At 49.5% G+C, this 69508-nt stretch overlaps 5 protein-coding genes and 1 pseudogene across 10 annotated transcripts in view; 4 read left to right on the forward strand and 2 right to left on the reverse strand.

Moving 5' to 3' along the window:
- The first annotated feature begins 472 nt into the window (after positions 1–472).
- Positions 473–7240, forward strand: LOC120689752 (protein NPGR2). 4 transcript variants are annotated; one of them, XR_005681429.1, is made up of 7 exons: positions 473–829; positions 1492–1781; positions 2376–2625; positions 2811–4024; positions 4594–4744; positions 5085–6191; positions 6603–7194. XR_005681429.1 is itself a non-coding variant. In XM_039972152.1 (7 exons), exons 2-6 carry the CDS (start codon positions 1533–1535, stop codon positions 5399–5401), a joined length of 2181 nt encoding a protein of 726 aa, XP_039828086.1. In that variant the 5' UTR covers positions 473–829; positions 1492–1532; the 3' UTR covers positions 5402–5437; positions 6603–7240. The 4 variants fall into 4 exon arrangements, 3 of the variants coding, with proteins under 3 accessions (XP_039828086.1, XP_039828084.1, XP_039828085.1); XM_039972152.1 differs by having other exon boundaries at positions 5085–5437; positions 6603–7240; XM_039972150.1 differs by having other exon boundaries at positions 5085–7194.
- A 5200-nt stretch (positions 7241–12440) lies between these two features.
- Positions 12441–14425, reverse strand: LOC120688876 (annotated as a pseudogene).
- A 676-nt stretch (positions 14426–15101) lies between these two features.
- On the forward strand, positions 15102–27236 carry LOC120689751 (DExH-box ATP-dependent RNA helicase DExH1). 3 transcript variants are annotated; one of them, XM_039972147.1, is made up of 16 exons: positions 15107–15452; positions 16092–16237; positions 16475–16574; positions 16658–16861; positions 16969–17064; positions 17612–17887; positions 18419–18622; positions 18714–18866; positions 19143–19235; positions 20229–20443; positions 21076–21235; positions 21321–21594; positions 21703–21895; positions 24932–25118; positions 26073–26441; positions 26835–27236. In XM_039972147.1, exons 1-16 carry the CDS (start codon positions 15159–15161, stop codon positions 26952–26954), a joined length of 3084 nt encoding a protein of 1027 aa, XP_039828081.1. In that variant the 5' UTR covers positions 15107–15158; the 3' UTR covers positions 26955–27236. The 3 variants fall into 3 exon arrangements, with proteins under 3 accessions (XP_039828083.1, XP_039828081.1, XP_039828082.1); XM_039972148.1 differs by having other exon boundaries at positions 15312–15452; positions 16471–16574; XM_039972149.1 differs by lacking the exon at positions 26835–27236 and having other exon boundaries at positions 15102–15452; positions 26033–26217.
- A 26210-nt stretch (positions 27237–53446) lies between these two features.
- Positions 53447–57175, forward strand: LOC120688877. Its single transcript, XM_039971233.1, has 5 exons — positions 53447–53686; positions 53813–54001; positions 54455–54886; positions 54977–56032; positions 56270–57175. The coding sequence occupies exons 1-5, from the start codon at positions 53447–53449 to the stop codon at positions 57173–57175; spliced, it is 2823 nt and encodes a 940-aa protein (XP_039827167.1).
- Positions 57176–63075: 5900 nt separating this feature from the next.
- Positions 63076–63932, forward strand: LOC120692988. Its single transcript, XM_039976393.1, has one exon. It carries the CDS (start codon positions 63221–63223, stop codon positions 63713–63715), a length of 495 nt encoding a protein of 164 aa, XP_039832327.1. The 5' UTR covers positions 63076–63220; the 3' UTR covers positions 63716–63932.
- A 3586-nt stretch (positions 63933–67518) lies between these two features.
- Positions 67519–69508, reverse strand: part of LOC120691477 (cyanate hydratase) — a 2372-nt gene continuing 382 nt past the window's right edge. The window contains exons 1-4 of the mRNA XM_039974546.1: positions 69422–69508; positions 68515–68586; positions 68028–68136; positions 67519–67809 (exon numbers count right to left, since the gene is read on the reverse strand). The exon at positions 69422–69508 is cut by the window's right edge and continues 382 nt beyond it. Of these exons, the coding sequence (XP_039830480.1) occupies positions 67765–67809; positions 68028–68136; positions 68515–68586; positions 69422–69508 (313 nt within the window). The 3' untranslated portion in view covers positions 67519–67764. The remainder of the gene's footprint in view (positions 67810–68027; positions 68137–68514; positions 68587–69421) is intronic.

Here is a 69508-nt window from a genome sequence, read left to right on the forward strand (position 1 = left end):
CCTCTTCCTTGGATAATTGTGAAATTTGTGAGAAGTTCTCGCATGCCTGTACTCGAAAAAAGTTCATACAACAATAGTCAGTGGCGGAACTAAGAAGGAGCTGGTAGAGGTCATGACCGTCATACTTGGATGATCGGAGATGAAGTTTTTAGGAAGTCCAACAAAGGTTTGTACGAGCTCTCTGTGCTCCATTTCTAACACAGGAGAAAGATCTATAACAAACTTTTCCATTCCAGCAGGAATTGAAAATTGTTTCACCCGGTGAAATATGCGTCAATAATCCTAGCATTGTTCTGTAAAGTAAAAACTTCTGAAAAGTAAAAACTAGCTTGGACAGGAAAATTTCTGTAATGAGGACCGCGTATCCTTGGACAGTTGGACCCGAATACCCGATCACCCGAGTCGTCGTATGACTATGACGCATTCTTTCCGACTAACCCCCACCAACTTCTAAATACAACCTTTTCAAAAAAAAAACTTCTAAATACAAGAACAACCACCCGGCACAGTTCAAACCAAGGTTTCTCTACCCGTCCTCCGCCGCTTCTTGCATCCGGCTCAGGATTTCGAACGGCCTCCAAATCTCTCTCCAGCTTGCCCTTCCCGAGACTTCCCTCCCGATCTGGCCGCCGTACCTGCGTCCGTAGCCCCACGTCTCCGCCTCTCCGGCACTCTGCTTGAGAACCCCAGTTGGTCCCAATTGGCGAGAAACACCGGATCGAATTGGCTGCCGGGGCCGGAGGTCTTGCAGGATTCGATTCTTGGCGGCTGGTCGGCTGCTTGAACGCTTGACGGCGCTTGGCGAGCTGGCTTTCTCCCGGTGGGAAAGGTGAGCGAGTTGACGAGTTCTTTAACCGATTTTGCGCTTTAGTTTAGCCTTGCTTGGCTGGCTCTTGCCCTCCTTTCCCCCTTTCGCTTTATTCTTTGCAATATTTGATTTAACCTTTTGCTTTCCTTTTCCCCCCTCTCTCTCTGTTGGGTTTTAACCCTTTAAAGACAGGGAGGGGTTGCAAAGTCTTATTCTTTGCATTCACTTGGCGAATTGGATAGGTAGGGGGTGGATAGGCTTTGTCGGTAGGTCCTTTTCCGGGGAGAATTCTATTTTGTTTCTTGGAATAAATGAGGATTTGCGGTCCGTAGCGTTCTTGTTTCTTGATCTGTTGGTGTGGAGGTTGATGCTCTTCTCGTTCTTCGTCTTCATGGGTAAGCTCCGCGGTTCCTTGGTTGTGCTCTCGTGTTCAGTTTGGTGGCTACTGATGCGATGTTTGAGTTTGGTCAAGTTCTCTTGGTTCTTGCTAAACCACTGAGCTTATGTCGCAATTGGTGCATCATCGCGATGTGTCTTGTGCTAAATTGGGTGCGCGCTTGATGTGTATTGTTTGCACATGGATTTGTTGTAACATTTCAGGCTGATCGTTGATGTGATTGCTGTGATTAGCTGTCAAAAAATGGCTACTGAATTACTGATGCTGTATACTTTATGATTGCTAGATAATTTGGAGGCGGGATGGGGCCAGAAATGATAGAGCATTATGGAGGGTAGGAAGAGGAGGGGAAGATTCAGGAATTCTCTCAGGCGGATGGCGATGGAGTGTCTGTGCTCCGGTGAGCAGCTGAAGGGGGCTGATGAGACTGTCAGGTCGTCTGATTCTACAATCACAAAAGATTTCTCGGCCAGCGGGTACTCTTCTAGGAATGGAGAAATTGAACAGTACCTTGATAATGGCAACATAGAGGAAGCTGAGTTGTCACTCCGGGAGGGCATATGCCTAAATTATGAGGTGGGTGTTTCCTTTTGTGAAACTAATTTTGTTTTGGCACTAAAGACAGCTGAAATCTTGCTGGATGTGACTCAAAAACACCTCATTTTAAGTATCTGAACCTCCTTTCCCGTGTATCTGTATCTTGCACTTCCAGCGAAGATTTTATTGTGAAGCTAGTATGCTTCTTAAATGCCTAAGTATCTTTTGTCATTTCATTCTTCCGTGTGAAGATTGTTGCATATAAATTAAATCCGCCTGCATTCTGAATGTAATTATGTTTGTGATGGTAATTGAATAAAGGAATGCTTATCTTTCTTCCACTAGCATTTGTTCACTACCTCCTGCTGTTTATCAGTTTTTCTGTGCTATCATTTTGTTTTACATATAAAATATCATACAAAAGGTTCCTTTTCTATACAACAACAACAATATTTAAAAGGTAAGTTCTTTCTAATTTCAGAAAAGAACTGATTAATTTATTGCCACCATTTCTGTTTCTTTGATTTGGTGTTACACTAGAATATCATTTTATCGCTGTTCTACATTTTGAGAATTATATTTGGACCTACTCCGTAGCTATTTCTAGCATGACTAACAAAACCTGCTAAACAGGAAGCAAGGGCATTGCTAGGAAGGCTAGAATATCAACGGGGTCATGTCGAAGCAGCACTCCGTGTCTTTGATGGAATAGACATATCTGCATTAGTCCCTAAGATGAAAATCTCAATTGCTAGAAAAGCTGATCGTCGAAAGACCCATTCGCAGTGGGATTCTCCACCAATGCCCTTGCATGCTGTCAGCCTTCACATGGAGGCGATATATCTCAAAGCAAAAGCGCTTCGTGATCTTGGAAAATACAAAGGTATGCTGCCTGCACATTGCTATAACTGTCACACATATGAACTGGCTTGTGAATCAAGGGCAAACACACGAGTGCTTTGCAAGTTTGCATTGTGGTATATCGTATTAGAAAAAAAGGACTGCACTTCTCCCTCCCTCCCTCCCTCCCTCTAGTGTAAATTTAATTCAATATGTTTGATTTTACAGAAGCTGCACAAGAATGTAGAATGATATTGGATATTGTGGAAGCAGCAATACCTGAGGGTTTGCCACCAGGCTTTGGAAAAGGTTGTAAATTGAATGAAATAATATGCAAGGCCGTAGAGTTGCTCCCTGAGCTGTGGAAATCAGGGGGCTTTTCACTTGAAGCCATTTCTTCATATAGGAGGTCGCTTCTCAATAATTGGAACCTTGATGGAGAGACTGTAGCAAGGATACAAAAGAAATTTGCTGTTTTTCTCCTATATAGTGGTTGCGAAGCACGCCCTCCAAATCTCCATTCTCAGTTGGATGGTTCATTTGTACCTCGCAACAATATGGAAGAGGCTATTCTTCTTTTGATGATTCTATTGAGGAAGTTCAATCTCAAGAGGATTGAGCGGGATCCCTCTGTGATGCACCACCTTACTTTTGCACTGGCCATGTCAGGGCAGCTAATTCCACTGGCTGGACAATTTGAAGAACTGTTACCTGGAGTGTTAGATAAAAGAGAGTGGTTATATAATGTTGCATTGTGTTACTTAGCAGAAGAAGATGATCTGAGTGCCCTGAATCTTCTCAAACAAATTTTGAGGGCTGGAGAGGATTCTGATCATCTCAAAGAACTTCTCCTAGCTTCAAAGGCTTGTGTTGAGATGAGTTCTCATACTGAAGGTCCTTCCTATGCACGGAGAGCCATTGCCAATATGCAGGGAGGATGCGAACAAATGGCCGGAGTTGCAGAGTTGTTGCTTGGTGTTACGCTTTCTAATCAAGCTAGAAGTGCAATATCTGAAACAGATAGAACTGCTTGGCAGTGTGAAGCACTGGAAGTGCTTGGGAACGCTGACAAAAAGATGCATGGGAAAGATTCTAGGGCATTGTACAGTCTGAGCCTTGTAAATGCTGAGCAGAGGAAATTAGAACCTGCTTCTTTTTATGCAAAGAAGCTGGTGAAACTTGAGGCTGGATCAGAGCTGAGGAGTTGGCTTCTTTTGGCTCGAATACTGAGTGCTCAGAAGCAGTTCGCCGATGCTGAAACAATTGTTGATGCTGCTCTAGACCAGACTGGCAAATGGAGTCAAGGAGATCTCTTGCGAACCAAAGCCAGAATTCAGGCTGCGCAGGGGCAATTCAGAGTTGCAGTCGAGACATACACCGAACTTCTAGCTATCATTCAACTTAGAACAAAAAGTTTAGCTGCTGGGATTTACTCGGCAAAGGTACTTTGAAACTTAGGTTTTTAAACATGGCATCTGTAATTATACATTCTTGCTAATAGCACAATATGCCACGTACACTCAGATTATAGGTGAAATTTTCTTATTACTGTTTAATCGAATGTCATTTTTCTTCCAGTCAAAGCAGCATACATTATATAGCGATTTGAAGGCATGCAGATTAGACAATTAAATATTCATTTCAGCTTCAATATTCATGAATAGGGCATAGTTATGTTGATGTTATTGTTGCACACTTACTCCAACATCCTTTTTTTCTTTAAATAAATGGACAAGTTTTGGCCATATTAAATTTATTACATTAACCAACTATAGGCATAGGGTTATTGCTACAGCCTCAATTTTTGGATATAAGTATTTATGTCTACCATGAATTTAATTGCACTTATGCTACACATGGAACAACTGAGCATTTCTGCTGAAGTTAGTAAAGACTGCCTACCCGCTGACCTCTTAGCTTTTCATGCTGGTTGTTATACCCATAGCACAGTAGCAATTAGGTTGTCAGTTGGTCACCATTATCTCTGAAGCACTTCTATTACTTTCTACAGGGCAACAAGGATGATAAAGGCTTGGAAATAGAGACCTGGTATGATCTATCTCTCTTGTACCTAGGTATGGCACAATGGAGGGATGCAGAGATTTGTGTATTGAAGATAAGATCCATCAGTCCTTATTCTGCATTGGCATGGCATGCTACAGGTCATTCTTATTCATTTCTTTTAAATATGACTAAAATCTTGCTTGCTACATTGTCTAAACAATTATCATTTCTAAATATTCCAACCATACACACCTATCTGCAATCTCTCTATTTAGTTTTTCAAAATGGATTAGCTCATAAATTTTGAAATATTTTTCTTTTCCAAATTATTAGATTTGTAATGCAGTTATATATTTATAACATTAGTTGTCCATTGAATTTGTCTATTTGAGCTTCCTATAAGTCAAGGATCTGAGATTTCAGTTAACTTCGACAAAAGCCACCTTTTACACTCTAGATACTTCATTTCATATTGTTCACAAAGTTATTCATTTCCAGGAAAAATATATGAAGCAAAAGGTCTTACAAAAGAAGCTTTGGGAGCTTTTTTCAGAGCATTAGACCTTGATCCTAAACATGTCCCAAGTTTGATATCGATTGCCACTGTTCTACGGCAACTTGGTGACAAGCCGTTGTCTTCTGTACGGTGCTTCCTGACTGATGCATTGCAACTGGATAGAACTAATCATGTTGCATGGTTCAATCTTGGCCTGCTTTACAAAGAGGAAGGTAGCAGATCAGCAGTTGAAGCTGCTGAATGCTTTCAAGCTTCTGCTTTTCTTGAAGAAACAGAACCTGTAGAGCCTTTCAGATGACAGATATATGTACAGGGGCTACAGATTTAAGCTGCTGTATGTATTTTTTTATATATTTTTCCTATACTGGTAAAATAGTGGATTACAGAGTCCCAGGAACGATCTTCAGGAGTTCATAGCATTAGAAACTGTTGGAAAAGTTTTTTTTAACAATTCAATCTATAGTTCCAATTTGTTTCTATGTAGTGATGCTCTTCAACCGTTGAGTAGGAACAGTGCTTACTGCAATATACAGATAAACCAGGGACCAGTACGGAGTGTTAGTGTATCTTGAGCAAAATTATTTCACATACAAGTATCAGACTACACTGTTTATTTATTGAGAAATTTAAAAGGATAAAATATGTTCTGGGGTCCTTCAGAGTTCAGTTCAGTATCTCAACCATAACCTTTCTTGCATATCAATAATATATTATAAGTTATTGATGGTTTGTCTATTTCCTGACATCTTCTGTTAAAAAACTGAACCTACTTAACCTTTGTGACTTGACATGATGTGCCAAATAGTTCAAAGTTTACATTGCACATACTCTGTCACAAATAGAAATCTATACATACTATTGTGATAATACTGTATTGATTTCTCTTGAGGCCTTCCTCTCCTCCATGGAAGGCCCTTTATTGCTATCCGCTTGTCATGTTGCTGCTTAGCTAGTTGCATCAATAAATGTGGTAGATATTTGTCTTTGTTCAGCACTAATGAGGTGGTATGCCAGCAACTGAAATTTAATTATGTCACTATCTTCTCGTCTGGTTTTGCCCAAGTCTGAACTCTGAAGGACAATTGCTGGTATGTGTTCTTTTCAACCAATCAAGGATTAGCTAGTTGCTTTTCAATGATGAAATCAAGGATTCTTGCTCATGTTTGTCTGTCCAGCAAGGGACCTATATGTCCATGCCTTTATCTTTATAGTTCTTTGTACTGAATTTTTTAGGATTATCCATGCAGATGTTTAGATATACAGTGAAGTGTTAAATACTGTTGTCTAAAAAAATCGTTATTCATTTAGCACTGGTTTGAAAAACTTTTGCCTACTTTACATTAAATTAGTTTGACCACAAGATCTGAAATATTTGATCCTCCCATTAATTTTAGCCCTGATTCATCATATGACTTAGTTTTGGCATTCTCTGTTGTTTCCGATTTAGTGTGTTATAACAATAAAACCTGTGTTTTAACATAAGTTGTTTGGCTGTACAGGTGAACATCTGGAAAGCTCCACCATGGAGATCTTGAGTTGTAACTATCGAACAAGGAGCCATAGGTAGGATGCAAATTGGTGGTTCTCAATGCGATTTTCAAGATCATTACAGTTTTCTTGGGCATCCTCTATGCAAATCAGAAGGCAGATAACCTTATGGTGTGCACCACTGTAGAGCTAAACCATTTCCAGATGCCCCCCCCCCCCCCCCCCCCCCGCCGTTTTGTTGTTTGGGTGAGGGCTAATAATGTCCACCCAAATAGCAGACATATGCTTGAGAGCCCAATTTCCATTGGGCAGCAAGTTTTCTGTTCCATATCTGTTCCCTAATCCCTATTCAGTGGTGCTAATATGAGTTGTGTACTATGTGTCCAATGTTTGTGCCAAATTCTAATGCAGAGGATCGGCAAAATTATAGTGGTAGTAAATCTAATGCTTACCATCGTTGGGTTATAATGTTGTAGGCATGTACAATTTGGATGTTTGTCGATGCTTGGTGTTGGTAGGCTGATAGCTCTGATTCTATGGTTTGGTTTAATTACGGTTATGAGGCAGGAGTAATTGTTGGCAAAGGCAAGCCATTCAAATTAACAGTCTGGGAGCTAAGTAGATATATATTTGGTAAACTTTTACTTCACAGACTGCATTTCAAGACATCAATATTTGGTAAACTTTTATTTCATAGACTTGTGAGCTTTTTCGTCCAAAACATTTTCAACCAGGCTACTTCGTTCAACCAGGCTGCATTTCGTTGGCCACCCTGATCGCTTCAGATTTTTGCAGCCGCTTGGGCTGGCTGTATTGAGCCGCGCGGCTGCAAGCTTCCAGCAGCTGCATCATGGTTGGCAGAGTCGATTTTACACCGTGAAGAAACAGCTTGACTGCAGTTGCAGCGCCGCAGCAGCAAGCTGTTCCGAGCACGATTTTCACAAGAAAACAACAAAAGGCACCTAAATTGTTGATTGTTTTATTAAGAATCACATCATATTTGCACATTATGATGTCAATCAATTATTGAATCAGGAACAGAGAGTAGAATCAAGAAAAAAAAACTCACAATGCCTTCCGTAGCCTAATGTAGGCATTTAGCTGGAGAAAGCACGTAAACATGTAGGCCATTTGCTTCTACACGCCCTGTCATATAGAAAAAAAGGAGAAACTTAAAACATCAATCCATAGGGACATTAACAATAATAAAACCTTATAATTCAGGGAACATAGTATAAGAAGCCAAAATATCACTATGAATATGACCAATTTATATTAGTTCTCATCAGTAATTTTGCTACAATTTAAGAACATGTTTATCAATTTATATAGCACAAAGGGTACAAATGAAGCAATGTGCCAATCAGATAACTGATAAAACAAATACTGTGAGGTTAGGACAAATTGAGTGGAGATGCAATCACCAAAGGTCATTGTGCTCTCATTTAGGGTAGATTTAGTAAAGCTAAGGAAATCTGACAGGACACGAAAAGTTTGCCATGCTGCAATTGAGCTTTCAACATAAGGTAAGCAAGGAAATCAGATGGACACACACTGAGCTTTCAACACTAGTCAAAAACTGTCAAACCAAAACACATACGATGCATGTGATGATCCAAATCACAAACCACAGAAATAAAAACAAGAATCCGAAACAAAAAAGTGAAATTCATGTGGACCTGAAAGATTCCAACACCGCAGTCTATGTGGATCTTGGTGAGGTGAGGCCATTGGGAAGGAGGTGCTCCTTGAACCCACCGATCTCTAGCATCCACAGGTAAATGCTAGAGATCCCAAAAATTTTAGATCCCAAAAATTTTTGGCCAAAAACATCACATTGAATGTTTGGACACATGCATGGAGTATTAAATGTGAACAAAATAAAAATCATTTGCACGAATCTTTTAAGCCTAATTGCGCTTTGATTTGACAATGTGGTGCTATAATAAACATTTGCTAATGGCAGATTATTTGGGCTTAATAAATTTGTCTCACAATTTACATGCAGAATCTGTAATTTGTTTTGTTATTAGTCTACATTTAATACTTCAAATACGTGTCGGAATGCTTCAAAAACTTTACCTGTAAAGAACTAAACACAGCCTAAGCTAAGTCTATATATCAAAAAGTAATGGAACAAGCAATGCTAGAAAGGAAGAGAACAAAATAGCAAGAAAAATATTGAACAATCTAGTGTCCTTACTTTCCTTTATTTTCTACATCAGCTCATTCAAACCGCCACTCCAGCCTTTTCTTCGCACTAATATACGATGTACCAAAATCTACGTGACTTTATCCATCCATCATGCATCCTATCCTTATTAGCAGATGTTAGATTGAGAATCGCTAAAGCTAGACATTCTTACCGAGTTACCATATTATTTTTAGGTAAATACTAATTACAGACCGGCCGTATGTTTGGGCCTCTGCAAGGCTGCCTATCTAATATTCATATCCATTCAATCCAAGGCTCCACAGTGGGAGGCGACGTTTCAGGCCCAGCCCACGTGGCTTCCTTGGTCCCACAATCAGAGGAAGGGGAGGGGTTCACAGAGAAGCATTTTCATTTCTAGTATTCTCTCTTAGAAAAAGCGTAATTTTTGAACCGTCCGTCAAATTTAAATTCAGGTTGCATAGCTGTATTTCTTTTGAAAAAATGTTCAAAACAATATGTCACCTGCATATGTTTTAATAATATTTTATAAATACCTATAAATTGCTCACATAGATTAGAAAAATACCAACACAAATTAGTAAAACATGCTCAATTAGCTAGCTACATAAACACAATTGTTTGCCATCATCCTCTAATCACATCATCCAATTATTTTCTAAATACCAACATCAATATCCACTTAACTAAACCCAAACGAGTCAAGCAACATTTTGTAAAATGATGAGCAACTTTTGCAAAGTTCATAAGCAAATTAGAATACATTAAAAAACAATTTCTCACATGAAAAAATATATCTTTGAAATATAATGGCGTGGGATGTTGTTCTGAAGCTCTTATTGAAATGAGTGCGATTGTGTCACTGGATTTTGATTTGGACACTCACTATTGAAACAACGGTATTTTTTTTATTTCAAAAATTCAAATTGTGTATTCCCTACATGAGGCGGAAGTAGCGGAGTGAAAAAAATATACCAAAATAGAAAATTATAATTAGGAACTTTCCCTAAAAGGAGTGGCCATACGACAGACCTAACCTACGGCCTAGATCCTTTTATGCTAAAATTCCTAATTTAGATCACACAATTTCACTTACATCATTTCAACCCCTGTTTAAATTATTTCAGCACAAACCAATAACAGGGCTGGTGAAAGATGAGGTAGATTCTCTTGTTGATCAATCCCCACGAGCTACTCATTTACTGAAACTCCCCAACCAGATTAAGCTAACAACATATTTCTTAGTGCCGAATACTCTCACAATATAATTATTCAGATTTTTTTCCTATAATAACCGTTTTAATTTATTTGTAAGGAAAAAGTCTATTTTTGGCCATCCAACTCTTGCCTCGGTTTGGTTTTGGCCATCAAACTTCAAAACCGGATATCTTTGATCATCCAACTCTTAAAACCGTTCATTTTCGACCATCGGGCAGTTTTGTTACCCGGTTTCGCTGACGTGGACGCCACATGGCGGTGGGTCCACTTGTCAGCCACATCTCTCCTCTCCTCTCTTTTCTCCTCTCCCTCTCCTCTCTCTTTCTTCTGTCTTCACCACCGGCAGCCGCCGCCCTCTGAGCCGCCCTCGATGGTGCAGCCTCCCTGCGCGGCCTCTCCTCCGGTGGGAACGCGACGGACGCCGTAGCGCGCCCCCTCCCCTTCGGCGAGTGTAAGCATCTAGGCCCTCAAGGTATGTTTCGGTGATTAATGACAACCATTATTGTGACTAATGAGTTTGTACAGCTTAATAGATCATTATCGCTCATTTGGTCATATGTCAAAAGAGGCCCCTTAATTTCATTATCCAAAAAGGCGATCTCGGTATTCAACTCATATATATGTCAAGACTAAGGATCTTTCTAGTCCTAAGTGTCATAAGGTTGAGAAGGACGCTTAGGTTAGTATAGGTTTTATAGTTTTGTAGTGATCGCACTATTAAGAGGGGTTAAGGCCAAGTAACTTGAGCATGGACATGGTCAATCAAAAATGGATGCACACTATGGTCACTCAGGTTCCTAGAAGTTCAAATAAGTGGCTTTCAACTTATATGTCAAGAATATTTGGATTTCATTCAAGACTCAAATCAGAAAAGGCAAAATCAGAAAAAGTCTTTAACACCGGTTTAACCGACGCTCTCCCTTTTCTATACGTCGGTTAAACGAAGTCAGCAGAGTCTGGACAAGTCAATACACCGGTTAAACCGACGTGTTTGAATTTAACGTCGGTGCATTAGTCCAGAGTTGGTTTTTCCAGGGTAATTCAAGTTCTATACACCGGTTAAACCGACGCTGTTTGAAATGAGACGTCGGTGCAATTGACCAGTGAGATGATTTTTCCATGGATTTCTGAAGTTGTACTCACCGGTTAAACCGACGATGGTTTTGAGTTAACGTCGGTGCAGTTGTCCAGAGACTTGGTTTTTCAGTTGATCAGTGGACAACTACACTCACCGGTTAAACCGATGATACGTCGGTTAATCTGCCCAAGTTGTAACGGCTAGTTTTCAGAAGGGGCAGTTTACATTCATCGGTTAAACCGACGATGACTATTGGAGGTACGTCGGATTAACCGGCGCTACGCAGTTTTCTGGCAGCTTTTTCTCCAACGGCTCTATCCGTGTGAGCTGCCTATATATACCCCTCCAATGAGTCATTTTGCCACTCTTGACACCAGGCAACATCCATACACTCAATACTATAGTCAAGAGCCACCTTGAGCTTCATCTTTCACATACTTGTTCATTCAATCAATCAAGAAGCAAGATTAAGGACTTGAGTAGAGATAAGCTTGTGTGCATCCGTTCTTGGTGATCGGTTCTTGCTCAAGTGAAGGCCTTAGCTTGTTACTCTTGGTGATTGGCATCACCTAGGCGATCTTGGTGATCGAGGTGTTTCTCGCGGAGCTTGTCAAGGATTGTGGGAGCCCGGAGAAGAAGATTGTACGTGGCTTGATCTCCACCACGCCGGGATGGTGAACTGAGACTCTTAGTGAGCGCCCTCGTCTCGGTGACTTGGGAGGTGACAAGACTCTTTGTGAGTGTCACAACGTGGATTAGGGGTGTGTGTGCCAACACATCGATACCACGGGAAAAAATCCGGTCGTCTCTTGTCCACTCTCTTAATTCAAGCATTTTCTTTCATGCAATTTATTCATGTGCTTGACTTAGAGATCATAACTTAGCTCTACCTTGCTAGGCTTTTCTTCTCGTTTTATCTCTCATAGCTTGTGTAGATAGCTTAGTTATCCGGTTGGTGAATTGGTGCCTTACTAGCATTATATAGGTTAAGGTTGCTTAATTGTGTTTTAGAAATTGAAAAAGACCCAATTCACCCCCCTCTTGGTCCATCGATCCTTTCAGCGGGGACGCGAAGGACATGCATCGGCGACGGCGGAAACGGCCGCGGGTTGGCCGGCGTGGGCGAATTGTGACGGCGACACTCCGGCCAACGACTTGCTCACGAGCTTCCGAAGCAACTACTTAGACGTCTAGGACCAAGAACTCGAGCGAAAAAAGGCAGCGCATAGGTGCTCACCGTGGAGATGGCGTACTGTGGCTGGCGGACGACAATAACGGTGACACAACCTTGCCGGTGATGAGCGGTGCAATTGAGGGGGTGTGGTGAAGCTTTAGGTGCTAGCGGAGCTGTATACAGAAGGAATCAACCGACGGTGGAGTTTATCTTGCTAATTTCACCAGCGGCTCAAGCTCTGCTTTGTTTTTGCGCTGCGGCGTCTTGGCTGGCCCCGGCGGCGGCAGCATGAAGCCGGCGCCCCACTCGGGCGTCTTGGTGAACTGCGGGCTCCGCAGTATCCCGGGCGACCGCTCCGAGGTGACCCTGGTGTAAGGATCACCGGGGTGTCCGACCCTAGAGGGGGAGAGGGTGAATAGGGTCGCTAATCGCTTTTTAACCTAGGGCTCAAACTACTTGCATAAGATAAATCTAACACGTCCTATACATGCTAGTTATGACTAAGGTTTATCTATGCTACTCTCTACTTATCCCTAAAAGACTTGCAACCTAGCCAATCCTAATCAAACCAACTAGGAAAGTAAAGGTACGCAAGATAGAGTAAATGCGGAAACGTAATACGGTAAGTAAAGAGGTAAGTGCAAGAGAGATGCAAACTCCCGAGTAGACACGGTCATGTAACGTGGTTCGGCACAAACGCCTACGTCCACGGGACACCGAGGCTCTTCCGATCACCGTCTTGCACTACGACACCAAGGCGATGCCGGCAAGCAAAGGCAAGTGCCCCTAAGACACTAAGTCTCGTGCACCGCCACCGTCTCTCTCGGTCACCCCGCCGAAATCCACTACGGAGCTTCTCCACCAAGGAGGGGGTCTCCTCTTCCCCCGCACAAAGTGTCGTTGTCACTCCACACCAAGTCGGAGGGTCACACGACTGATCACAAGTTGCTTGCCACAGCAAGGCTTTCTCTCAAGCTAGTTCTCTCAAGAACTAAGCCTAATCAAGCACTAAACACTCTCACAAGTGTGCTTAAGTCTATATGATGTACAATGAAGCACTATGGTGGTTGGAGATGATCTTTGGCTCTTGTATACTTCTTTGGTCTCCAGCACTCTCAAATGAGCCGTGGGGTGGCATATATATAGCCCCAACCCCTCAAACTAGCCGTTGGAAAAAGACTGACAAAAAACCCTTAACACCGGTTAATCCGATGCTCTAGCTTTTGTCATCACCGGTTTAACCGGTGAGTGCATTCTCCAACTAGCTGTTATACTTCAACGGCTACCTGATCAATCGACCGACGCTCTCAAAACTGACGTCGGTTCAACCGGTGCATGTAATCTTCAATCGACCGACGCTCTCAAAACTAACATCGGTTCAACCAGTGCAAGTAATCTCAGGAAACCCCAAAAATGGAGTCTCTGGACAACTACACCGACGCTCTCAAAAACCAACGTTGGTTCAACCGGTGTACTCTGCTGATCTGTCTTTACTTCAAGTCATTGCACCGGTGAGTACAATTTCTCTATCATCGGTTTAACCGGTGATAGTAAATTGTCTCTGTTTTGATCTTTTCGACTTGGATTTCTTCACGGTCTCTTCAATTCACGGTGTTTTAACCACCGTAGGGGCGGCCCTTCGGGCCTTGCTACGCCTATCTTCTCTTTGTCATCACTTGAACGTAAAAGCCTGAGAATAGTCACCTTAACAATCATATTAGTCCAAGTGTTGTGTTGTCTATATCAATCACTAAAACATTATATTGAAATATAGCATGAGAGGCCATTTTCGCTACACCTGGCGCCGGCGTGCGCCGAGCCGGAGGCGTGGGCCGGGAGCGAGGAGAGGTCGGAGGTGGAGCGGCACGCGAGCATGAGCGACTCGAGCCGCTCGCGGGCCCCGACGCAGAGGTTGCCCGACCAGGCGCGGCGCATGGCCCCGGCGGCGGCGGGGCGCGCGGAGCGGGAGTGCGACGAGGAAGTAGAGGCGACCCCGGTGGAGTGGCGCGTCGGGCGGCAGCAGGCGCGCGCGGGCGCCCTGGAGCTTGACCTCTTCCGACTCGAGCAGCTGGAACCCCGGGTGGTCCCGCAGCACGTTGGCCGCGGCGGCGGGGGGCTTGATGCGGAAGGAGGTGCCGTCCAGCTGCATCACCTTGGCGCCCTTGCGCTTGTCCCCGAGACTGTTCCCCATCTCCGGCACCGGGCGCGGTGGCGCCGCTGTGTTGCTGCCTGGGACTCGCGAGGAGGATGAGCAACTGAAAAGAGAGAGGAGAGGAGAGATGTGGCTGACAAGTGGACTCCACCGTCACGTGGCGTCCACGTCAGCGAAACCGGGTAACAAAACCGCCCGATTGTCGAAAATGAACGGTTTTAAGAGTTGGATGATCAAAGATATCCGGTTTTGGAGTTCGATGGCCAAAATCAAACCGAGACAAGAGTTGGATGGCCAAAAATGGACTTTTTCCTATTTGTAATTTGTTGTTGGTAACATTTGATGCTAACAATAGCTACTCCAGTTTGTGCCATTGATAACAGTTTCCTCCCTTACTAAAAAAACTACTAGTACAAAAGAAAGTGATAATACGAAGATAAACTTTCGCCTACCAGTTCTCCTTAACATGCGGCAATCATCCAGCCTTAATTACTCTGTTCTGCTGGCTGCTACAGCTGTTCTACTGTTCACAATTTCTATAATCTCTCTCACAAAATACTATTCAACTATTCAACTAGCCGAAACGGCTTTTGGACCAGTGTGTTCTGCACTTCTGCTGGTTATAGGCAGGGAGACTTGGGTCCAAACTCACTTAAAATTTAAGCTAAACAATGCAGACCCATCGGCCCAGCCAACGAGCCAAATTCCAAATTCTCCTTTCCCCAAACGCATCAGCCGGTTTATTTTGCGCTGCTCCGTCTGCGCGACCCAGATGCTCCTCCACTCTTCCGCCTGCCGCGGCAGCCACCTCCTCCTCCTCGCCTCCTGTAGCAACATCAGCGGCTGGTTCCTCCACCTCCCTTTCGCGTCCACCCACCTTGAAACCCTAGGTGCGCTCAGGATACTTGCCGACATGTCGTACCGCGGCGGGCCCAACTCCCACCGCGGGAGCGGCCGAGGCGGCGGCGGAGGCAGGGGAGGCCGCGGTGGCGGCGGGGGACGCGGGGAGCAGAGGTGGTGGGACCCTCAGTGGCGCGCGGAGCGGCTCCGGCAGATGCAACGGGAGGTGAGGGCGCTGGGCCCTGTGCCTCGGCGTGGCGATGCGATTGGTTGTTTCGTGTAGATGTTTCCACGCGACGGCCGCGAATTTATGGATCGTGATGCCGCGGTGATTTTGTGCTTTTAATTCATCCTCCGAATTTTGCATGAGTGTCACAGAGTCCGTAGCAGCTTTCCATGTTAGTTGTATACAAGTTTCCTATGTTGGTCCTGTTGGATTGAACCAGAGCATTACCGGAGTTCCGTGTATCTTCGCTATTTTTTTTGTAGCTTTAGTGACCAGACGTTAATGTGCACTAGGCATGTAGTATTCCACAGTTTGTAGTAACATATCCACAGTTTCGAACTCAGCTTACTTGTTTCACTGGTGGAACTGCCAGTTAGACCCGTCATAAAACTCAGTTTGGTTGCATCTCTTCTGATATAACCTCTTTATCTCTAATTTATTGTGATGGACAGCAGTTGAGCAGGTTGTACTGCTTTTCTCTCTGCCCACTTGGTTTGGTAAACTTAGGGTGTTAGGCTGTGCAATTAGCCTAATATTCATGGTTCGACAAAATTTGCTTCACTTTGTGTATGCATCACATACACTTTTGCTCATCTTGTAGTAGTCACTTACAATTATTTGCATACTCACAATCTTCAGGTGGAAAAGGTTGATGAGAATGAATGGTGGGATAGGATCGGACAATTAAGAGAAGGCACCCAACAGGAGCTAGTAGTCAAGCGGAATTTTGGACGGGATGGACAGAACATACTTGCAGACATGGCTCGGAGACAAGGGCTTTACTTGTAATTATCACATTCCTAGTCTCCACTTCACATCTTTATGACCATTCTCAACTAGAATGAATAGATGCAATGCTGTTCGAGAAAAAGAAGTAGTGGATGCAATGCCTGGCTATGTTCTCTGTTCTTTAACTTTGGTAGTTCTATCTATTTTGTGCACCTTCTGTTTGGCCTGTGAATCACAATTCAAAGCTGACAAATTCTACTTTACCTGGCTGCCTTTTAACCTGGGAAAGATAGTAATGCATACAACAAAGGGAAGACACTGGTTTTCAGTAAGGTGCCATTACCTGATTATCGAGCAGATCTTGATGAGAGGCATGGATCAACTCAAAAAGAGGTGCTATGCGATATCTGATTGATACTGTATAATGATTATAAGCGCCATTTTCTTGATTGTTGTTTCTATTTTTACTGGGGCAGATTAAGATGTCTAATCAGACAGAGAGGCGAGTGGAAGACCTTTTGTCCAGGTCAAAGTTGAGTACCAATGATTCTGCAAGCTCATCTAATGTATCGATGAGGCAATCTTTGCCTAGCACATCCTCATCAGTTGTTGAACAACCAGCAGATATTGATAAAGAAAAGCTCAGCTCTCAGCTTAGGAATTTGCAGAATTCAAGGAAGGTATTGTCAATGAATGCAACTCCCTCCCCTCCCCTCTCCGTCCTTTAACTATTTATACAATTTATGAGTATTCCTTCAGGGATCCTACCATCTATGTTTTCTTCTAGATGACGCCAAGTGCTAGATCAATGCAGTCTTTCAGGGAGAAATTACCTGCATTCAATATGAGAGAAGGATTTTTGAAAGCAGTAGCAGCTAATCAGGCAAGTTTATTCTACTTTCTTGTGCACCCACTTCATGTTCTGTATGGAAAGTGCATGGTTTATAGCCTTAGTAGCAATATCTTCCACGGTATGCCCAGTTATTTTCCTTTGCTATCACTTGCTTTTCCTTTGTGCAGAAAGCTATCTTGTGAATGAATGGACATAATTAACATGAGTTCTCAGCATTTATTAATGCAAAGATCCTGACTGTTGGAGTATATTGAGCCCATGTGTATAGAGGCCCATCTAGAGGCCCATGTGTAGGTATTATATATACCCACCCTTCTAGGGTTGGAGGAATACAGAAATTATTCTCTCCAATACTGACATTGATCAGTGGTGACATATTCATACTATCAATGATTACAGGGTTAATATTATGCTGTTTGTGATTGTTCATGTGTGCTCGATGTGAAATTGATCACATATTCAAGAATGTGTATACTGTGGAGTTCTGTTTCTTTTCTAGACAGAATTGCTCTTACTTTTGTGGCCATTCCATTTCCTCCTCCCCCCCTCCCTAACTTGTTGGGTTTTCCTGTATAAGGTTCTGGTCATTTCTGGTGAGACAGGTTGTGGTAAAACAACCCAGCTTCCACAGTTCATTCTAGAAGAAGAAATAGATAACCTCCGTGGTGCTGATTGCAGCATAATCTGTACTCAGCCCCGTCGTATATCTGCCATATCAGTAGCAACAAGAGTAGCTTCTGAGAGAGGTGAAGAGCTTGGTGAGACTGTTGGGTACCAGATTCGCCTAGAATCAAAACGGTCTGCACAAACACGACTGTTGTTCTGCACTACTGGAGTTCTGCTTAGAAGACTGGTATGATTCATTTATGGATTTGACAAATTCATGTCCTAGGATAGCCAGGCCACTTAATCATTGCTTGTTTCCTTTTATCTTCTCTCTGAATTTAAATTGAATTGCATTTTTCCTTAATTTGTTGGTGATTGCTACCTTTAGTTGTACATTGGAATTGGTACTTTAGTTCTACATAGCTTACTTGGAAGCAGCTCCATAATTGATAAGTATAAAATTAATCTCAAAACTAAGTTCCTTTAGTGAACATGCTCCTTGACACCGGTGAAAGTATTCTATACTGTCATTTCAATGCATCTAACTGATTTTGTGATTTGCACACATGAGCTTTTAGTTACCTGACTTATGGCATCTATACTTACGGATACCGTCGCTGAATCGTATGTGTACTGGCATAGTTTTCCTAACTCACTTCAGCCCACCTCCTTAAGACTTGAACTGGCAATTCAATTCACCAGCTAGTTTATATTTTTTTGTATGCTGTCATTTTGGTTTCATTAGCCTTGATTTAATAGTTAATGTTATACTGTGTAGGTTCAAGAGCCAGACTTAGTTGGTGTAAGTCATTTACTAGTTGATGAAATTCATGAACGTGGCATGAATGAAGATTTTCTCATCATAATACTGCGTGACCTTCTGCCAAGACGTCCAGACCTTCGTCTTGTATTGATGAGTGCAACTATAAATGCAGAACTGTTTTCCAAGTACTTCGGAGATGCTCCAATAATGCACATCCCGGTACTGAAATCTTTCTTGTACAACATCAATAGAAGACATGATGGATTCAATATTTCTGTATGTTATATTTAATATGAGGTGTTTTGGACAGGGTTTCACCTTTCCTGTTACTGAGCTTTTTCTGGAAGATGTCTTAGAAAAGACTCGTTACAAAATCAGGTCCGAATGTGATAGTTCTGCTGGTAGTTCGAGAAAAAAGAGGTTTTCATCAGTTAAGAGTGATCCATTATCTGATCTTTTTGAGGTAAATTTCATCTTTTTTTCCTGTCACATCAATCCCCCCCCCCCCCAAAAAAAAGAAAAAGAAAAAAGAAATAATTTATTACTGTTGCATATGGATTAGTCCAGTTGTGTACTTGTTATATGTGCATTATGTCACACTGTTTTACCATTTCTCTATCTAATACAGTTAAATAAAAACCGAAACTTAGAGAATCAAATCTTTGCAGAAACCAGGAGTGTTTGATTTTCCTTCAACACTAGGAGCATTATAGTTTGCTCATCTGATTTGTTTTTCCAGGATATCGACATTGATAAGGAATATGGAAATTTCAGCATTACAACAAGACAGTCCCTTGAAGCTTGGTCTGCTGATAAACTAGATTTGAGCCTGGTATATACTTCGTAATTTTTCCTGTAATTTAAGTGCATACATTTGATTCGACAATTAATCCCTCCGTTCGGATTTACTAGGCCCAGATTTTTTTTTGTTTTGCTGTCCAGATATAGAGGGCACACACTCTTCCCAATGCAGAAATTTACAGGAATACCCCTAGTTTGGTCCAGCGTGCGCAATGGCATTAACTCATCGTTATTCCCAAGCAGTCACTTCTATAAGTGCGTGAGCAGGCATGCAGCTCATGCGGCTGCATTAACTACCAGAGAAAACCTGGCATCAACAGGCTAGCAATGAATGAATGCACAATTAACACTAAACAAGGGAAATATTGTCCATTGAGCAACATCCTTGGTCTTTAAGCTGAAAAATGGGACCCTGTAAATCCGAATGGAGGGATTAGCTTGAAGTTTTATGTTTTTGGTATAATTGTGGATGTTAAAGTAGTTTCATGAATATATCATTACATATATGTGCTAGATGTTCAAAAGAAGGAAGAACGCGGGGCCCTGCACAATTTGAAGATTGTACAATCATCAATTTCTTTTATCAACCTATTTTCACATGTACGGATCAATAAGAGCTTTCCAAACTCGCGCCATGCCCCCCCCACCCCCACCCCCACCCCCAAAACCCCACCCCTATGCGCTCTTCATGATTCATTAGAACCATATGTATTGTTTTTCATCATTCATCGTGGAAGACATAGTTCTGAGTTTCCATCGACATATGTCAAATAGGTTTCCATGCAAGTATTGGCATGTGCTAAAGCTTAAAGAGGCTCTGTTTTGTTGCTCAGAGTGTCATTTCATGCATGTTCTTTGTCTCACTTGTCTGGCTGTACTTCCAACTTTGCACACCAACATCATTTTAACCTAATTCACTGCCAACCATATCAAAGAAAAAACATTGCATGCTAGTAACTTTTTTGGGTAACACATTAAAACCTATCTGTGCAGCTAATGCCTTCTTGTTGACATCTTATCTTAGGTAGAAAGTACAATTGAGTATATTTGTCGCTATGAAGCAGAAGGTGCAATTCTTGTCTTCCTTACTGGCTGGGATGAAATTTCGAAACTTCTGGACAAAATTAAAGGGAATACTTTCCTTGGAAGTTCAAACAGATTCCTTGTTCTTCCTTTGCACGGTTCTATGCCAACTGTCAATCAGCGTGAAATTTTTGACAGACCGCCAGTTGATATGAGGTGAATGACTCAGCTACTTATCGAGAAAATAGAATATTCAGTGTTTTATGGACATGATTGTGATGCACATGTTACGAAGAAAGTTTTTCCTTTTTCTTTAATTGCATAACTTCTCCTGTGCATCTTTTAGCCACCATGCTTTGCTTAGGAAGTAGTAGAAATATGCTGTGTTTTTTTACCCTTATAGCCTTAACGTTTCATTGATATCTCAACATCTCGATGGTAGTGAAGTTTAATTTTCGTACTTAAGTAGCACAACCATCAGGAAGTGAACTGATGAAGGTGCAAATTATGGCCTTTTTAGCAAAGCATGAGTATTATTACCTATGAAATTGACTTCTGCCATTTACCTTCCACCCTTTTATGTGGACTAGTTCAATTTATTATGGTATTTCGAAACACACATGACCAGAAATGTATGTATTTCCTTTCTCATTACTTTTCCTTTATGCTAAATTACCATTCTTTTTTATTTGAATGGTTTTTCTTGATTTTAATTGTTTCATGTTATGCACTCATGCACAACTGTTGTTGGACAATTTGTTTAAGCTACATCTTGTAATGCCAATGATGTTCTATTTGAGCTACTTTACATTCCTTATTGTTTATTGACAACTATGTTGTAATTTTAGAAAAATTGTCCTGGCAACCAATATTGCGGAGAGTAGTATCACTATAGATGATGTTGTCTATGTAATTGATTGTGGTAAGGCAAAGGAAACAAGCTATGATGCCTTGAACAAGCTTGCATGCCTTCTACCATCATGGATATCAAAAGCTTCTGCTCATCAGGTATGTTGCTGCTGGCGATGTAACTAGGCATTGTGGCAAATTTGAAAAATAATTAACATTTACCCTTGTTTCTCATGTTACACAGAGGCGAGGCCGTGCAGGCCGTGTTCAGGCAGGGTTTTGCTATAGGCTTTATCCAAAAGTCATTCATGACGCAATGCCACAGTTTCAATTGCCTGAAATTCTTAGGACTCCTTTGCAAGAACTATGCCTTACTATCAAAAGCTTACAGCTTGGAGCAGTATCCTCCTTTTTGGCAAAATCACCGCAACCTCCCGATCCTCTTTCTGTCAAGAATGCAATTGAGCTTCTTAAAACCATTGGCGCACTCAATGATATGGAGGAACTCACTTCTCTAGGTATGAAGTTGCTACTGGTAGCCTGCATATAAGTGTTCTAGCCTATTTGATTTTATTCCAGGTTCCAGCTCATGGGCACTTCGCACATCCGTGTTTTGTTCTGTACAGGACGACATCTCTGTACACTTCCATTGGATCCAAATCTTGGAAAAATGCTACTTATGGGATCTGTATTCCAGTGCCTGGATCCAGTATTAACGATTGCTGCTGCTCTTGCATACCGTAATCCATTTGTGCTCCCAATTGATAGAAAAGAAGAAGCTGATGCTGTTAAAAGATCATTTGCTGGTGATTCCTGCAGGTAATTATTGTAACAAACATTTCATCAAAAAATTATTGTAACAAACTAACAGTTTTGTTACTTTGACATTTACTTAGGATTAAGGAAGCTTTTTGGACTGACAAGATGGTATCTCTACAACCATAGATAATAGAATTGTAACAACCTGGCCTAGGTGTAGAAGGGATAGAATTGGTATAATGGATGGATTGTATTAGCTTGAGGCCTCGGCCGGTATATATAAGAGTATAAGACTTGGGGTGCAAGGCAACCCCACCGGATATGTATGGCAGTCCAAATACAATATCTAAACTACCAAATATACTCTTAACATCCCCCCGCAGTCACAGCGGGAGTACTGCAGACGGTGAGACTGGAGGAGAAGCCGAAGGTAGGAACCGACGGACTGACATCCCCCCGCAGTTGTAGCGTCGGCGCAATGCGGATGCTGCGATTGGAGAGAACCGGCGAGAAACTCATGCGGATGGTAGCCCTTTGTGCTGATGTCGAGATAGCCGAGCTGAAGGAGCCATGGTCGAAGATGCCGTGCGTAGAGTAGCCGTGGTCGACGTAGAACTGTCGAAGTTGCCGAAGACGAGGTAGCCGCACATCAAGCCGCGGGCGCACGAGGAGGCGTCATGGTGGTGGCGTAATGGAGAAGACGCCGGAGACGAAGATGGCGACGCGTCGAGGCAGTCGTAGAGGGAGCGATGACAAAGTCGATGCAGTCAGGCCATCGGGCGACACATGCCCGAGTTTGCCAGGCTCGGGAACGCATCGGGGACGATGGGCACGCACCGGTGTTGCCAATACCGAACGTGCAAGGGAGGATGCACAACCAGACGCCGTCGCTGAGGGGGACCAGCAGAGAAGGCCTCCATGGCGGTCGCAGGCGCAGAAGAAGGCGAGGTAGAAGGTGCCAACACCTGCTGTTGCTGGAGTAGACGAAGTAGTCGGGGACGAGATGGCGATGCTGGCGACGTGGTTGTGCTAGACGAAGTGAGGAAGGGAACCCAGATTTTCCAGCACAAGGCTGAATGATCCAGATTGCGCGGCGGCGGTGCTCGAAGGAGATGGCAAAGAACCCGTACAGCTTGACGAAGACCATGCGCGGGACGCGCAGCGATAAGTCAACGATGAGGTCGTGGACGTAGTCGGCGGCGGTGAGGATGCAATGGCGAAGGAGACCACGGGTGGCGCCGCGGCTGCCCGAAGAGGCGAAGCAGCGGCAGCCCTCCATACTCGGGGAAGAGGCGCGCAGTACAAGGACGAACGTCACGGGAGCCGGGTGGATCACACACATCGGTAGATCAGACCAAGTAGCGTGAGGCGAGACGACGGTGGGTGAAGTCGGTGAAGGCGTCCCGATCGGTGAAGGCGACGACGAGCCGGCGAAGGTCGACGTGCGAACGAAGCGGCGAGGAGGGTAGTGCAGATGGGCGTCCCCTAGGGCACCGTCCATGTCACCATGTCGCATGTCGAAGACGAAGAAGTGGCCGGTGAAGTCGACGCCGATATCGAAGTAGAGGCGCGAGGTCGACGGGCGATGGGCAACTCAATCTCGATCAGTGATCGAGTAAAAATCAGAGAAACTAACCAAAAATAAATCAGCAGCAGCAAATCTTCGCGTAGAGCCTCTGGGTGTGCATAGCACAGGCCTCCTCCCCACTCTTATCCTCTCCCCTGCTCATCATGGTCAACGACGGACCATAGCCACGGGGCGAGAGAGAGAAACAAAGGGTGAGAAAGAGGTGGCCATGCGACGGCGATGAGGGCGGGTGGCGCGCGTCCCTCCCGGCGACGGCAGGTAGCCGGTGGCGGTGGAGGATCCCCGCCAGGGACGACAGCGGATCCGGAGCGTGGCGCACGTCCTGGCCGGTGACGACGGATCCCCCCGGGATGCAGAGGAAACCGCCAGGGTAGAGGCGCGACCGGCGGCAGAGGGAGCCCGCGCGAGGTGCGCAGGACAGAGCCGCACGGGCGCTGCAAAGGAGGCCGCCGGGTGGACGGTGCAGCCGACGCGGGATCCAGACGGGAAGCCTGGCATGAAGGCGACGGGTCGGAGCGGAGGTGCTGCACGGAATTGGTCGACGACGAGTTGAAGGCGCCACGCGGAGCCCCTGCTGCACCACGGCAGCACAAGGTGGGTCACGGGCACCGCCGGGAGACCGCGACTGCCACCACGGCAGTGCGGATCGGGTCGTCGGCGGATTCCATGCGGGTGACGAGGTACGCCGATCTGCTACTGCTTGACACTCTAAGGGCGGCGGATTAACTCGATCCGCCGTGATGGAGGGCGCTGCCCCCGGCGGAGGTCATGGGCGACCTCCCCGGGGGCGCGCTAGAAGGCCGGCGAGGGGGCGCCCTGGAGGGGCGCCGTGGGAAACAGGGGGAAGGCAGCGGCGCGAGAGGAGGGGCGCCGGCGGCGCTAGGGTTAGGGCAGCGGAAGGTTGCCTAGGATCTCAAACCCTAAACTCGTGATACCATGTAGAAGGGATAGAATTGGTATAATGGATGGATTGTATTAGCTTGAGGCTAAATATACCAAATATACTCTAACACTAGGTAAACGGCTAAGATCCACTCTACACTTTGAATGGACCACACCTGCTAATTAACTCTCTTGCGCTTTCGTCCTCGCTTCGCGAAAAAGGTTGCAACCGGAGTTAACTAGCTTCCTCAAGCCACCTATTTAATCTGGTCTAGCTCCTCTTGCCTAATCAATATGGGACTAAAGTTGCTCTCCCTAGCACCTTGCACACACACATGTGCACAAGACCTATTTTGGCCCAACAGGCCTTTGGGCTGGGCTGTTACAAGAATCATGTCTGACTATTTTCGAAAATTGAAAAAATAAAAAGGAAAGAAAAAACATGTATGTATGTCGTCTTGTATGAGCACTTCAGTACTGTAGATACTATTTCACTTCTAGCACCTGTAGTACAGTTGCTTCTTAGATAGGAGCTATAGTAATGTTTATCTGACAGCAACGCCATTCAATGTCAAAAGTTGTGTAACTTCTAGGGCCTGATAATTTCTTGTAACTTCTTTTGCCAGTGATCACATTGCTCTTCTTAAGGCGTTTGTAGCATGGAAGGAAGCAAAATGTAGTGGCAGAGAACGTTCTTTCTGTTGGGAAAGTTTTTTGTCTCCCATGACCCTGAAGATGATGGACGACATGCGAAATCAATTCTTTGATCTACTCTCTGATATTGGGTTTGTTAGCAAGACAAGAGGAGTGAAGGTTAGTTATGACCCCTCCTTCATTTCACAAAAATTGTTTATTCAACTACATAGCTCTATTTCATTTCAAACGTTTAGTTCATTGTTTTGATCTTACTATATAACTATATTAGACTGTTTTGCTATTGATGCCTAATTTATTTCAAACATGCAGTTCATGAACATCAGTACCTTATTGGCAAAATAAGGCTGTTCTTTTTTCTATTCAAACCAACTCACTCCATCCCAAATTATAGGCTGTTTTGGGTTTTCTAGGTACATAGGTTTTGCTATGCACCTAGATATATAGATACATCGTAAAAAACTATCGTAAAAAAGAACATCGTAACTATGTATAGATACATCGTAAAACTATATATCTAGAAAAACCTAAATGACCTATAATTTGGAACGGATGGAGTATTTTATACTAACATGTTGCATGCACACTAGTTGCCATTAGCATATCCATGCCTGTTTTTTCGGCAAGGCGCTTGCTGTTTTTCAGGGTGTGATGCACATTTAACCTGGTTTTTGAAATATGCATTCCATTAATTTGACTCGCCTCACTAATTTTGATATATTTTCACAAAATTTCGATATTTTAAATCATAGATTCCAAAAGGGTTAATTTTCCCTATACTGATATTTCTTACTGGTATTTCGGTTGAGGGCAAGACCTTTTCTGCGATTTCAATCCCTTGTGCAACTAGGGACTTTACGTTCCTGCAGCTCCCAATAACGCAATACATCAATCCCTCTTCAAATAATATGATTATTGAATACACAGCTGCAATAATTTTGCTACCTGTGTTCTGTGCATATCCTATACACCTATGTGAACAATCCTAAAGTGGTGCCTAATAACCAGACCTGTTAAGTACTTGTAGTTTGAATTCTGGGATGCATGATTGTGTACATTTTTTTTTTTTACAGAAGTCCATTATTGGCTTCTTACTTCCATGCTATGGTTCAGGCATATAACCAGTATGGCAGCGATCTCGAGATGGTTTGTGCTGTCTTGTGTGCTGGCCTTTACCCGAATGTCGTACAATGTAAAAGGCAAGGAAAGAGGACGGCTTTCTACACCAAAGATGTGGGAAAAGTGGACATTCATCCATCATCGGTGAATGCATTTGTGAACCAATTTCCATTACCTTACTTGGTTTACAGTGAGAAGGTTAAGACGGCTAGCATCTATGTGAGGGACTCCACAAATATATCAGACTATGCCCTTTTACTTTTTGGTGGTTCCCTTATTCCAAGCAAAACTGGAGAAGGCATTGAGATGCTCGGGGGTTATCTTCATTTCTCGGCCCCAAAGCGTACAATAGAGTTGATTCAGGTATGACCAACTTCAATGTAATATAAATAGTTCTCATTACTCTCTGCTCCAAAAAAATTGATTGTTGTTACTACATGCTTATGCCTTGAAATCTAGAAATGATAAATGTGGAATTTTGGAGTCAAGCTTTAGAATTGTTGGCCCTGTTTACTGAGCATTTGTGTTCAAGTCCTTTTGAACTGAATCCTAAACGTTCCCAGAATTCCTTTCGTCCAAATTAACTTTTAGTGCTTGCCATTATTCTATAGAAACCAAGGTCCTATTGGTTCAGGATAAGATTAATTGAATCCTGAACATCCATTGACAATTATTAATGGATAAACAAGCTTGTTGAGGATAAGGTTATTACAATATGTTCTTTGTTCTAATTTGGGATTCATTTGCATTAAACAGAGATTAAGAGGTGAATTGGATAAACTCCTCGAGAGGAAGATTGAGGAACCTGGACTTGACATCTTTTCAGAAGGAAAGGGTGTTGTGGCGGCAGCTGTAGAACTTTTGCACAGTCACTAGATGCTACATATACACGGTCCATAGGGCAATTTTTGCACTAGACGGAAGTGATACTAGGCGATGCTTTCTGTAGTATTTAGTTCTATTTCCCCTAGGTGTTGGTGGTTCCTACAGTGTGGGTTCGACACCTCCCAAATCATGTAGGTAAGAAATTTTGACGTCTTGTCATTGTCACACAGGAGATGTATCAATGTGGTAACTCTTGTCAAAATTTGCTATATATTGTGTTAAACGAAAGTGATTTTTTTATCATTCATTTGATGTTTGGAGTGGGTCTTTGAACACTTCTTGTGTGGCATTTAGTTTGAGAGGGTTTTAAAATTGTCGGGTACCATGATTAGGGGGCACCCTAATCAGGGGACTAAGTCACCTTCAAAACGCAAAACACGTGACGAGTGACCGGGCCCACGAAGGCCTACAATCTCCTTCCGATCCAAAGGAAAAGAAAGGACTCAAAGAGGCTCACTTCGCGCTCGGCCCACGGCCTGGCTCTACAGTACAGCCCATTCGAACCCCCCTCGAACCTGTGGAGCCACCTCCGCTTCGCTCGAGGCCTCCCCGCCGAGACCCTCGATAGCGCCCCGCATCTCCGCCTCGCTCGAGGGTAGGAGACCTACCCTCGGGAGAGCGTACTAGCTCCGCCTCGCTCGAGACTACCCCTCGACCGACGGAGTTAGCGATCCATCGGCTCACCTGCCCACCTGACAGAGGCAATAAATGCCAACCACTCCACCGTGGAGTCGGGCGGCGTCAGGCCGCCACTCCGCACAGTGGCTATGACCGAAATCCCATCTGCCAACTCCGGCCACTGCTCCGCCATTCCCGGTACTGTGGTGCCACTGTTGAAACATGCGGCGCCCTATGCGAGACGTGCCCGGCGCTGTTGTCACCACTGTGCTGCCAACTCCTCGTACTTTCCCCACCGCGGAATCCTCGATCGGCATGAGCGCAACCCTCGAATGCACCCCGGGCTTTGACCGGAGCAAGACTCCCGCCTGCAGGACCCTCGGGACGCCGCCACGTCAAACACGGAGGACGGTACCCTCCACAGCAATCGCCACGACGCCCGCTGGAGCCGCAAGGACGCCGGCGCGATCTCCGCAAGGCTAAGGACGACGCTCAGGACAACCGCACGCCCGACGCCATGATCTCTAGTGCCCCACAGTGTATTTTCTACAATAGTTGTTCACTGATTCGGGGAGAAACGACTTCTTCCCCCTCCCGTACATGTACACCGCCTCTCCTTGTGTCTATAAAAGGGAGAGGCGGGTTCTATCTTCTCGACTCTCTCTCTCGCCTCCACGCTCTCATACGACCAACCCCTTAGCTACGCCCGCTCGTTCTCCTGATATTGGCACTTGCCTCAATCATCTAGCAGAGACTTGGGAGCTTCCTTCCCTCTCTCGCCTCGCTTGTACCCCGTACTACAGGTACCCTCGGTGCAAGATAGTACAGTGCGCTCGCACGCATTTGCTGGACGTACGACCCCGCGGCCGGAAACAGGATAAAACCGTTCATTCCTGTGTTGCCTCTTGCATCAACCATCCGGAGTGAGGGATCACGCAGCATCGTTACTAGTTGGTGCCAGACCGCCGGGTCAGGACACCGACAGTTTGCGCGCCAGGTAGGGGCAGCGCTGCGTGACTTTGGTCTTCGTTCTTTCTTGTTCTCCGGATGGCAGACGAGCCACGCCCGCTCCCGGCGGGCACGGTGCTCCGGTTCGGGAGCCTCGACTTCGTCGCGACCGGCAACGGTTACGACATGGAGCTTCTCCCGGCCGGGGCCAACCCTGACGCTTCGACTCCGCCACCCCAGCGCAGGAGGCACTCGGGCTAGCGTGCGCAACAAGCTCGCATGGAGCGGCGCCGGGCGGCACGCCTCAGCTTCCCCTCGTGGGTCGAGGCTGACATGTCGCAGCCCGGTGTCGCGGCGAATTGCGTCACCACTTCTTCACCACTACCGAGTGCAGCTCCGGAGCCTCCCAAGGAGGGTGCGACCGTACCATCGCCCTTTCCCTTCGGGATGCGCAACACGGCTGCGACCTACGCTTCGTCGGTCAGCACCAACATGAGCGCATACGAGGATCTGCCGGGTCATCACCTCATCTCGATCCGCAACCTCATCGCGTCGTCACCCGACGACTCCTGCCCCGACACTGCCGGCACGATTGCCGACGACATCAACTTCTTCATGGACAACTTCACAGCGTCGGAGTGGGACTACTCTGGGGTCCATAACCTCGATGCTTTTCGGTCGTTCCAGCTCGTGGCAAACTACTGCCTCACCTGCTCCGAAGACTCCAGCGAGGGGGATTACGATCCCACTCGGGAGTGCTTCATGGTCGAGCTGGCGGATGGAGTGGTCGATGAAGCGCCGAGCGACGGCGGAAACAACGAGGAGCCCCCACCAGCAAACCAAGCAGTGGTGCTGGTTGCAACACCGGTTGCTTCGTCAAGCTCGGTGGCGCGATGGGCATAGCTGGCGCAACTCACGGAGCTTGAAAAAAGGCTCGAAGAGGAGCAACGGCAGACGCGACTGCTACGTACCGCGATCGAGCAGGAACGCACCTTGCGCGGTGCGCGCGCCCGAGCGGCGGGGCATGTCGCCCAGGAGCGGATCCTGGCCGACGACAACGTCGACAACCCGCTGGACGTGAAAAGGTCCAGCCAAAAACTCGTCGCTGCGGCTTACCTACTCCAAGCAATGCCCGAGCCCTCTACGCCCGAGGGTCGTAACCTGCGCGACGAGGCACGGGTGCTCATCGAGCAGGCTGCCGTGCAGCAGGCTGAGAGCTCCGCGTCTCGAATGCGCTCAATGGCATCGGCAAAGGCCGGCGGGACTGCACAGCAGGACCACGAGGCCTCGGTGCATGTTCCACCAGGAGGAAAGGGCAAGGCAGTCGCGGCGGACGATGCAAGGGCACCTCGGTGCATGATCGCATCAAGAGGCCTCCTGTAAAGGAGCGCATCCGCGACGCACACGGACACGCCGACGACGGCGACCCCCGCAACATCATCAACGGGAGGAAGTACACCCCTCGACGGGGTGGCCGCTTCAACCCCGAGCACGACAGGGGCATGTCACCGGAGCCTTCGGGCACTCGTGTGTTCAGTCGGGAGATTCGCACTCCTCCCTTGCCCCCATGCTTTCGCCAACCCACCACCCTCGTCAAGTACTCGGGAGAGACCGATCCCGCAGTCTGGCTTAACGACTACCGCTTGGCATGCCAGCTAGGTGGAGCGACGAACGACGCGGTCATCATCCGCAACCTTCCTCTTCATCTCGCCGACTCCACACGAACATGGCTCGACAATCTACCCGCGGATCAGATCCACGACTGGCCCGACCTAGTCAAGATCTTCGTGGGCAACTTCCAGGGCACCTACGTGCGTGTTATCACCATAAATTAACAGGGTTAATTAATGGGCCACGAGCAAGTTGGGCTTAAAGCAGGAATTAAAGAAGGCTTGTGAATCGGCTCCTGCGTGAGTGTTTGGGCCATGTGGGCCATGTATCTTTAGATTTAGTTCAGTTTGGGTTAGAGATAGAGTCCGATTTAGACACGTTGGTTTAGATTGTTTTCCATGTCTCCGGACTATAAATATGTACCCTATGATATTCGTAAAAAGAAGAACGTCATCATGTCTCGCAACAACAATTCTCGGCGCACCGCCACCCCTAATCCTAGGGTTTCATCCAAGTAAGCGCCATGCTGCCCTGATCACTTCTCGCGATCAGGGCAGCATTGTTCTTGCTTTTACCTTGGTATTACTCGTACTGAAGCGTTTTTGATGGCGAGTAGTGCTAGTTATCCTGATGTTCGTAGCATGACCTTTAGTAGATTTATCATGCGCTTGTTGTTTATCATCTACGAATATCATGTTATCTCTGCGTGATCATGTATTAATCTTACGCTAATTCTCGTTGCATAGAGTTAGTCACGTAGAGATAACACCCTGCTTCTTTTCTATCTAGTAGATCTAATCTATTATGATTTGTTCTTATACTTAAGAATCGGCTTAATATCTGCTAGGTTAGGCCTTGCAAACGGGTTGGACGATCCGGCGACGTATTAGATGCTTTGCCTTGATCTTAATAGGGATTGATCCGGGAATCGGCTTTCGCTTATTCTTAGGCCTATATTCTGGTTAAGGTTTGGTTATCTATTACGCTCATTAGGCCTAACTACGTGTAGGATGTTCCGATCTAGCAGTGAAGCTTTTACCGTCGTGGATTAGATTAGCTAGATCTAATTGAAGCAGTTTTTGTAGTTATTTGCTTTATCTATTAATATCCGGATATGCAGATCTGATCTGACACCGGGACTCGATCGGCTCTTTAAAGCCGATGCAAGAGTCGTCCTGGGGAGCCGACCATGGCTCAGACTAATGTTTACACGTGTTTGTGCATGCAGGCAAATCGTCGAAAGCACGTTCGCACCTTCCTGATCGGGTATAGGTCAGGTGACACGCCCTGCATCTCCGGAAGCGTCGGCGTGTGCCAGGATCTGGGCTGTTGACCGAGGTACCGGTGCCAGCCAGCGCCCCGGCAGCCTCCCGGCTCTTCGTGTTGCCTGTCGCTACTCACCGGTGGGTTTTGACCGACAACACATTCTGGCACGCCCGGTGGGACCTTCATTAGCAACAACGTCCACCGCCGGGATGACTGGACCTCAGAACCAAGCGCCGGTTCCGCCGGCCACCAACCCTGTCACGTATGAAGAGCTGACCCCCGAACACCAGCAGAAGTATGATGAGGTCAAAGCTCAGTTCAAAGCCGATCTCATCGGCTCTTTCGAGAGGACCCACAGCCACGGCATCAGGTGGAAGGGGTTCTCACCCGAAGGCGCTCTCGACAACGTCGACCTGTCTGTACCGTCAGAGGAGCGCACCAGAGCCCTGCGCCAGGAGATGAACTACATGGTGGCTCACTCGCTTCATCGGCATTTAGAAAGCCTGGTGAACGAGCTCGAGCGTGTGGCACATCGCGTCGTCCAGGAGGTGATCAAGAACCAATACTCCCCATCGGGACCAATCCTGGGGAATCACAGGGGAGAAGCCCCACTTTAGTCTAGGCCGCCAATGCCATACTCGCTCACAGCTCCAGGACTGCAGACTTCGCCGATCTACGTCGTCTACAAGATCGGCGGTGATCCCGGGGAGGGCCAGTTCCTGAGCGAGCCGCCTAAGGAGATCCCGCACGGCTACACGTGCGTGTACATACTCGACAACATCAACCCAACACGCGCGGGACAGCTGGTGAGTACAGGAGCTTCAGGGGCAGATGCGGAGAAACAAGCATGGCTAGCGAAGTACGCTACCGGGCCGAGTGCTGAGCCCTCGGCCCCAGTAGTTCTTAATGTGGAGCAGATCAGCGCAATAATAAGGGACCAGTTCGGCATTCTGCCCAAGAGAAAGGCGATCGGCTATTCCAAGCCGTACCCAAGCGACTACGACTTGATCCCGTTGCCACCCAAGTATCGGCTCCCGGAGTTCACCAAGTTCAGCGGGTCAGAAGGGGCCAGCTCCATCGAGCATGTGAACCGATACCTAACGCAGCTCGGGATGATTTTAGTATCGGATCCTCTGAGGGTCCGGTTCTTCTGCCAGTCTCTCACGGGCTCAGCTTTTGGATGGTACACGTCATTGGCCCCAGATTCGATCCGCACTTGGAGGTAGCTGGAAGATCAGTTCCACACCCAGTATCACTCAGAGGCTGCTGAAGCCGGGATTGCCGACCTCGCCCAAGTCAAGTAGAAGCGAGGGGAAAGTGTGTCGGAGTACGTGCAGCGCTTCAGAGAGGTTAAGAATCGATGCTACTCATCGCGCATCACAGAAAAGGAGGCAGTCGATTTGGCAGTTCTGGGGCTCGCTAAGCCGATCAAGGATCTGGCTTTTCAGTTGGAATTCACCTCTCTGGCGCACATGGTGCAGAAGCTCACGACGTATGAACACTATCACCCTGAGCTGTACCAGGAAAAATTCAAGCGCCATGTGAATATGGCCCAAGCAGATGATTCTGATGATTCTAGCGGGGAACAAGAATTGGCTGTGGCAGAGTGGACCCGGGGGGGCAAACCCCGTCCCGTGCAAGTGGGTCAAACAGAAGGGGCTTGTGAAGGGCTTTGACTTTGACGTGGCCAAGGCAGAGCAGATATTCGATCTACTGCTCAAAGAAAAGCAGTTGAAGCTCCCAGAGAATCACAAGCTGCCAACGACGCAAGAGCTGCAGGGGAGGCCGTACTGCAAGTAGCACCACTCGTTCACCCATGCCACGAATGACTGCAAGGAGCTGCGTCGGCAGATCCAATCGGCTATTGAGCCAGGCCGATTAATTCTGGCCCAACACACGATGAAGGTTAACAGTCAACCGTTCCCACAGGCTAACGTGGTTGGGCTGTCAGATCTTAGACCTGAGGGCCAGAATTTTGCGTTCCAGATTAGCATGATGGGACCCGTACGCCGCTGTGACGAGCAGAGGAAAGAGGCCGATTCTGGCAAACGGCCCCAGGATGAAGACGAGTCAGAGCAGCAACATATTACTGAAGAACAAGTGCGTCACATCCGCAATCAACTCCCAGCTTCCAATCGGCTTCTTGAAAAATACGAGTATCAGTACAAGCTGCGTCGCTGGTATGAATCAGAAGAGGAGGAGTACGAGCACTGCACGGGGAGAACGCTGGGGAGGCGCCAGGCTATACGTGACCACTGGCATTGCCCGTTCTTTAGGTACTATTAGAATTCCGGTATGAGCCGATTGCCTACTATCGATGATTTCCTGGAATGCAGGCCTCGGGGACGCCAGTCAGGCGAGACATCGGTGTTCCGGCGCTTGGGGCCCAAAGCGCGTCACGACAACCATGTTGAGCGGCCATCCAGGGATGATCTTGAGCTCGAAGGGGAGGATAAGTATCATCGTCCACGATGGCGTCCTGACGGACTCAGTCGCTCGCAGAAGCGCAGAGTGCAGCGCTTACGCAATCTCGAAGAGGCGGAAGCAAGGTACCTCGACGTATTGAGGAAGGCGCGCCCGAATCTCGCGGGACAAGTCAGGCGCCCGCAAAGAGTGGCAAGGCACCCTCCAAGGAGGGAGTGGCGTCCCAAGCATTTAAAAGCCGATGAGAAACCGTCGGCTGATGTGAATATGGTATTTGTGTTCCCGTCGGAATTTCGAGCGCCTCATCCGGAGGAGCTGGCTGTCACGCAGCTGGATCTTGGCCCACAGCCGATCATCTTTGAGAAGCCCAAGGAGAAAAGCTACAAGCTCCTGAAGGGGTTATATCTCAAGGGTCTCATCGACGGCAAGCCTGTGAACAGGATGTTGGTCGACACCGGCGCCGCAGTCAATTTGATGCCGTATTCAGTGCTGCGCCGATTGGGTCGTTCTGCTGCTGACCTTATCAAGACCAACGTAATGCTCAATGATTTCAACGGGCAGCCGTCGGAGGCAAAGGGCGTCCTCAATGTGGAGTTGACAGTTGGCCGCAAGACCGTCCCAACCTCGTTCTTCATCGTCAACAGTAAGAGTACGTACATAGTGCTGCTTGGGAGAGATTGGATTCACGCCAATTGTTGTGTTCCTTCCACAATGCACCAGTGTTTGGTTCAATGGGATGGCGACGAAGTGGAGGTGGTCCGTGCAGATGACTCCAGCGAGGTTTCGCTCGCAGACATGAACGCCTGGGACGCGGAAGGACAAGTGCCGATCTCAGGGATTGTGCTGGAAGACTGTGATCGGATCGAAGCGACAAAAAACGGATTGAGGCTGGTCTTATCCACTGGCCTCACAGAATAAACACATCCTGGCACGCTACGGAGTTCAATAGGTTTAGAGAGGCCGGTCCCAGCGACCGGCCCCAAAAATTAGATAATTCTTATTTGGAGTTGAAACTGTTACATAATGAACAAACAATAGCCTGCTCTGGCAGTTGATTAGTTATTGAGTATTCAGTTTCGAATGGTAATACAGAAACGGCCAGCCCGTGCGGTCGGCCGAAAATTTTCTTTTGTTATCTCTCCGTGTTTGCTGGCGACGTGGCAGATGACGACGAGTTGCCTGCGTTCACAGTTGATTTTACAGGCGACGGCAAGTTGGGGTACGGGTTAACATCAGCTGACGATTTGGAGGAAGTTGATATCGGTCCCGGGGATAAACCGCGACCAACATTTATCAGCAAAAGGTTAGACCCGAGCCTGCGTGAGCCGATGATAGCACTATTGAGAGAATACCGTGACTGTTTCGCGTGGGATTATACTGAAATGCCCGGTCTGGATAGAAGCATCGTTAAACATCGGCTCCCGTTTAAGAAAGGATTTCGGCCGTTTCAACAACGAGCACGACAGATGAAGGCCGAAATCCTAGAGGAGATTAAGAAAGAGGTGCAAAAGATGTTGGATGCAGGGTTCATCAGGCCATGTCAGTATGCAGAATGGATCTCCAACGTGGTCCCTGTACAAAAGAAGGATGGCCGATGGCGAGTCTGCGTGGATTTCAGAGACCTCAACAGAGCAACGCCAAAGGACGAGTATCCGATGCCCGTCGCGGAAATATTGATCAACGCAGCTGCCGGTCATAAAATACTAAGCTTTATGGATGGTAATGCCGGCTACAACCAGATCTTCATGGCCCTAGAGGATATAAGCAAGACCGCGTTCAGAGTACCAGGCGCGGTCGGCTTGCTCGAGTACATGGTTATGACCTTTGGATTGAAAAATGCCGGTGCAACATATCAACGCGCTATGAATTACATTTTTCATGATCTGATCGGCAAACTGGTAGAAATCTACATTGATGATGTCGTGGTCAAGTCCGCATCGGCTGGGGACATCTGGAAGATTTGCGTCAGGTCTTGGAGCGGACTCGGAGGTTTGGGCTCAGAATGAACCCGAATAAATGCGCCTTTGGTGTATCGGCCGGTCAGTTCTTAGGATTCCTGGTACATGAGCGAGGAATCGAGATCGGTTTAAAGAGTCAAGAAGCTGAAAGGACAATGAGGCCGCCTACTACGAAGAAGGAGTTGCAGAAGCTCATCGGCAAAATCAACTTTGTCAGACGATTTATCTCCAACATGTCTGGGCGTATCGAGCCGTTCATGGGTCTGGTAAAGATCAAGTCTGAGGATGAGTTTCACTGGGGCGCAGAACAGCAGCAGGCTTTCGATGAAATCAAGGGATACTTGTCGAAGCCACCAGTGTTGGTTACTCCTCAGCAAGACAGGCCTTTCTTCGTGTACCTATCTGTGGGAGACACTTTCATCGCCTCGGTGCTGGTTCAGAAACATGACGATCAGGAGAGGGTTGTTTTCTACCTCAGCAGACGGTGCTGTTCTTCGTGTACCTATCTGTGGGACATACTTCCATCGCCTCGTGTACCTTTGTTTGTTCTTTACATGCACAAAGCTTCGTCATATTTTGGGATTGGAAGGATGCGGCAAAAGGATGTCTAACACCTGGAGTTCAGAAATTCAGAAATTTATATATGGTGTCATATTTTGGAGTTTAATTCATTCAGAGGTTTAATGAGCTGAAGAAAGTTAAAAGGATATGCTGAATATTACCTTCAGGCTGTAGATTGCCATATCGATGATTGGAGATCTTGCTGTTTGAGCTTCGGAGTCCGCCATGGTTCAGATCTGCTAACTTAGGGTTTGGTTGTTTTGCGGGCTCTGGTTCAAGTTTTGGATACTCTGTGAGTTTTCGCTCGAACTTATGGAACGAGATTCTCGAATTGCGCTCGAATTTGGAATATCTATTTCGAGTTGGATTCAGAGTGGAGGTGATGTTCTGTTCTTATGCTGGTAGTTTCCAATTTTAAATTTCATCGGCTCTTGGATATTAGTAAAGCCCGATGCGGTGCCATCGGCTTTTGGAGAGTGATCCGAGCAGGCGTTTAAAAGATAAGAGACTTCATTAAAGATTGAGTTTTACAAGCGGAAGAGCTGATTTGACAAAGGACGAATCCTTCGGCTCTACAGTATTACTCCTACAGTACTACCTACATCTGCCGCTCGTAGGTACCCAGGTACCTACGGCACTTGGGGCTTTGCACCGGCACGTCTCCACCGTCGCTGTCGTCGCCGTCGTCGTCGGCACTGCTGCCACCTCTGGCCTCGTCGTCGCTGCTCCGGCCGCCGCCGCCGTTGCTTTCCTCTTCGTTATCCCCCTCGGGGGACCCGAGGAACCGGAAGGCGTTTCCGGCCATCGGGTCATCGCCGCTAGAGGAGGAGCCGATCTCCTCTTTCGAGGAGGAATCGGCTCCATCCCAAGAGAAGTCGTCGTCGCTGTCGCTCTCCAGCTCCTCCTGGAACAGGAGCCGGATGTCCTCGCCGTCGGTCTTGGGCTCGTCGTCCTCGGAGACGACCCCGAAGTCGAACTCCTCTACATCTCAATGCAGAGGAGCGAGCGCCTCGTGAGCCGCCGTCGGGTCGTACTCCGGCATCGGCTCTCGGAGATGGAGTCGAGAGAGGAGACGGAGGAACTCGAGGAAGAGGGGGAGAAAGGGGAGCCAATGGAGTTGGAGTCAGAGGAGGAGGAGATCGCCATGGCTGATGTAGGTTTGGGTGTACTGCGCTGTTTGGCTATGGGAGGAGGGTGAGTTTGTGGTGAAAGGAGTCGATTCGGGGTGAGATTAAGTAATAAAAAATGGAAGATGGATCGGCATTTTCACATTCTGCGAGGAGCTGGCTGCAGAGGCGTTGCGTCTTCCATGGTGGTTGTAATGCATTTTAATGAGCATCAACGGGAAGATGAAGCAACAAAATGGTTTTGGAATTATCATTGCCAAAACCAAGGGGGCATGTGTTATCACCATAAATTAACAGGGTTAATTAATGGGCCTGAACAAGTTGGGCTTAAAGCAGGAATTAAAGAAGGCTTGTGAATCGGCTCCTGCGTGAGTGTTTGGGCCAAGTGGGCCATGTATCTTTAGATTTAGTTCAGTTTGGGTTAGAGATAGAGTCCGATTTGGACACGTTGGTTTAGATTGTTTTCCAAGTCGCCGGACTATAAATATGTACCCTATGATATTCGTAAAAAGAAGAACGTCATCACGTCTCGCAACAACAATTCTCGGCGCACCGCCACCCCTAATCCTAGGGTTTCATCCAAGTAAGCGTCATGCTGCCCTGATCACTTCTCGCGATCAGGGCAACATTGTTCTTGCTTTTACCTTGGTATTACTCATACTGAAGCATTTTTTATGGCGAGTAGTGCTAGTTATCCTGATGTTCATAGCATGACCTTTAGTAGATTTATCATGCTCTTGTTGTTTATCATCTACGAATATCATGTTATCTCTGCGTGATCATGTATTAATCTTACGCTAATTCTCGTTGCATAGAGTTAGTCGCGTAGAGATAACACCCTGCTTCTTTTCTATCAAGTAGATCTAATCTATTATGGTTTGTTCTTATACTTAAGAATCGGCTTAATATCTGCTAGGTTAGGCCTTGCAAACGGGTTGGACGATCCGGCGACGTATTAGATGCTTCGCCTTGATCTTAATAGGGATTGATCCAGGAATCGGCTTTCGCTTATTCTTAGGCCTATATTCTGGTTAAGGTTTGGTTATCTATTACGCTCATTAGGCCTAACTACGTTTAGGATGTTCCGATCTAGCAGTGAAGCTTTTACTGTCGTGGATTGGATTAGCTAGATCTAATTGAAGCAGTTTTTGCAGTTATTTGCTTTATCTATTAATATCAGGATATGCAGATCTGATCTGACACCGGGACTCGATCGGCTCTTTAAAGCCGATGCAAGAGTCGTCCCGGGGAGCCGACCACGGCTCGGACTAATGTTTACACGTGTTTGTGCATGCAGGCAAATCGTCGAAAGCACGTTCGCACCTTCCTGATTGGGTATAGGTCAGGTGGCACGCCCTACATCTCCGGAAGCGTCGGTGTGTGCCAGGATCTGGGCCATTGAATGAGGGACCGGTGCTAGCCAGCGCCCCGGCAGCCTCCCGACTCTTCGTGTTGCCTGTCGCTACTCGCCGGTAGGTTTTGACCGACAACAATGCGTCCCGGGAACTCCTGGGATCTCCGAGGGTGTCGACAGAAGCCCGACGAATCCCTGCGCGACTACGTGTGATGCTTCTCCAAGCAATGCACCAAGCTCCCTAGCGTCACCAACGTCGAGGTCATCAACGCCTTCCTCGAAGGCACGACGTGCAGGAACCTGGTGCACGAGCTCGCACGAAGCCGTCCCGCCAGCGCCAATGAGTTGTTCGATGCCGCCACCAACTTCGCTTCCGGCTAGGGGGCAGTTAGTGCCATCTTCGACAACAAGACGAGCAAGCGCAAGGAAGTTGCACCCGCGGAGGGCAGCAATAGCAAGACCAAGACCCCCGCCAAGAAGCAGAAGCGGGGGAAGAAAGGAAAGAAGCCGGCCCCACCGAACCAACGCGAATAGGGGCAAGCCGAGGACTCTGACGAGGCCTTCGTCGCTTCCCCGGATCGCAAGGGCCCTCGAGGCCCCCCTCGAGGCGGTGGCAGCCTGTTCGACGACATGCTCAAGAAGCCGTGCCCTTACCACAAGGGCTTAGTCAATCACACCCTTGAGCAGTGTGAGTGCTCCGCAAGTACTACAACCGCATCGCTCATCGCGACGAGGACAAGAAGAAGGACACGGACGACAAGGGTGGCGACGACAGATTCCCCGCGGTGGAGAACGCGTTCTTCATCTGCGGAGGGCCGACGACGAACATGACCTCTCACCAGCGCAAGCGCGAGCGCCGAGAAGTTTTCTCCGTCACCAAGGCCACGCCATCCTACCTCGACTGGTCGGAGGACACCATCTCCTTCGGCCGCAAGGACCACCCCGACTACGTACCTAACCCAGGACGGTATCCACTCGTGGTGGATCCCATCATCGGCAACACTCGCAGCCTCAACATTATGTACGCCTACACCTTGGAGCTCATGTGGATCGGCTTGGACAAGCTCCGCCCCAGCAATTCGCCGTTCCATGGCGTTGCGCCGGGGAAGCGAGTCCAACCCCTCGGCCAGATCGACCTACCCGTCTGCTTCGGCACAGAAGCCAACTTCCGCAAGGAGGTGCTTACCTTCGAGGTGGTGGGATTTCGGGGGGCATAACACGCCATCCTTGGGCGTCCATGCTATGCCAAGTTCATGGCGATCCCCAACTACACCTACCTCAAGATGAATATGCCAGGCCCGAAGGGTGTCATTACCATCGGCTCCTCGTTCTAGCACGCCTACGAGTGCGACGGCGAGTGCGTCGAGCACGCCGAGGCTCTGGCGCTCGAGGAAGCCCTCGCCACGCAGGTACAGGAGATGGCCGAGGAGGCCAAGGACTCCAAGCAGCGGCACGCGGGCAACTTCGAGCCCGCTGAGGGTACCAAGAACGTCGCCCTCGACCCAAAGACCCCCGACGGCAAGGCGCTGAAGATCAGCGCTACCCTCGACAGCAAATAGGAAGTGGTGCTCGTTGACTTTCTCCGTGCCAACGCCAACATCTTCGCGTGGAGCCCCTCAGACATGCCTGGCATCTCGAGGGAGGTCGCCGAGCACTCCCTTGATATTCTGCCGAACTCCAAGCCGGTCAAGCAACGCCTGTGGCACTTCGTCGAGCTCAAGCGACGGGCGATCGGCGAGGAGGTGCACAAGCTTCTGGAGGCCGGATTCATCAAGGAGGTATTCCATCCCAAGTGGTTAGCTAATCCAGTACTGGTTAAGAAAAAGAGTGGGAAGTAGAGGGTGTGTGCAGACTACACTAGTTTAAATAAAGCATTTCCTAAGGTTCCCTTTCTGTTACGACGAATTGATCAAATAGTCGATTCAACTGTGGGATGTGAACTTTTATCCTTTCTTGATGCATATTCCGGTTATCATCAAATGAAAATGAAAGAGTCTGACCAGCTCGCGACTTCTTTTATCACCCCTTTCGGCATGTACTGCTACGTCACGATGCCCTTTGGCCTTAGAAATGCCAGAGCCACATACCAGCGATGTATGCTCCACGTGTTTAGAGACCATATCGGGCAAACCGTAGAGGCGTATGTCGACGACATCATCATAAAATCCAGGAAGGCGGACGACCTGGTAGCCGATCTCAGGATCGCGTTCGATTGCCTTAGGGCCAAAGGGGTAAAGCTCAACCCCGAGAAGTGCGTGTTCGGAGTCCCTCGAGGCATGCTCTTGGGCTTCATCATCTCCCAGCAAGGCATCGAACCCAACCCTGAGAAAGTCTCGACCATCACTCTGATGGGACCGATCCGAGACCTAAAGGGGGTACAGAAGGTCATGGGTTGCCTAGCAGCCCTCAGCCGCTTTATCTCACGCCTCGGTGAGAAAGGCTTACCTATGTATCGACTCCTGAGAAATTTCGAACGCTTCTCGTGGACCCCCGAGGCCCAAGAGGCCCTCGACAAACTCAAGGCGTCGCTCACAAGCGCTCCAATCCTAACACCGCCGATGGACGGCGAGCCCCTCTACCTATATGTGGCGGCCACGACTCAGGTCGTCAGCGCAGCCATCGTTGTGGAACGACAAGAGGAGGGGCATGCTTTGCCCGTCCAAAGGCTGGTGTACTTCATCAGTGAAGTGCTGTCCGAAACCAAGACACGGTATCCACAGATCCAGAAACTTCTCTACGCAGTAATCTTGGCTCGGCGCAAGTTGCGCCACTACTTCGAGGCTCATCCCGTCACCGTGGTCTCGTCTTTCCCCCTCGGGGAGATAGTCCACAACCGGGAGATCACGGGTAGGATCGCCAAGTGGTCAGTGGAGCTGATGGGAGAGACTCTCACCTACGCCCCTCGCAAGACAGTCAAATCCCAGATCTTGGCAGACTTCATTGCCGAGTGGACCGTCACTCAGCTGCCCCCACCCCAGATTCAAGCCGAATACTGGCTCATGTACTTCGACGGGTCAGTGATGAAGACCGGTGCGGGCACGGGCCTGCTATTCATCTCACCCCTCCGAGAGCACATGCGATACATGGTGCGCTTGCACTTCCCGGTGTCGAACAACATGGCGGAGTACGAGGCCCTCCTCAGCGGCCTCCGCATCGCCATCAAGCTCGGCATCAAGCGCCTCGACATCCGGGGAGACTCCCAACTCATCATCGATCAAGTGATGAAGGAAGCCAGCTGCCACAACAAGAAGATGGAGGCGTACTGCAACGCTGTACGTCGCCTTGAGGACAAATTCGACGGGCTCGAGCTCAACCACATCATGTGCAAGTACAACGAGGAAGCAGACGAACTGGCTAAGATTGCGTCTAGGCGGACCACCGTTCCCCCGAACGTCTTCGCCCGCGACCTCACCAAGCCATCCGTCGACTTCAGGAACCCTGCGGAAGCCATCAGAGCAGCACCGAACCCTCGCGGGCTGCGACCATCGAGCCATTAGCCGAGGACCCCTTGGCGGAGGGGCCCGAGGCCATGGACACTGGAATCAAGACCTCCTCGGCGGACAAGGCCGAAGCAATGGAGATCGACGAGGCCCCGCCTCCGTGAGATTGGTGCGCCCAGTACCTCGATTGGATGATTCGGGGGGGTCCTACCCTCAGAATGTGCTCAGGCACGGCGCATCGCTAGGCGGTCCAAGTCCTTCTTCTTGATCGACGACAAACTATACAAGCGCAGTCCCTCGGGCGTTTTGCAACGTTGCATCCCTATCCCCGAGGGCAAGGAGCTAATCCGAGACATCCATGCTGGCATCTGCGGTCACCACGCTGCACCGAGCACCCTCGTGGGCAACGCATTTCGGCAGGGCTTCTACTGGCCCACCGCGGTCGCCGACGCCACCGACGTCGTGCGGATCTACGAGGGCTGCCAGTTTTATGCCCGAAACTCACACCTCCCGGCTCACACTCTGCAGACCATCCCCATCACATGGTCGTTCGCCGTGTGGGGATTGGACCTCGTTGGCCCACTACAGAGGGCGCCCAGGGGCTTCACTCACTTGTTGGTAGCAATCGACAAGTTTTCCAAGTGGATCGAGGCTCGACCCATCGGCAAGATCAAATCCGAGCAGTCTGTGATGTTCTTCACCGACATAATCTTCAGATTCGGGGTTCCGAACTCGATCATCACCGACAATGGCACCTAGTTCACAGGCAAGAAGTTCTTGGCGTTCTGCGACAACTAACACATACGCGTGGATTGGTCTGTAGTGGCGCACCCACAGACGAACGTCCAAGTAGAGCGTGCCAATGGCATGATCCTGCAAGGCCTCAAGCCAAGAATCTTCAACAAGCTAAACAAGTTTGGCCGAAGGTGGCTCGCAGAGCTACCCTCGGTCATTTGGAGCCTAAGAACAACCCCGAGTAGAGCCACGGGCTTCACCCCGTTCTTCCTCGTATATGGCGCCGAGGCCATACTCCCCACTGACTTGGAGTACGGGTCGCCGAGGCTCAAGGCCTACCAGGATCAGCAAAACTAGCAAGTCCGCGAGGACTCGCTAGACCAAGTGGACGAGGCTCGAGACGTGGCGCTCCTACACTCAGTGCGTTATCAGCAATCCCTACGAAGATATCAAGCGCAGAGAATTCGGCGCCGAGACCTCAACAAAGGGGATCTAGTGCTGAGGCTTCGACAGGACAACAGAGGACACCACAAGCTCTCACCGCCGTGGGAAGGCCCGTACATCATCACTGAAGTACTCAAGCCTGGCACGTACAAACTAGCTAACAAAAATGGCAAAATCTTCACCAACGCTTGGAACATTCAGCAGCTACGTCGCTTCGATCCATAAAATTCCAAGCTATTTGTACATAGTTTGTGCTTGTATCCCAAATTTCCCGAAGCAATAAAGAGTATGCTTTACTTATTTATTTTTGGGAACCTTCCGAACCCTCGGGGGCTCGAACGCGCACGAACACTGAGGTAGGCTCGGCTTTACCCTCGGCAACGCCAAGCCTCCCTCGGGGGGAACCCCAGTATGTCCCCAAAATTGCCAACATTTTTTCAAAAAAATTTCATATCTAAGTTTCTCGCATACTTAGAAAGGGCCGACTCAAGGCACAAACGACTATGGAATGGGACCTGCCGAGCCGCGGGACCGCCCACGCCTCCGGGATACGGCATCCCCACTCACCTCCCTACGCCTAAGTCGCTCGTGAATGCAAATTTCCTCGCTGAGGCCTATCTAAGGCGCATACGAGAACACGGAAATTAAAGTAAAGAAAACGAGGGCTCGAACGCACAAGGCCTCGATCGGCCACACTGTCAATATACATTAACTAGTTTTCTCACTCAGAAAAAGTTACGACAAAGTACTGACTTATTTACATGGGCTCTGAGGCCCAAACTTCCTACAGGTTACCCTCCGCCCCCTGCGGACCTTCTGCAACGTCATCTTCGGCAAAGAGGGGGAGGTCGTCCTCAAGTTTCTTGGACAAGGCGGCGGCGAAGTCCTCGACGGCGGCATCGGCCGCATCCATAGCAGCCACCGCGGCATCCCCGACGACGCCGGGCGCGACGACGTATCCCGACGACACTAGCTTGAGGTCCATGTCATAGTGCATCGAGGCCACGGCGAGGGCCCATTGAACACCAAGGCGGAAGGCGCTCTTGATGCGCTCGGCCACCCGACTGCCCAGCGATCGCGGGCGGCTGGCCACCGAGCTACCAGATGAGGCGCCCTCCCCCTCGAGTTCTTGGCACACGGCCACGACGGTCTGCACCAGGTTTGCGTGCTCGGCCTGCGTCACCGTGAGCGCGATATGGACAGCTTCCTTCGCCGCGGTCTCGTCTGCCACCGCCTTCTTCAGCTCTGAAGGAGGGAACGAGGATAAGTTGCGGCGAACTAGAATCAACTCAAATGAAATTTCGGATACTTACCGTGATGGACCCTCGCGTCTCCTCCAGCTGGGCCCGCGCGGCTTGCTGGAGCATGGAAAAGGAGGCCTCCTTCTACTTGAGGGCGTCCTCTGCATTCCGAACGACCACCTCCTTCTCCCCGAGGGCTGCGTCCTTCTCTGCGAGGGTCGCGGTGAGCGTGGTGACGGTCGTTTTATCGCATTGGAGCTCGGCCTCCTTCACCTCGAGCGCCTAATCCTTCTGCTCAAGCACCGCTTTAGCTTGCCACAGCTTGACCTCATGCGCCTCGGCCTCCTGGGCCTTCTGGTCAGCTGCGGCCCGCTGTGCATCGCGCTCACTATTGGCTCGGGCCAACTCTCGTTCCAGCCCGCGGATCCGCGCCTCCAGGGGTTCGTCTAGTCGACCCGGGCGTTGGCCTCGTTCAGCCGCGTCACCAGGGTGGCATTGTACCGATCGAGCCAATGCACCCTGGCGTACATCCATGCCAGCCTATCACTCTCACCTCGCGACATGGACAGCAGCTACTGTAGATGAAGAAACGTGAGCAGAAATCATATGCGCGAAATCGGAAGTAGGCAAACAAGGCACTCACACTGTTGACATCACGATGCGCTCGAGAAAGGAGATTCAGAGCCCGGGCGAGGTCCTCCTCGATCTGAGCCCCGATGGCCATATGCGCCCGCCAGGCGTCACCCTCTTCCCGCTCGGCGTGGGTAAAATCCGGGGGGATGATGTGCGCTCGCCAGGTGTCATCTTCTTCCCGCTCGACACGGGAAAAATTCGAGGGTACCCCGGCCTGGACGATCGCATAGCTCGCCCCATGACCGGGACCCTCGGACATCCCCACACCGAGGACACCCTCGGAGGCCGAGACGAACTCGGTGATCCGGGCGGCGGCGCTAGCCGCGGCGGCCGGGTCTATATCCTCCGACTCTCCGTACTCCTCGCTCAGCGGCAGCTCCAACACTGGCTCCACGTTTTCCGGCACCGTCGTCGCCGTAGCGGCACCCTCGTCCCCCTCCCCCGCGAGCTCTGGGGCTGGGGTCTCTTCCACCACTGGCACCGTTGGCACCGTCGACGTTGTCGTGGCACCCTCGGCCCCAGCCCTCGGGGGCTCGGGGGCAGGGGTCTCTCCTCCTCGGCTGGAGGGATGCCCATGCGCATCCCCACCAGTTCCTCCTCCTCCTCCTGCTCCTGGCCGTGCGGCGTCATCCGTATCACCACGGCCTTGCTCGACTTCGACATCCGGCTGGGCGGCGTTCCTCGCGCCGCCTCGACCGGTCTCCTCCTTGGCGTCGGCCCCACCCTCCTGCGCTCGAGTTTGCTAGGCTGACTGGGCCCCCCGAGCCATCGCCTCTCGGAGCTTTGCGGCCTCCGCCTCGAGGGCCTGGACCCCTTCGGTCGGGGGCTGCGGCGCCGAATGCGGCGTCGCGCGCGCCCCGGTCTTAAGGGCCTTGGTCGGCGCAAGGTGGACCGGACCCTTGGTTGTGGCCCTGTGGCCGAACGAAGGGGGAGAAAAGCGCTAAGTCAGCAGGATCGGGGGGTTGAGTAAACAAATGCGAAAAATGAAATCAAGATCACTTACTCTGACAGGGAGCTCAGGCTGCGCTTACCTGTGCCACTCCTCCGAGCCCGTGGTACGCTGATGCCTCCTAACGACTGACCCGAGGGCGTCGCCCTTGGGTCGTCCTGAAGCCTTGGGGCCGTCCGCACGAGCATTTTCGTGCTCGCCACGGACGCCCTGCCGCCCGTCAATGCCGTGGGCGCGGGTCTCCGACTGCCGGTCGACGGCGCAGGTGAATCCCTGCGCGCCGCGGGCACTGGCGACCTCTGCCCCGCCGCCGGCGCGGGCGATCTCCGCTCCACCCTCGCTGCGGGCGTCACCACAAGTGTTGCTGGCGCGAGCCTCCTCTCGCCCAGCGCCATCGACGATACCTCGATGCCGGCCCCTTGTTGGGCCGGCGGGGGACTTGCGCTCGTCACCGCCTCGAAGTCATCAGACTCCGAGAAATTGACCCCACCGATCGAGGAATCTTCCTCCTCGGTGGACTCGGGCGTGGGCGGCATCGGGAGGCCCTCCCCCCTAGCTCTGGCGCATGCCTTCTTGTGCTCCTTCTCACTTTCCCTCTTCCTGGCGGCCTTCGCCTTCGCCTCGTCTCTCCTCTTCTTGACTGCCAGCCCGTGCAGGCGGTTCGCTTCGCGAGCCTCGGGAAGCGGGGGCATAGAGACATAGCCTTTATGGCTTAGTCCCTGCAAGCGCGACTAAATCCGGAGCAAGAAGTAGGGGAGGAAATAGCATGAAATCGACAACCATCGAAAGCCAGACTCATTGTAAGCATCTAGGCCCTCAAGGTATGTTTCGGTGATTAATGACAACCATTATTGTGACTAATGAGTTTGTGCAGCTTAATAGATCATTATCGCTCATTTGGTCATATGTCAAAAGAGGCCCCTCAATTTCATTATTCAAAAAGGCGATCTCGGTATTCAACTCAATTTTATGTCAAGACTAAGGATCTTTCTAGTCCTAAGTGTCATAAGGTTGAGAAGGACACTTAGGTTAGTATAGGTTTTATAGTTTTGTAGTGATCGCACTATTAAGAGGGGTTAAGGCTAAGTAGCTTGAGCATGGACATGGTCATTTGAAAATGGATGCACACTATGGTCACTCAGGTTTCTAGAAGTTCAAATAAGTGGTTCTCAAACTATATCTCAAGAATATTTGGATTTCATTCAAGACTCAAATCAGAAAAGACAAAATCAGAAAAAAAATCTATACACCGGTTTAACCGACGCTCTCAATTTTCTATACGTCGGTTGAACGAAGTCAGCAGAGTCTGGACAAATTCAATACACCGGTTAAACCGACGTGTTTGAATTTAACGTCGGTTCATTGGTCCAGAGTTGGTTTTTCCAGGGAAATTCAAGTTCTATTCACCGGATTAACCGACGCTGTTTGAATCAAGACGTCGGTGCAATTGACCAGTGAGATGGTTTTTCAGAGGAATTTAAAAGTTGTACTCACCGGTTAAACCGACGATAGGTTTGAGTTAACGTCGGTGCAGTTGTCCAGAGACTTGACTTTTCAGTGGTTCAGTGGACAACTACACTCACCGGTTAAACCGATGCTACGTCGGTTAATCTGCCCCAGTTGTAACGGCTAGTTTTCAGAAGAGGCAGTTTACATTCACCGGTTAAACCGACGATGACAATGGGGGGGTACGTCGGATTAACCGGCGCTACGCAGTTTTCTGGCAGCTTTTCTCCAACGGCTCTATTTGTGTGAGCTGCCTATATATACCCCTCCAATGGGTCATTTCGCCCACTCTTGACACCAGGCAACATCCATAAACTCATAATATAGTCAAGAGCCACATTGAGCTTCATCATTCACATACTTGTGCATTCAATCAATCAAGAAGCAAGATTAAGGACTTGAGTAGAGAGAAGCTAGTGTGCATCCGTTCTTGGTGATCGGTTCTTGCTCAAGTGAAGGCCTTAGCTTGTTACTCTTGGTGATTGGCATCACCTAGGCGATCTTGGTGATCGAGGTGTTTCTCGCGGAGCTTGCCAAGGATTGTGGGAGCCCGGAGAAGAAGATTGTACGTGGCTTGATCTCCACCACGCCGGGATGGTGAACGGAGACTCTTAGTGAGCGCCCTCGTCTCGGTGACTTGGGAGGTGACAATACTCTTTGTGAGTGTCACAACGTGGATTAGGGGTGTGTGCCAACACATCGATACCACGGGAAAAAATCCGGTTGTCTCTTGTCCATTCCTTTTATTCAAGCATTTTCTTTCATGCAATTTACTCATGTGCTTGACTTAGAGATCATAACTTAGCTCTACCTCGCTAGGCTTTACTTTGTTTTAGCTCTCTTAGCTTGTGTTAGAAGCTTAGTTATCCGGTTGGTGAATTGGTGCCCTACTAGCATTGCATAGGTTAAGATTGCTTTACTTTGTTTTAGAATTTGAAAAAGGCCCAATTCACCCCCCCTCTTGGTCCATCGATCCTTACACTCATCAGACTAATGTACCCCTTCTCGGGGCGTATCTTGATTCTCTGGGGTAAGCTCGAAGATCGGCAGCCTCCTCTCCATGAGAGGAATCACCCTCTGCCGATGGAAGTTTGCGATGACGGCGACCGCCGTCAGCTCCTTCTTTGCCAGATACTGCAGCGCGTTGGTGAACACCTCGAGCCTGGCCTGCTACTTTGGGGGCGACACCCCCAACCCCACTTGTCCGGCTTCTCCCAGAGCACCTTGTCGGTGAATGCCGGGAGCCGCTCGTCGTCGTTGCGCAGGTAGAACCACCCTCGGGTCCACCCAGCATTGTTCGTGGTCATCTTGCTGGGGATGTACAGGTTCGCCCTCTGCCCGCGCACGTGGAGCATGAGGCCACCGGCGTGAGCGTATTTCCTCGGCTGGCCCTGGACATTGTCGGCGTAGAGCTCGCTGCGAAACAAATGGACCCACAGGTCCCAGTGCGCCTGTAGCGAAAATGGCCTCTCATGCCATATTTCAATATAATGTTTTGGCGATTGATGACGCACACAACACTTGGACTAATGTGATTATTAAGATGACTATTCTCAGGCTTTTAGGTTCAAGTGATGACAAAGAGAAGAGAGGCGTAGCAAGGCCCGAAGGGCCACCCCTATGGGGGTCTCAGGGCAGCGCCCTGAAAGCTCTTCGGTCCAAGGGACAAGATTTGAGGCATTTTGCTATCATCGGTTAAACCGACGTAGGGCAAAATGAACTCACCGGTGCAATCACAGAGAAGGTCTGCGGGCTAGGGTTTTACACCGGATGAACTGACGCTACGGAAATTGTATACGTCGGTGCATTGGCAGATGAATACCGAGGAAAATGCCAACACCGGTTGAACCGACGATGCATCGGTCAATTGCATCGGTTCAGTTGTCCAGAGAGGTGGTTTTTTGGAGGAACGTGAAGAAGTTACACTCACCGGTTAAACCGACGCTAATATTACATACACCGGTTGATTACATCGGTTAAACCGGCGATACACCGGTTGATTGGTAACGGCTAGTTTTTCAAGTAGCAGTTTACATACACCGGTTGAACCGATGATGGCTTTTGGGGTACGTCGGATTAACCGGCGTTAAGCACATTTCGGGCAGCTTTTCTCCAACGGCTATATTTGCTGGTGCTGCCTATATATACCCCCAAGGCCGGGTCATTTGAGAGTGCTGGAGTTCAAGGAAGTATACAAGAGCTAAAGATAATCTCCAACCACCATAGAGCTTCATTGTACATCATATAGGCTTAAGCACACTTGTGAGAGTGCTTAGTGCTTGTAATAGGGATTAGTTCTTGCGAGAGCTCCCTTGAGAGAAGTCTTGCTGCGGCAAGCAACTTGTGATCCGTCGTGTGACCCTCCGTCTTGGTGTGGAGTGGCAATGACACTTTGTGCGGGGGAAGAGGAGGCCCCCTCCTTGGTGGAGAAGCTCCGTAGTGGATTACGGCCGGGTGACCGAGAGAGACGGTGGCGGTGCACGAGACTCGGTGTCTTAGGGGCACTTGCCTTTGCTTGCCGGCATCGCCTTGGTGGCGTAGAGCAAGACGGTGATCGGAAGAGCCTCGGTGTCCCATGGACGTAGGCGTTTGTGCCGAACCACGTTACATGACCGTGTCTACTCGGGAGTTTGCATCCCTCTTGCACTTACCTCTTTACTTACCTCATTACGTTTCCGCATTTACTCTATCTTGCATACCTTTACTTTCCTAGTTAGTTTGATTAGGATTGGCTAGGTTGCAAGTCTTTTAGGGGTAAGTAGAGAGTAGCATAGATAAACCTTAGTTATAACTAGCATGTATAGGACGTGTTAGGTTTATCTTATGCAAATAGTTTGAGCCCTAGGTTAAAAAGCGATTAGCGACCCTATTCACCCCCTCCCCCTCTAGGGTCGGACACCCCGGTGATCCTTACAGCGCCTCCACCCCCAAGTATCCCTCGCAGAGGGTGACGAAGACCGCTGCCTACGAGATGGAGTTGGGGGCGAAGTTGTGTAGCTCCACCCCGTAATGGTCACAGAGCACACGGATGAACCTACCAGCGGGAACGCTGAGCCCCCGCTCATGGAGCCGCACGAGGCTCGCCATGTAGCCGCTCGGGGGCTTCGGATCGCTCTCCTCCGCCCGCGGAGCAATCCACACCGGCCTCGACAGATCGGTGTTCGGTGGTAGGAGCCCGTCGTTGACCAGTCCTTGCAGGACCACCTCGGTGGCAGAGGACTTCCCCCACGGCAGCGGCTCCTCGTACTGCGCCATCACTCCGATTCGAGGGGGAACGCGGAGAACAGGCTCGAACAAAGGCTAAGGTGCCCCCACTCTTCTCTTCTTCCTCCTCTCACTTCTTGGCTCTGGGCTCTGGATGCAGGGGAGACGAAGAAGGCAGGGGAGGCGAAAGAAAATGGCCAGGTGAGCCAAACGGATCCCCCCTCTCTCGCCTTTATTCACTACGCTGGGCAGATTCACTGCAACGGCCCCGAATCTACCGCATTAAATGCGGGAGATTTTGCAGCCACCGACAATTGGGCCCACGCCCACGGAGGTCCCACGCGGGCGCACGGCAATAATCGCGGCGCAGAAACCGACGTGGGCAGCGGCACTGCAGCGCCGTCTCATCAGCCGGCCACCGCCCACGCCTCTCCACCTGCCCGAGACGACCGCCTAAAAAGGCGCGCCCACTCCGCACCGCACGCTCTGGGCCACATCGCCCACAACCAACGCAAGACCCGCACGTGTAAGCGGTGACTCCGCGCCGTTTGCAAATCGTGACAAAATATTCCCTCCGCGGGTTCCTTACCGTCGAAGCAACTTTATTCCAAGGCCTTACTGATCAGGGGTTCGAAGCCTAGCCCGCCGAGGGTTCGACATATGCCCCAGATCACCAGAGTCAGGGATTGCGTGGATGTGCTGTACAAGCTTCCCTCGAACGCGGAGTTCGAGACATCCCACGCAGTGTTCAAGGCTAGTCGAGGGTGCCTAGCAGGGGGATCCCGTCGAGGGAGAGCATCGAGCCCTCGGACCCTATTGAATGGGTCCGAGCCCCGCCTAGCAAACCTTTGCGAGTGCTCTATGTGACGTGTCCACGGACCGCGAGCCGACCCTTATCGAACGGGGCACGGACGTCCACTTTAACTACACGCTAATAGCTCACCGAAGCAACCATGGCTCGCGGCCCGGGCATGGGTAGCATGGCGCGCTTCACCCCTCCTCCCTGCGGAAGGGTGACGAGGGTCGTAACGAAAGGTCGAGGGTCCCCTGAACACCTTCACGCAGGCCAGGGCTCGGGGGCTCCTCGCACACCGTGACTCAGGACGCGCCCTCGAATAAGTCGGCCACCGTCGATCGTGAAGTTCAACGTGTCGAACAAATCCCCCTTGCATGATCGTCTAAAGGGCAGCGGGCCGCCGTGCCAGCGTGAGAACGCTGAGGCTAGCTGAAAGGAATGCCGAGGCCGGCTGTAAAAGAGGCTGGGTGATTGCCGCACCTAATCGACCATGCAGAGCGACGTTTATAGCCCTTGGACGAGAGCAAGCACTCCTCCAAGGCCTCGGGGGCTACACCCGCGGGTGCGCTGACGCGCCCCCACGGAGGAAACTTCACACATCCGAGGATCAAATCTGTCGCAAAGGCACCCTTCCCGACGGTGCAGAAGGGACACCCCCAGCGGCAACACCATGGTATCCGAAGCAACTATAAGCTGCATAGACAACTCGGAGTGGACTTGCCGCCGTCTCTCCGCCGGCGAACTTCGATCTGAACTAATCTCCTTTAGCAACACCCGCAGGCGCGCTGACGCGCTCCCACGGGGCAAACTAAACTCATGGTCAGCACCCGAGTCACGCCCACGAGGAATCAAGCCTTTGCAGGGCTGATGCTCACCGCAACAAAGGCTCGGGGGCTACTGTCGGGTACCATGATTAGGGGCACCCTAATCAGGGGACTAAGTCACCTTCAAAATGCAAAACACGTGACGAGCGACAAGACCCACGAAGGCCTACAGTCTCCTTCCGATCCAAAGGAAAAGAAAGGACTCAAAGAGGCCCACTTCACGCTTGGCCCATGGCCTGGCTCTAAAGTACAGCCCATTCGAACCCCCCTCGAACCTGCGAAGCCACCTCCACTTCGCTCGGGGCCTCCCCGCCGAGACCCTCGACAGCGCCCCGCATCTCCGCCTCGCTCAAGGGTAGTAGACCTACCCTCCGGTACTGTGGTGCCACTGTGGAAACCTGCGGCGCCCTGTGCGAGACGTGCCTGGCGCTGTTGTCACCACTGTGCTACCAACTCCTTGTACTTCTCTCGTACTTTCCCCACCGTGGAACCCTCGATCGGCATGGGCGCAACCCTCGAATGCAGCCCAGGCTTTGACCGGAGCAAGACTCCCACCTACAGGACTCTCGGGACGCCGCCACGTCGAGCACAGAGGATGGTACCCTCCACAGCAATTGCCATGAAGCCCGCTGGAGCCGCAAGGACGCCGGCACGATCTCCGCAAGGCTAAGGACGACGCTCAGGACAACCGCACGCCCGGCGCCATGATCTTTAGTGCCCCACAGTGTACTTTCTACAGTAGTTGTTCACTGTGCGCCCCCGATTCGGGGAGAAACGGCGATTTCTTCCCCCTCCCGTACATGTACACAACCCCTCCCTCGTCGTTGACCCCGTGGTCAGCAACATGCGTCTGTCCAAGGTGCTGATGGACGGGGGTAGCAGCCTCAACATCCTCTACGTTGACACTTTGGAAGCCATGGGAATCCCACGAGCCTGCTTGCGGGAATCCCTCTTCCCCTTCTACGGCATCTTGCCGGGCATGAAAGCATACCCGGTCGGCAACATCGACTTACCGGCCACGTTTGGCAGCAAATCCAACTTCCGCACCGAGACCCTCACATTCGAGGTGGCAGACTGGAAGGGGGTATATCATGCCATTCTTGGGCGCCCCGCCTACGCCAAGTTCATGGCGGTGCCAAACTACACCTACCTCAAGCTCAAGCTGCCGGGCCCAAACGGTGTCATCACCGTGAGCGGCTCCTTCGAACAGGCCTACGTGAGCAGCCGCAAGTACTATGACCTCGCCACCACCACGGCAAACTCGGCTGAGCTCGGCCAGCTTCGCGCCACCACCGCCGAGTTCCGCCCTGACCCTGGCAAGCCTAGCCAGGCACCGGCCTTTGTCTCAACCAACGAGACCAAGTCGATCACGGTCGACGACGCCGACCCAACCAAGATGGTGCGGATCGGCTCCCAGCTACCGGCCAAATAGGAACACGTGCTTGTCGACTTCCTCCGCGCCAACAAGGACACTTTTGCCAGGAAGCCGTCCGACATGCTGGGCATCCCAAGGGAGGTCGCCGAGCACGAGCTCCGCATTTTGTCGGGATCCAAGCCCGTCCAGCAATGACTGCGCCGCTTCGACGACGAGAGGCGCAGGGCCATAGGAGAGGAGATAGCTAAGCTTTTAGCTGCCGGCTTCATAAAAGAAGTCTACCACTCCTACTGGCTATCTAACCCAATCATTGTAAAAAAGAAAACCGGTCAATGGAGGATGTGTGTCGATTACAACAGCCTGAACAAGGCTTGCCCCAAAGACCCTTTTCCTTTACCTTGGATAGATCAGATAATCGACTCCACCTCCGGGTGCGAAATCTTGTCTTTTCTAGACGCTTACTCGGGCTATCACCAGATAGCGATGAAGGAATCCGACCAGCTCGCGACATCCTTCACCACACCGTTTGGCTCATACTGCTACATGTCGATGCCTTTCGGTCTAAAAAATGAAGGGGCAACATACCAGCGATGCATGCAAGCCTGCTTCTCCGACCAGATCAACCCGCCGATCGATCCCGACCGGCCGAACCCGCCTCGGGCGACGGTCGCGGCCTACATTGATGACATCGTCGTCAAAACACCGTGCGCGAACGACCTGGTCGCCACCATGAGCGCCACATTCGCAAATCTCAAGAGATTCAACATCAAGTTGAATCCTGAGAAATGCACATTCGGTGTGCCCAAGGGCAAACTTCTCGGGTACATGGTGTCCGAGCGTGGCATCGAAGCCAACCGCGACAAATTTCCAGCCATCACCAACATAGGGCCCATCCACGCCGTTAAGGATGTCTAGAGGTTAACCGGGTGCCTGGCGACGCTCAGCCGGTTCATCGCCCGGCTGGGAGAGCGAAGCTTACTGCTGTACAAACTCCTCAAGAAATCCAACACCTTTGTCTGGATAGAGGAGGCACAAGCAGCCCTCGACCGCCTCAAGGCCCTCTTATCCTCTCCGCCGGTGCTCGTCGCACTAGATCCCTGCGAACCCCTTTTGCTCTACTTAGCTGCCACTAACCATGTGGTCAGCGCCGCCCTGGTGGTCGAAAGGGAAGAACAGGGACACGCCCTTAAGGTCCAACGACCCATTTACTTCGTCAGCGAAGTGCTGACCGACACCAAGTCGCGGTACCCGCAGACACAAAAACTTCTCTACGCCGTCATCATGGCGGCCAAGAAGCTGCATCACTACTTCACCGAGCACGAGGTGTCGGCCATCACCTCGTTCCAACTCAGAGAAGTCGTTCGCAACCGCGACGCCGTGGGACGGATTTCCAAATGGGCAGTCGAGCTGATGGGCTACGACGTCAAGTTCGTGCCACGCACGACGATAAAGTCCCAGGCCCTGGCCGATTTCATCGCCGAGTGGATAGAAGTCCAAGCTTCGACCCCAGAAATCTCTCATGAGTACTGGACCCTCTACTTCGATGGGTCGGTCATGGGACCCGGAGCAGGGGCCGGGATCGTCCTGGTCTCCCCAGAAGGAGGCAAGTTCCAGTACGCAGTTCGCCTCCACTTTCCTGCATCAAACAACGTTGCAGAATATGAAGCACTCATCAGCGGCCTCCGCGTAGCCATCAACATCAGAGCAACCCGCATGTACGTCTATGGCGACTTCAAGCTCATAGTCGACCAGGTCATGAAGAACTCCAACTGCGAGAGCCCCCTCATGGACGCATACTGCCAAGAAGTCCGCAAGCTAGAAGGTAGATTCCGGGGTCTGGAGCTCCACCACATCCCACGGAAGCAAAACCCCAACGAGGATGCTCTCGCAAAAATGGCCGCCGAGTGCAAGCCGGCGCCCAGCGGCGTTCTCGTCAATGACCTGAACGCGCCGTCGGCGCGAGAGAAGCAGCCGGCCGCAGACATAGCAAAAACAGAGGAAGCAGAGCATGCGCAAAAAACAGAGCACACTCCCTCCGACCCAGCCCCCGACCAGGTACCCGGGGGACCAACCTGCCTCGCTACGGAACAATCCGACCCAAGCCAGGCAGACAACACAGATTAGAGAGCCGACCTATTGGCTTACCTCCTCCACAAAGTCCTCCCTGAGGACTGCAACGCAGCCCGCTGAATAGCCCGACGAGCCAAAACCTTCGCAGTAATCGACAGTGAGCTCTACAAACGCAGCCCCTCAGAGGCTGGCATTGTCATGAAATGCATCCCCATTGCCCAGGGCAAGGAGCTCCTTCACGAGATACACGTCGGGATCTGTGGACACCACACTGCACCACGCTCCTTGGTCGGAAAGGCCTTCCGACAAGGATTCTACTGGCCAACAGCCCTGCGCAACGCGGAAGACATCGTCCGTACATGCAAAGGCTGCCAGTTCTACGCCAAACAAACCCACCTGCTGGCCCAAGCGCTTCAGACCATTCCCATAACATGGACATTCGCCGTATGGGGTCTAGACATGGTCGGGCCACTCAAGAAGGCACCAGGAGAGTTCACCCACCTATTTGTCGCAATTGACAAGTTCACCAAATGGATAGAGGCAAAACCGATAACCACGATCGACTCCAAGGAAGCCGTCAAGTTCTTCCTGGACATCGTGTACAGATTCGGCATGCCCAACTCCATCAACACCGACAACGGGACCAACTTCACAGGTCACTACTTCCAAGAATTTGTGGAAGGATACAGGATCCGGATTGACTGGGCATCGGGTGGACACCCGCGCACAAACGGGCAAGTAGAAAGAGCTAACGTCCTAATCCTCCAAGGGCTCAAACCACGCATTTTTGACATGCTCAAGAAGTTCGCGGGTCGTTGGGTGGAAGAGCTGCCGGCAGTGCTCTGGAGCTTGCGAACCACACCTAACTGGTCCATAGGACTACCACCCTTCTTCCTAACATACGGCTCCGAGGTTGTCTTGCCTTCTGATCTGGACTACGGTGCGCCAAGAGTCAAAGCCTTTGACCCGACAATGGCAGCGGAAGCCCAGAGAGAAGCCATGGAAGTCTTGGAGGAAGCAAGGCTAGCAACGCTACACCGATCGGCCTGCTACCAGCAAACTTTACGCAGGTACCACGAGAGGTGCCTACGGGAGAGGACGCTGCAGGTTGGAGATCTGGTTCTGTGACGGGTCATGACGATGAAGGACAAGCACAAGCTCTCACCGCCATGGGAAGGACCTTACAACATCGCAGAGGTGATACGACCAGGCACCTACAAGCTAAAAGATTCCGACGGTAACATTCTGACCAACTCTTGGAATATAGAACAGTTACGGCATTTTCTTCCCGTAAGAAGCATTAGTGGCTCAGTTCAAGTGCCCAGACCCGGCCACTTCCGGCTCGGAGCACTCGGGGGCCCGATACCTGTCGATTTTGTCTCCCCGCACAACACAGTGCACTCACCCGGCGACCCGACCCGGCCACTCCCGGCCCGGAATCACTCGGGGGCCAGACACCTACATTCCTTACATGTTTACGGCACACACGAGCTATCTAGCTTCTAGCACCCCGACCCATACACATTGGGCTCGGAGCGCTCGGGGGCCAGACAATGGTCTTCGACCATCCTACTTTCTATTATTTCCCGCCCCTACAGCCCCTTGCCCTAAGCACTCTCAGGCCAAGTCGCTCAGGGGCCTCACTGGGATGAACCATGCAGCACGCACACACCAGTTTCTCTCATCACGCAACACACAAAAACTCTCGTAACCAAATCGAAAAGCAAACGCCAGAACATTCTCCAAAAAGCGAACCCAAGTGAGACGGAAAACAGAGCAAAAACGAGAGCCAAACACAAATTTAACCATGGTCAGGGGTGTCACGCACTCAGCGAATGTCCCAGATGTTCACCCAAGCCGCACGAACGGCTCGGGGTATAGCACTTACACACTTTTTATAATTAAACAAAATAAAAGAAGACCGGCCGCCGGCCGGCCCCGCGCTCTGCCATCGTCCCGCCAGGCCCCTATGGGTCGTTCAGCTCCGGGTCCGCGCCGCGTCGCAGGAGGTCGTCGACGTCCATCTCCGCCGCGATGACCCGCCCAAACCCGGCGAAATCCAGCATGGTCCGCCGACGAACCGCCGCGCTGGAGGTCTCCGAGAACCCGGGGTTGGTTCCTCCGAGGTGCACCCCGGTGCGCAGATGGACAGAGGCCAATGCGGCGGCGACACCACGGCGGATCCCCAACCGCACCGACAAGCGAATGATCTCGGGGAGGCCGTGGAGCTGGTCCACCCGCATGGGTGCCTACGGCTCCATCACACGGAAGACGGCGAGCGAGCCGTCCTCTAGGGTCTCGCACTAGTCCTCCACCTCACCGAGGAGGCGCTGCAGGTCCATCACCTCGTGGCGGACGGTCTCCAACTCCTCCTCCAGCGCTGCGGGCAAAAATTGAGAAATGCAGGAAAAACAGGGGATGGAAGACTCGATCAAGAATAGAACTCACCAAAGGCACGGGCCTGGGCGTCCACCTCGGCGTCTCTTGCTGAGCGCACCTCCTCCTCGACAGCGCCCCGGGCCACCTCGACTGCTTGCAGGCTGTCCCACAAGTGGTCGATCTCGACCGAGGCGGCCGAGAAGCAACCACGCGCCAGGTCGCACTCCCGCTACAGAGCCACTATGTCTGGGTGGACCTCCCCGGAACCAGACTCCAAGGAGGCGACAGACGCAGCTGGCGAACCCAGCGCGGGCAAGCCTGGCGCAGGCAAGCACGACGCTCCAGCGGCCGCGGCCAACGGCGCCGCAACAACCGGTGCCGGCAGCGCGACGGAGGACGAAATCGAGCCAGCGGCGGCAGCGTCTGACGCTCCAGCACCACCCCGCGCCGGGGACCCACCGGATGAAGAGGACTCGGAGACGCCAGGGCCACCCGACGGCCCAACGCCACCTCATCCCGCGATCCACACTCCAGGACCCGTCGACGGCACCCTGTGACCGCGCAGGTATCACCATGAATACAACAAGATAAAATGCAGGGACGAAAGAATAAGGACAACGCCAAAAGATACCACCCCCGGAAGAGCTCGTGGCACACCCGCAGCAGACCGCGCGGCGCAGCACTGGACTCCTCATCGTGGGGATGCTTGCCGTCGGCCATCACGGGAAGATCAACGACGACGACGAAGGCGGTCAGCACTCCTTTTTCTCCTTCCCCTCGCGCCTTTGCTCTCCCTCTTTCTCTCTGTTTTCCTCCGAGCAACTGGCAGGCAGCAGTGACGACAGAAACAAGGTGATGGGAGGCAGATGATTAAATAGACGATCATCGTCATCACCCCACAGCGGTTCCCGAGCAAATCGACGCCTCGAGACACGAGCCGCCAGAAACAGGCCTCTCCACGGGTGCGTACTTTACAGTTCCAATTAAATCCCCATCGTCAATTCGTTTCCAACTGCAGGGAAGACGGCGAACCGTTTCTATGCCTCAAACGAATCACAACCGCACGATTCGATTTCAAGTTTCGAAGGCCAGTCCGCCGAGGGCTCCGCGCCGCCTTGACTCAAAGAGCCAGGGAAGAAAAACTGAGACGAGCACCAAGCGGCCCAAGCATGACCTGCCCTGGCAGCAGTCTGGTCGTCTCAAATTTTCTTGTCCGATCCGGCCTCTAGCGTTCCACGGAATCCCCTCCAGGGGGAGGCTAACTAGCCCCCCCCCCCCCGAGCTGGCTGACGGCTCGGGTATCTGATTGGGATGCGGGCTGTAGAGCAGTGGAGTGCTCCCAATGGGGCTCCGTCGACCTGGTCGTCCGCGGCAGGGTCGGACTTCACTCGGATTGTCCTTAAATGGGCATACCCGTTACCGTGCCCGCCGAACCCGCCATTCCGAGCCATCTAGGTCAAGTGGTAGGGTTCACCTCCTCCGATCGCCACCGATCGTAGTGGAGTCGTTCATCGTTGAGGCATGAAAATGAAAAAACAGTGCGAAAAAACCAACAATTGAAAACGCCCCAGGGCTAACTTTATTTCATCAACCATCTCTTTACATCGATCGGCTGAAAGCCTTACATCAGATGAAAACTAGCTGCCCTCGACTCAGGGAAACATCAGATACAATGGATCAAATCCATTTACTCCCACTAAGGGAGCAACAAAAGGGGGCTAAGGCAATGGCTACTACCTGGCAAGCTGGAGGACATGGCCAAAGAACGTCGCAAGACTTCTTGTAGCACCTCGCAAGCCTTCTCCTAGCATCAGCCGCGCCGAAAAACCCCTGGCGGAGGTGGAGGCAGACGATGCTGACGACGGGAGTTTAATGGAGCTGAGGTTAGCCCAAAAACCCCTGCCGGCGCCCGCTTCCGGGTATCTTCCTCAAACACTAGAAGACGGGCCATGATCTCCTTCCGTTGGCCACGGCGCCTTCCAGTCGCACCACTCTAACCGCCCACCTCCAAAGGGAGGCGCGGAGACCCATCCTAGCTGCAAGACCACCCTGTCTGATGCCACGAGGCACAGCACCGAGCTGTGCAGCCTTCCAACCGTAGCTGGAAGATGAGGCAGCGGATCTGCGGCTCCGCGTCGACGACGCGTGAGATGCCCACCCGGGGCACGATCGCCGCACGACCCGCCAATGGGAGGCGGCCCCGAGCGGGGGGGAACGAGGCGTCCGCAGTACAGCGATAAGACGCGACGACCAGCCTCGAGATTCTACAGCGCTAGCGCCCCAGTCGACCATCAAGACGGGCCAGACCCCGTCACGCCGTCACTGGCGCACGCCGAAAGCTGAGGGCGCAGGCAGTTGGATGGGATGCCCCGGTCAGGAGTCATCAAAGCCAAGTCTAGCGGCTCCACGATCATTAAAAAATCGCAGAGCCGCTCGGGGGCCTCTGACGGGGGTATAAACCCGGGATCCCTAGCCGGCCAGACTCGTACGATCGGGAGCCCAGCAGGCTCGCTAGGCCATGAAACGCGACAGCCCACTAACTGACGCAGGAAGCTGCCTTCGCTTCTAAGGCAACGAGTCCGGGACCCCGGCCTCCTGGGACACGCGGCAGGCCCCCGACCTAACGCCCCGGGTCAGAGCCATGCCGATGACCAAGGACGTGCGCTCCAAGAACGCCGCGCCTCCTGACAGGCGTGCCGGCCAAGATAGGCCCCGGGCAGGCCCCAAGATGCCGGCTCTCCTTATCTTGCGGCAAGAGGTTAGCTAGCAAGACCCCTGACAAGGAGACAGCGCTGCTCACGCGGGCCCCACGACACAACGGGAGGGGGTGTCCACAGACGCTGCCTCCCCTCGCCGTAATGATAGTTGCCTCTGTGCACCATTTCATTATGCCAGCGAGTGTGACCGGACGCCCCCGGCCAGACCTCGGTAAGACACCCATCACCAGGAGCGCCGTTCGGCTGACAAGAGCTACGCATGGGAGGCGTGGGATAGCCCCGCAGACAAGGAACATAAGCTCCGGCGGACAAGACCGGAGGAGACCCCCGAGTGACCAACCAAGCGGTCGCGCCGTCCCGACTGAGCCAAGATGGGACAGTACCGGGGGAACGCGTTGCCCAAGAGGATCGCCAGGATCATCCCTTGCCCAGAATATCGCCATGATCAAGCTTGCACGCTCCCGACCGACCGAGTGGGCCCCGACGACTGACAAGGACGAATCGCACCCCGACGGTGCCAAGACACAGCGCTAGATAAATGTAAATGGGGGGTCCCACCTTGGACTATAAAAGGGAAAGCCCCCCACGTAGGAAAGGGTTGGACTCCCACGGGTTCGACACTGCTTGACCAGCTTGTAAGCTCCCCTCTGAACTTTGAGCACCGGGCTCGAGAGCAATAGAGCGAGAACACCACCCCCATACTGGACGTAGGGCATTTTAGGCCTGAACCAGTCTAAATCGTCTAGTCTTTGCATGCTAGACCATATCCGATCAAGCGCACAACAAACGAGCAATCGAGTAGTTTTGTAGTCGCCCATTTTCCGCAGCGACATCAATCATCTAGCCGAGACTTGGGAGATTCCCTCCCTCTCTCGCCTCGCTTGTACCCCTACTACAGGCACCCCTGGTGCAAGATAGTACAGTGCACTCGCACATATTTGCTGGACATACAGCCCCGCGGCCGGAACCAGGATAAAACCGTGCGTTCCGGTGTTGCCTCTTGCATCAACCATCCTTAGTAAGGGATCACGCAGCATCGTTACTAGTTGGTGCCGGACCGCCGGGTCAGGACACCGACAAAAATCCATGTGGCAACCTGCCTAGAAAATCAACTAGAAATTCATTAATTCTTAATGTTTTGTATAAGGGGTTAGGTCAGTCTCAGTACACAATTTTATTGCATAGTTCAGTTACCAAAACTGGGAACTAGGTAACTGTGCTAGCTGAGTTTTATGGAGGTATTTGTATTCAAAGTGAGGTTATATTGATTTAGCGGTTGATGTTATGTTGCACGAGAAATTAAGGATCAAAATCTATTCATCTGTTAAAACATGTCTTACATTTCTAAACAAAGAGAGTATTTGCTTCTAAGCATAAAATACTAAATGAACGTTGGAGGTTTTCCAATGAGTAGTTTTGTTTGCTACATAATATTATTACTATTAGATAGAATGACGTGAGTGAATAAGAATGTAAAGGTGTAAATTTATGAAGGCAAAGAATTAAAAAAACTCTAGGTACAAGTTTTTTCATGAGGACGCGGACCCACCTTCTCTCTCTTCTTCTAGGCCCCTTATGGATACGCCGCTGTTTTAACATATTACAAAGTTTTTGAATTTTGAGCATAAACTTTTTATTTACTATTTGAAAGTTGGTGATGTAGAGTTTTTTAATTATGTGGCTTCAAAGGTTTTGGATTCCAGATATAAATGATTTGATGGATGATTGGGGGCTCGAAATGTACAAAGTTTTGAATATGCAATTTCATACTTTTGTATTCTGAGTACAAAGTTTATTCCAAGTACGAGGTTTTCCATTTGTAAACTGAAAGCCACGGATGTACGAGGTTTTTTAATTCTATATAGAGTTTTTAATTGTGTGACTTATGAGCTGGAGGTATAGAAAGGTATTCCGTGTATAAAATATTGAGAATTAAAAAAAAGTTTTGATCTTATTCGCAAAGGACCTCCCCAGCAGCAGCTCGCTCCAGCAGCAGCAGAGGATAAGCCCCTAGCCCCCATCCACTAAAGAGAACCTCCCGCTCGTCTGCTCCAATCCAGCAAGGCAGGTAGTAGCCATGGCGCCTCTGGCTCTCCGCCCCACCATCTCGGCCACCGCCGCCTCCACGACGCTTGCGACCGTTGGCTCCCGCTGCCGCCACGCTGCCAACCCCCGCCGGCGCCCCACCATCACCTGCAAGGCGGAGCCGAGCGGCGGCAACAGCACCCTGGAGCTGGCCGCGGGCGCCGCCGGGCTGGCGTCGAGCGCGACGGTGGCGTGGTCCCTGTACACGCTGAACACGACGGGCTGCGGCCTGCCCCCGGGCCCCGGCGGCGCCCTCGGCGCGGCGGAGGGGGTCAGCTACCTCGTCGTGGCGGCCCTGGTCGGGTGGTCGGTCACCACCAAGGCGCGCACGGGGTCGGGCCTCCCGGCCGGCCCCTACGGCCTCCTCGGCGCCGCCGAGGGCGTCGCCTACCTCACCGTCGCGGCCATTGCCGTTGTCTTCGGCCTGCAGCTCTTCCAGCAAGGGTCCATCCCGGGCCCGTTGCCGTCGGAGCAGTGCTTTGGCTGACCCTGTATCTCATCCCCTTCACCCTTTGCCGATTGCAAAATTCTGGTTGGGTGTTGCTGAGAGTGAGTGAGTGTATGCGATCTGTTTAAGTATATATGCCTGTCCGTTGGTGATTGTAGATCTGTAGTTTTGATTGGCTGCCGGCCTGCACATCGATTTGATAACAGCTGAGATACTCGAGCATCATCTCAAGGTGCAGATCTGCCCTCTTGGATTTTGATTGTGTGTTTATACAGTAGCTGTGATATTGCGGCAGAACCACCTAAATTATCCCGGCTCAAGTGCGCTGGCCATCACCATAAGGCAACACCGACACAAACACACTTCAAACGGAACAATTCTTGGTCTATCGGGTAAGGTCCCGATACAACCACCGTTTCTCGGATCGAACAAGCATACCCCGCACGAAGGCGAGTCCAGAGATATTACAACCATACATATTTTACAACACGGGCATTGTAGTTATTACACAAGTTCAAAGTAATATTACAGATCCAAACTTAGTAAAACATTATACAAGATATAAGTTTAAGTTCAGAGTTCAAAAAAACAGCGGAAAGAAAACACAACAGCTGCAACACGTCGCAAAAGTATACCAAACTACCCAAGCAAGGTATCACTCATCGGGGTCATTGCCGGCCGAAGACGGACCCCACTCTACGGACCAGCCAGGAGGCAAAGAGCAGGGCCAAGTCAAACTAGCGATCTGGTCTTCAAAACTCATACCTGAAAAAGGTTTCGAAAGCAAGGCTGAGTATTCTAATACTCAGCAAGACTTAACCGTCAACGGATATACATAGCCCACCTAAATAGACTATGCAGGGTTTTGTAAGGCTCTGGTTTCCTTTTTGCTGAAAAGCAATAAAGAGTATGTCCTTACTTCACATTTTAGCTTTTCATATTCTAGTTGATTTACCATTCTATGTAAGCAACTAATCCTATCCAACCATGGTAGAACTTTAATCAAACATCAAGATTGATCATAATAATGTTGTTCTTATTACTCTGTGTGGCAAAGGGATCAAGCAGTCCCAAACCGTGAGAAGCGGACGATTCGAATCGAAATTTGTTAACCTGGCCAGGCAGACCTAACACACACGTTTAGAACACCGTCGGTGTTGCACAAAGGGATCACTCTCCCCGACTACAGGGCACCATCTTCCTCCCTATAGCCGCGGTGTTGCGCAACATAAACATAAATAAAAACCTATCTCTAAGAGAGAGTGAAAGGTATATCCACTCACCGGTCCGATCGGATACTAGGCTTACCGCGTACCATATTTACGGCATGTGGCTAGTACGTTCAAAAACTTAACCACCGCTACCACACACTGCGACCTTAGCAAGTTCATCAACACAGACGGGGTCTCACACAAGGTCATGATATCGAACACGATCCCGTCCGTCGTCCTTATATTGATAGTAGAAAGTAAACAAGCAATTCCTATAGAGCTCGCGAGTGACAGGCAATCACTCGACTTTTACCGGTCCTATAAGCTTAGTAATTATTCGAACTCAGGTCTAGTGTTCAGAACATAGGTTCCTAGGATCATGCATCTAGAGTTTCAATTCAAATACTAAGAACTGTAAATGCACAAGTAAATAATAACGATAAGTTGTAATAATTTGAAATACTGGGTTATGTCCGGGGCTTGCCTTCTCTGTAGTCACTAACTAGATTAGTCTTGGGCTCTTCCGGATTTTGGTCCGGGTCTTCAGTTAGTACAGTGGCGTTCAGCTGGGCCTCTTGATCACCTTCTTCAGATTCTTGGATCATCTCGTACGTCCCGTCCGATAAAACAGTCGTATCTATATGTGATGCAAGAAATAGTATTATAAACACACACTTCACAATAAAGTTGCAGTCCAACATTTAGCAAACAAACATTCATATGGGCAAGCGTTTATAGAGTAGTTATTTAACAACGATTACTACACAAAACAAAATGGTTAACATCACAAGACAATTTGATTAAACTTACAAAGTAAGTTTCAAATAATTTATATAACATGTCAAACATGATTTGCAAATAAATGAATAACTTAGTACACAAATGGTATCTAACTTCAGTAAAATTACATCAAACAGTAAATACAGAGAGCACTATACCGTGTAAAATTCATTCCATTTCATGCCACCAATTAATCAGAATAAAACAGTTATTCAGACTACACCTAGAGCAAGATCAAATTCTACAGAACAAACTACAGCACTTATGAAGCTCAAACTTATTCGTAACAGGACTCACATGATTATGAACACCTCATAAATTTTTCAGAATTTATCTAGGTACAAAACTGAAGTAATAAATTAGACAAAAATAAACCACATATGGTAAAACTAATTAATACAGAAAGTTCTATAGAGATTCTGGATCCTAAATTTTACATACATGAACACACGACCAACATAGTGTTCTACAAAAATTATCAGAATTTTCTAATTAATGGAAATATTTATCACAACTAAAGCCTACTTAATCAGCATTAAATCAAATAAATAGTTAAACAGATCAAAAATTTCCCAAACTTGGGAAACAACAAAGTTTTAGTAACATGTGATCATGAAAAAAGTTTCACACACAGAACTTGATTATTTCTACCAGTACAAATAAATTAGATAAACTACTATATTCTAGAATCTTGAAACTTTGACATAGCTAATGATGTCAAAAAGGTTTCAAATTTTACCAGATGCTAACAACACTGCAAGACACATCGTAGCAAAAAACCACATACAATTACAGAGTAGAACTCATGGAACAAATAAAGTATATTTATTTTATTCTTTCTCTTGGATTAAAATACAAACCAAAAATGAAGATGTGCATGTAACAAAACTTGTAGTTCTTGTAACAAGGATTCCAAAACATTTGGATTTGTATTTTTTTGATTTTTCTACGAATTTATAAGTATTTTCAAAGTTCAGCCTAGAAACAAATGAGAAAGGATTGAAAACTTGCATCCAGGACCCTAGAATTCTAAAAGTATTTGCAGGGGAGTCCCTGGTATTTGCACTGGCAGCCCTGAAAGAATTAGTTTACTTCCTTTCCAGAACCTCTTCAACCACATGATTTTATAGAGTGCACCATGTGTCCACTCAAAGGATCATGCTTAGAAAAAATACATGTCGCTTAAATGTAAAAGACTACTGTGATGTAGATTGTGCAAGTTGCCTAGAAAAAAGTGTTGATCCACTTCATTCACCAAACAAACGATCTTCGCTTCACTGGAACAGCAAAAACCACCATCTCGCTCAATCCTTTATTGTGATTTGGGACATCAGGAAGTAGTGGTGCCCCTATCAACTGCAGGGGCGAGTATGGAGCGATGTCTATTCATTTAAGTGAGCTGCTATGTGTAAGGAGCTTGTAGTCAGAGTTAAAGCTAGGTAAAGGTCTTTTCAACCTCCATTTTTAATAATTGGTTGAGGCAAACATTGCTAATAATCCGGTTTAACACGACAGAACAAGCATGTGAAAATTGGTCGCTTCTTCATCAAGGAGCAGTTAGAAGAAGGGACACTTAAACCAAGTGAAGTAGTTTCAGGTGAGCAACTGAGCAAGTAGCAAATTGTAGGAGTCAAAAAATTTGTCAGCTGCTAGCAAGATGGGACAATTGAGAGGAGAGTATTTTTGTAAATGAGTTGTATGTATTAGAGTTAGTGTTCCAGGCCCAAGAGGCCCATTGATGTATGATAAATATGTACTCGAGGATGAGATAGGAGTGGAATCTTTTCTTTTTTCGATTCCAGAACTTTCTCCAGCATACTTCCACATGATCCAATCTGTAGACGATTGAGGTACAGACATAAAGAAATTCTTATTTATTTATTTTAAATTCTGGCATCATCAAATGCAGTCCAGCAATCATGTGTTTGTTTATTCTTTATTATCGGCGTACCTGCAAAGCTAACAAGGGTGAAACCAGGCTTTCGTTGATTATTTGGAGGAAAAAAATAAACAGGCACGCTTGACCCTTTCCAAACCCAAATTGCTACATGGTGGCTCCATGTTGTAAAAGAATTTTTCTCCCTGTCACCAACCGTCTCAAGATGTCTTGCGGGCCGGCCTTGACATCATATGTTCAGATTTCTGCACATGTGAAAAGGCATAAGTGTGTAAGCTTAGGTGGTCCAGTCAGATGATAATCTTATCAACATATAATGATCATTATAGTATCAAAAGATCTGCCGACTCATTCAAGGATTGTATATCGATCTGCTAAAAATTTTAATTGGTACCAGTAACAAGGAGAGCACCATGAGCTTGTCAGGAACAGAGCGGCAAATGAACAGGAAGAGGACACTAACCTGTTCAGTGTAAGGCAGATACTTCCCGTCAAATGTGACCACCACACGATCTTTGCCGTCAGCACCTTGGACCTTGTCAACTGAACAGTAGAAATCTATGGCCGACATGCTGCATTAGGAGCAACAGAAATATAGTAACACAAAGTTATTTACACAAAGATAAGATCTATAACATAGTGACAACATTTGACAGATCATTCAACGGAGTATCATGGGTAAAGGGTTTCGACAGGCACAGGCACGAATGAAGCTGCACAAGAATTTAAAAGCATTCCAAGTTCTAAAAAATGCCTACACACAAACACAGAGACATCATACAGAATACAAACTTGAAGGTGATGCCAATGGCAGTGTTTTCAAAGGACTTTGTATCCTCTATTAAGCATAAAAAATGGATTTGCTAACTTGTATATCACACAATACTTCATGCCCGATCACTGGAAACTAAGAATTTATGCAAAAAATGAAGCATAGATGGATCTCTTACATTCCATCACCAAACTCCTCATTGATGATTTCCTTGATGCTCTCTCCAAAATGCATGACAGCTTCATTCAATCTGTGTGCAATATGTAGTAACATTGTCAGTAAGAACACTATTCTAATATCTGATAAATTACTGATAAAATGGATGGAAGAAATAACAAGTCATGGACTAAAGAAGCTCTGAATATAAGCAACGCCATACAACTTTAGCAAGCTGCTAGCTGCTGTCAAGAAAGCTGAAGACTGTCAAGTTGAACATGCAAACTTGCAGAATTTGGATATTCTTAACCAGGGATTGGGGCATTGGTCTTGGGTAGCAAGTTTTTATGTGGCTTGTGAACAGTAGACCTTCTTGTAAAGTAATTCTAAGTTGCTAACTTTTATAAAGAGAAGGTTTCAAGCAGACGACTAGTGGAAAAGTTTCAGCAAAGTGCATCTTTATCAAACATAGTGCCATTTTTGCAACTTGCCTCCTGCCCTCTCCTGTCGTCTTTAATCTTTATTCACCACTATAGCATCAATATGGATCATCATCATTATCTAAAAGAAGTAGCATACTAGCATACATATGAATAAACTTGTGCATCAGACCACACTAATATTAAGTCTCCTGAAGGCTCAATTGCAAAAGTCTGTTTAAGTGGAGGAGAACTGTAGCCACATCCTTGATACAAGTTAGCTATTTGGCATGATAATTACTATGTCAACATGGAAAAGCAAATTCCACATCTGCACGTGACAGGTTCACGGTCCCCCCAACAGATTGCCCAGGCATTCTTCGTCTAGCAAGCAAGCTAACATCGACATAAACAAGTATTACGGAGACGATTAAAAATTGGCACTTGGCAGCATCCTCGTATACAGGGTTAAGAGGGGCAGAGGGGAGAATGGATGGGGGCACGGAGCACCTGTATATGGCGGGCTCGTGGACGATGTCGGGGTGGTAGGACCGGAATGGCGGCTGCATCATGAGGTCGACGAGCTCGTCGGTGAGC

This window comes from Panicum virgatum, chromosome 9N (genome assembly GCF_016808335.1).
Source record: "Panicum virgatum strain AP13 chromosome 9N, P.virgatum_v5, whole genome shotgun sequence".
Lineage (NCBI taxonomy): Eukaryota > Viridiplantae > Streptophyta > Magnoliopsida > Poales > Poaceae > Panicum > Panicum virgatum.

What these genes read in the sequence shown, in the direction of transcription:
- LOC120689752 (XM_039972152.1), top strand. Translation starts at nt 1,533, where the DNA reads ATGGAGGGTAGGAAGAGGAGGGGAAGATTCAGGAATTCTCTCAGGCGG. An exon ending in TGATCTTGGAAAATACAAAG is followed by an intron (nt 2,626 to 2,810) that starts GTATGCTGCCTG and finishes TTGATTTTACAG; the next exon opens with AAGCTGCACAAGAATGTAGA. An exon ending in ATTGGCATGGCATGCTACAG is followed by an intron (nt 4,745 to 5,084) that starts GTCATTCTTATT and finishes ATTCATTTCCAG; the next exon opens with GAAAAATATATGAAGCAAAA.
- LOC120689751 (XM_039972147.1), top strand. Translation starts at nt 15,159, where the DNA reads ATGCTCCTCCACTCTTCCGCCTGCCGCGGCAGCCACCTCCTCCTCCTC. An exon ending in CTCCAATAATGCACATCCCG is followed by an intron (nt 18,623 to 18,713) that starts GTACTGAAATCT and finishes TGTTTTGGACAG; the next exon opens with GGTTTCACCTTTCCTGTTAC. An exon ending in CATTATCTGATCTTTTTGAG is followed by an intron (nt 18,867 to 19,142) that starts GTAAATTTCATC and finishes TTGTTTTTCCAG; the next exon opens with GATATCGACATTGATAAGGA.
- LOC120688877 (XM_039971233.1), top strand. Translation starts at nt 53,447, where the DNA reads ATGCGTCTGTCCAAGGTGCTGATGGACGGGGGTAGCAGCCTCAACATC. An exon ending in CCATCCACGCCGTTAAGGAT is followed by an intron (nt 54,887 to 54,976) that starts GTCTAGAGGTTA and finishes AAACTCCTCAAG; the next exon opens with AAATCCAACACCTTTGTCTG. An exon ending in CCGACCCAGCCCCCGACCAG is followed by an intron (nt 56,033 to 56,269) that starts GTACCCGGGGGA and finishes CCCATTGCCCAG; the next exon opens with GGCAAGGAGCTCCTTCACGA.
- LOC120692988 (XM_039976393.1), top strand. Translation starts at nt 63,221, where the DNA reads ATGGCGCCTCTGGCTCTCCGCCCCACCATCTCGGCCACCGCCGCCTCC.